The sequence below is a fragment of the Haliotis cracherodii genome, unplaced genomic scaffold (assembly GCF_022045235.1).
Source record: "Haliotis cracherodii isolate W230 unplaced genomic scaffold, xgHalCrac1.p SCAF_13, whole genome shotgun sequence".
Taxonomy (NCBI): Eukaryota; Metazoa; Mollusca; class Gastropoda; order Lepetellida; family Haliotidae; genus Haliotis; species Haliotis cracherodii.
Window position 1 is genome coordinate 7177110 of NW_027266268.1, and position 61483 is coordinate 7238592.

At 39.8% G+C, this 61483-nt stretch overlaps 2 protein-coding genes across 3 annotated transcripts; both read right to left on the minus strand.

Annotated features, from left to right (window-relative positions):
• Positions 1–5268: 5268 nt before the first annotated feature.
• On the minus strand, positions 5269–14937 carry LOC139458824 (stomatin-like). The gene is made up of 8 exons (XM_071240252.1): positions 14733–14937; positions 14276–14394; positions 11622–11694; positions 11120–11202; positions 9156–9359; positions 8029–8084; positions 6427–6505; positions 5269–5457 (listed from the first exon to the last, which is right to left on the minus strand). The coding sequence occupies exons 1-8, from the start codon at positions 14791–14793 to the stop codon at positions 5269–5271; spliced, it is 864 nt and encodes a 287-aa protein (XP_071096353.1). The 5' UTR covers positions 14794–14937.
• Positions 14938–24946: 10009 nt separating this feature from the next.
• LOC139459562 (GTPase-activating protein and VPS9 domain-containing protein 1-like) lies at positions 24947–58435 on the minus strand. 2 transcript variants are annotated; one of them, XM_071241112.1, is made up of 21 exons: positions 58383–58435; positions 53844–55071; positions 49298–49429; positions 46948–47140; positions 46291–46448; positions 45809–45938; positions 44574–44858; positions 44087–44259; positions 43592–43702; positions 43104–43185; positions 41618–42765; positions 41193–41277; positions 40454–40495; positions 39866–39937; positions 37840–38260; positions 36886–37020; positions 30694–30817; positions 29126–29192; positions 28347–28461; positions 27532–27670; positions 24947–26867 (listed from the first exon to the last, which is right to left on the minus strand). In XM_071241112.1, the coding sequence occupies exons 2-21, from the start codon at positions 54960–54962 to the stop codon at positions 26595–26597; spliced, it is 5004 nt and encodes a 1667-aa protein (XP_071097213.1). In that variant the 5' UTR covers positions 54963–55071; positions 58383–58435; the 3' UTR covers positions 24947–26594. The 2 variants fall into 2 exon arrangements, with proteins under 2 accessions (XP_071097213.1, XP_071097212.1); XM_071241111.1 differs by having other exon boundaries at positions 44574–44867.
• Positions 58436–61483: the final 3048 nt, after the last annotated feature.

The window sequence follows — 61483 nt, forward strand, 5'->3', positions numbered from 1 at the left end:
GCACTGAGCAATATTCCAGCTATATGACGGCGGTCTGCAAGTAATCGAGTCTGGACCAGACAATCCAGTGATTAATATCATGAGCATCGATCAACGCAATCGGGATACGATGACATGCATCAACCAAGTCCGCGAGCCTGACCACCCGATCCCGTTAGTCGCCTCTTACAAGCATAGTCGCCTTTTACGGCAAGCTTGGGTTGTTGAAGACCTATTCTACCACGGATCTTCACGGGTCTTACAATATAGGTAGCTGGGTAAACGGCAAAGAAGGCACCTTACAATATAGGTAGCTGGGTAAAATGTGAAGAAGACACTTTACAATATAGGTTGGTTGGTTGGTTGGTTGTTTAACGCCGCACTAAGCAATATTCCAGCTATATGACGGCGGTCTGCAAGTAATCGAGTCTGGACCAGACAATCCAGTGATTAATATCATGAGCATCGATCCACGCAATCGGGATACGATGACATGCATCAACCAAGTCCGCGAGCCTGACCACCCGATCCCGTTAGTCGCCTCTTACGACAAGCATAGTCGCCTTTTACGGCAAGCTTGGGTTGTTGAAGACCTATTCTACCACGGATCTTCACGGGTCTTACAATATAGGTAGCTGGGTAAACGGCAAAGAAGGCACCTTACAATATAGGTAGCTGGGTAAAATGTGAAGAAGACACTTTACAATATAGATAGTTGTGTAAAATGCAAAAACGGCACTTTACAATACAGGTAGCTGGGTAAAATGTGAAGAAGACACTTTACAATATAGATAGTTGTGTAAAATGCAAAAACGGCACTTTACAATACAGGTAGCTGGTTAAAATGTCAAGAAGACACTTTACAATACAGGTAGCTGGGTACCGCAAAAACTGCACTTTACAATATAGGTAGCTGGTTAAAATGTGAAGAAGACACTTTACAATACAGGTAGCTGGGTACCGCAAAAACTGCACTTTACAATATAGGTAGCTGGTTAAAATGTGAAGAAGACACTTTACAATACAGGTAGCTGGGTAAAATGTGAAGAAGACACTTTACAATACAGGTAGCTGGGTAAAATGTACAGACGACACTATACACATCTGGTCGCTTGGCAAAATGGAAAGAAGCCACTTTACTTTTATGCCGCTGAGGATAATCTAAAGATGGCACTTCATAAACAGTGCAAACATTTCCTTACATACAGTGTAATTTCCGCATTTTATTTTTCAAAGAATTGGATTGGGCAGCTAAAGGTTAAGCTTGAAATGTCTTTTCCAATCCCTCTACAATTCCTGTATATAGTTAATAATATAAAAACTTCAACCCAACCCTAAAAGATGGTACTTCAGATAAAGTGTGCTCTCCATTAAGGCAGCCGTTTACAGTTCATATGACGCATTATCGTCCCTTACAATTGGTTAAATATTAACATAAACTTAAAACCTGTCCTTGATACCAATGTCTGGAAATGGCTGGTGTCGTGCTTATCCAGTCTTTGATCAACATTCGCCTACTTATCTACTGAATCGTCACACATATATATGGGAGCTTCTAGCCATGGTACATCTATTTCCATAGGGTCATCTCACTGTGGGTATGTTGAAAGGTATCTGTTAATAATTTAATATTATTAATCAATTATGTTAACCTTAAAAGCTGTGCGTGGGAATGGTTGGAGTTTGTGGAAATGTATGCAGAGGGAGACCCTGTTTCTGTTTGATACAGGGTCGCCATACGTCTCTTGTGAGTGGGCGGTCGGGTAGCTTAGTGGTTAAAGCGTTCGCTCGTCACGCCGAAGACCCGGGTTCGATTCCCGACATGGATACAATGTGTGAAGCTCATTTCTTGTGTTCCCCGCCGTGATATTGCTGTAATTTTGCTAAAAGCGGCGTAAACCCATACTCTCTCATTCATTGTGGTGAGATTGTGGTGCACGGTTTCACAGATAGAAGTTGTGAATGTGACTATCCTCCCAGTGTTCATAACGAGCTACCCACCTCTTGCCACACGACACGGGGCATCTCTCATGGCGTACAGTATTGCCGTACTCCCCGTGTGTACTACACACGTCTCAAGAAAATAAATCCACACGAGATGGGGTTTTATCATCCAAAACTGGCTCCCACAGGAGATATCGCTTGGATTAGATCAAGCGATATCTACACTGTCGTCAAGCAATATATCTACACCGGTTACCATGACGTCACAATCAAATGACATCACTAATGGCTCTGCTCCTGAAGTTGTTAGCAGTACTTTTTACACTGAAAACACTGCTAATTACTGTCTACAAATTGAAAAAGTTGGAAGAATGATATTGGATGATAAATAAAATCTCACCCTCGTGTCTTTTGATATCAAATATATCAACACTCGTTGATAAAAGTGGCAAAAATCCTCGGCAAGCCTCGGAATTGTTCCACTTTTATCAACTCGTGTTGATATATTTGATATCAAAAGACACTTGGGTGAGATTCTCTATTTATTGATTGTAGTTGTATACAGTAGCATACGAGAGGGGTCGACTTTAATATTCAGGTTACGTTATCTTATAGCTAAAATGGATAGAATTATCATTAAACCGCCCGCATGTTATCAGAAATGAGCGGGCCACTGCAACCTGATAATGCCCTCATATTGCTTGACGACGGACCATTATCTATGACGTTTCCATATTTGTAAAAGTGGGTCAGTGAAATTCGTGTTGAATGCAGTGAATCTAAATCCGATATTGTTTATTTTGATGTGATGACAAATTCTAAAGTATCCATTTTAGCTACAATAACGGTATCGTTATTTTTCAGGGCATTGTCAATTGCAAAAGCCCTCGATCATTTAATGGAAGACCTCGAGCTTCTGCAAATGATAATGCCCTGAAAAATGGCGTTACCCTTATATCAAGGAACTATTATCAAGGCGATAATATTTTACTTTTGTCAACGACGTTTTCAGCTTACCATAGATCGCCTCTATCCACCGACATACCTAGATCGATGCTCATGTTGCTAAGAACTGGATTGGTTGGTTGGTTGGTTTGTTGTTTAACGCCGCACTCAGCAATATTACAGTTATATGACGGCGGTCTGTAAATAATCGAGTCTGGACCAGACAATCCAGTGATTAATATCATGAGCATCGATCCACGCATTTGGGATCGATGACATGTATCAACCAAGTCAGAGAGCCTGACCACCCGATCCCGTTAGTCGCCTTTTACGACAAGCATAGTCGCCTGTTACGGCAAGCATGGGTTGCTGAATCTACCCCGGAATCTTCATGGGTCAAGAACTGGATTGTCTGGTCCATATTCGACTATTTACAGACCGCTGTCATATAGCTGGCTTAGTGCTGACTGCGGCGTTAAACAAACAAAATTATGGTAGCATCGAAGTATCTGCAGGCATGACACTATTTAATAATCTCCAACGTTCATAGTTTAATCCTCACCACATGAAGGTTCATGGTCCAATGAGGCGAGGTGTTGTGAAATGGGGTTAAACGTCGCGTCCAAGATTATTGCACTTATATAGCGACGTGCATGCACGTCTGCGTGTGTGTGTGTGTGTGTGTTAGGCCACTTGTACTAGTCTGGACTGATGCCGATTTATAGTGCTACCCACTGAGATACCATGCCGCAGTTTAACATGAATACCCCACTCAGACACAGTATACTGACTCCGAACCTAACAGTCCTTGTTTTAGTCCCTTAATGCCGTGCACTTGACAGGGTAACAACAAGTACCATCGTTTAATGTCTTTTGGAATGACGCGGCCGGGGATCGAACCCCGGACCTTCTGCTCTCCGGGCGGACGCTCTAACACTAGACCACGGAGGCGGTCTGGTCCAATGTTCTCAAAGTGAACGTCAATTCTTTGTTATGTAATTTCCATATCACCCTATATCTTATCCTTACTTAGTATTCCAACTTCTAAATGCCTACCTGACCAGGCCTGGCGCCTATAGGACATCTGTGGGATGTCTTGGAAAGAGTAGTCCAAGACAGCCATCCTCCACCAGAAAACCAACTGGTGGGATTTTTTTCAGCAACGCAAGAGTCTTCTCAGTTCTTTGCACACCGGATGTCAGCAGTGTATTGCTAACTGAAGCAGGCCTTGACTTAACCGTCAGTTTGTTGCCTTTGTTTCAAAGGGACCTTCTTAAATGGATTTCGGGCGGTCGGGTAGCTTCGTGGTTAAAGCGTTCGCTCGTCACGTTGAAGACCCGGGTTCGATTCCCGACATGGGTACAATGTGTGAAGCCCATTTTTGGTGTCCCCCGCCGTGATATTGCAGAAACATTGCTAAAAGCGTCGTAAAACCATACTCACTCACTCACTTAAATGGTTTTATTCTGCTTCGTGATTTATAGCAGGCCAGTATTGAAGCAGGCCTTGACTTAATCGTCAGTTTGTTGCCTTTGTTTCAAAGGAACCTTCTTAAATGGTTTTATTCTGCTTCATGAAACTGTATCCTAGTGTCTATTTCTCCTTTGGAATTTAAGGATTCATATTTTTACTTCTGATTTTAGGGTTGTTGTTATTTTGTTTCCACTTGCTTTTTTCGTCTGATCGTGATGGCTCGTGGGAGAGTTGTATAACTTGCTCTGAGTAGTAAATAACAAAGTATGTCCTAACATACCTAAACACAACAAGAGTTTGCCACTAACGTGGCTATACCCCCCGCCCCTGTTGCGGAATTTATGACATAATATAATCTAAACAAACCCTAATCTTTTTTAACCGAGGTGGAACTTGTCATGGAAATTGGAACCTACGTCCATGTTGTTGCCATTGGAACGTAAAAAATAAAAATTTCTAAAATTTCTAAATAGCAAAAGGCACCAGTTCAGCATGTACCTGACAAACCTGCAAAGTTTCATGAAAAAATATTGAACGGTTTATGAGTAATGCTCCGGAAACGAACCCTACCCTCACAGAACCTAAGTCCATCTTGTTGCCATGGAAACGTAAAAAATAAAAATTTCTAAAATTTCTTAATAGCAAAAGGCACCAGTTCAGCATGTACCTGACAAACCTGCAAAGTTTCATGAAAAAATATTGAACGGTTTCTGATTTATGCTCCGGAAACGTGACGGACGGACGGACGGACGGACGGACGGACGGAGCCCGTTTCTATAAAAAGTGAAGTTTGTTGTGGTAATGGCTTTCCAAACAAGCTAACTCAAGTGTGTTTGTTTGTATGTTGTTTAATGATGCACAGAAAAAAATCCGGTTATATTGCTGCGGTCTTTCTCTAGTAGGATATTTTCAAACTTCATTTTGGAATCATTTTGGAAGAAGTGGCTGCAGAATGTCCATGGGCAGAGGGAATATGATAGTTGAATTACGTTCAGCCGCGATACTGCTTAGAGACTGCAAGTAACGCAACTGCAGAGCTGCGGGGGATGCTGTGATGATATCGGCAGCCTCCTTCAGAGCTCGGGAAGCATTGTATTCTCCTTCAGCAGCAATAACCTGCAACAAAAGGTCAAACTTAGCTGGCATAATAAGGTCAAGGTCAACATTGAGGAAGGTCATGATGGTGAAAGAGTTGGTCTGCTGTAATCTTTTTGTACCATGTGACAGACATTTATAGACATTTCAACTTACCACGTTGGGATATGCAATGACAAGCCATAGCCTCAATTCTATTCAGCAATATTCCAGCTTTAAACCAGTGATTGATATCATGAGCAGTTTAAAACAATCAACCAAGCCACCTAGCCTAACCAGAGAATCAATTTAGTCACAACAAGCATATATTGCTGGGGGAAATAGGGATCTGTACCTGATCTGTGTTTTTTGTAGAGTATTGTCTCTCACTGTCGGAAGAGTTTCAACAGTTTTTCAAGTATATGAAGACGCTATGTTGGAGGAATGACTATCCTTAAATTACAACAGGGCTAATATGTGATTCAAGCCTACAACCAATGGTGAGGTGAGGTGAAATGGGGTTTAACGTCGGGTCCAAGATTATTGCACTTATAAAGCGGCGTGGATGCACGTGTATGTGTGTGTGTGTGTGTGGCTGCTTGTACTAGTCCGGGCTGATGCCGATTTATAGTGCTAGCTCACTGAGATGCCACAGTTTAACATGAATAACCCACTCAGACACAGTATACTGACTCCGAGCCGACCACGTCCTTGTTTTAGCCCCTTAATGCCGAGCGCCAGACAGGGTAACAACTAGTACCATCTTTTAACGTCTTTTGGAATGACGCGGCCGGGGATTGAACCCCGGACCTTCCGCTCTCCGGGCGGACGCTCTACAATCAGACCACGGAGACGGTCTCTACAACCAATGGAACCTGACATGACCTAGAAATGAAATTAATGTGTTATCCGAATGTAGAGCAAATGTATATTTTCTCTTCATTTTATTCAAGAAAATCCCCATGAACTTCTCCTACATTTGAGAGGAAATAGGACAGAGGAGTTATTCACCTTGGCCCCAGCCTCTCGGGCAGCTTCTGCCTCAGCAGCCATGGCTCTCTGGAGCTGGCGGGGCAGTCTGACATCTTTGCTGGAATGATGAAGAAAATTGCGGTGACGGCAGAAACTTTTTAAACACGCTACCATTTTGGTATAGCGTCATACTATAAACACATTAATTAATGTTTGGTGTCAGAGTCTCTGAATATAAGAACATTTCCGGAAAGTAAAAGTAACAAAACCCCTTCTATAGCCACAAGACATTTCTGCTAAAAGGAGAGTCGAGTGTACGATTCCGACTGTATCATGAGCATATGAATGAAATAGTGATGACATCTTAAAAAACAAAAGAACACATGCTTCAAGTAAAAAAACTGAATTGGATTTGTCACTGATGCGTTGGAAATGTCCTCCTTGCATCTACCCATAAAACTTTTTTCCAAAGTTTAACTGAGGCCTTGAATGTTATAAACTTGAAAAATAACTTTTGAACAACAGTCATATGGCGTTCTTTGAAAGCTTGAGTATGCTCGATTGTACCTAAAAAATGTGAAATGTGCCCACCAAGGGCTGTTGAGCTGCAGGACTATTGCTCGGCATGAATGGAAAGTTGACTATCGGAAAGTTGAAGCAATCCTCTGTATCCTCTGTCACTATGAATATTTACGCATAGATCTCAATATGAAGCAGATAAAGCGGTCTCACTGGTCTCCTTTATTTCAAGTTCAGGTGGGTAAGTCAGAGAAAGGGAATTGGCTGTTTGATGGTTGGTGAACAAGACCAGATCATCGATATACCCGCTTAAGTTAAACTAGAAAATTTATACTAATATTGGTAAATGACATTACAAATTGTTCATTGGTAATTATGGTGTGTAGTCGTCTAGAAACTATTGCATTACGAAACTTCTCGAATGGTCTTCCAGGGTTAGAAACTAACAGTTTTTGTCCACTAGTCCTTATAATGATAACATATAGCAAAACCCTTAAATTAGGCCAATTTCTACTAGTCCTTAGGATACCTTTACTATTGGGCAGTTTGGTAAGGACTGCAGGACCAGTGCCAATTTCTAACGCTGTCTTCTTCTCTGTCGGGTGATTCTTTTATAACCACAACTAAGGGAGGTAACTCTAACTTACTAGCTGCCGCGGCATACTAGACTTCTAAAACCTGACAAGAAAAACGAAAATTTTGTACCAGCTCTTCAATTGCTGCCATTGACCATTACCAAACGCTATGTTCTGCCATAAAATATTATTGTGAGAAAAGGCGTTTTAAGTCTCCACGATAGGTTCAACAAAAAGTAGACCTCTTATCAATAAAAAAAATATGTTTTTATTTCACCAACAAAATGTTCAAGGGATCAGGTTGGGAAAAACATCATTTGAATTTTTATTTATATTTTCCATTCAACCACCGATCCTATGTCTTAGGAACATTCAAAATGTCAATGCCAGAGAATAATCAGACTCATTATCTGCTGAAACAGATTCCACTGGGCTTAAAAGGCAAAAGTTGAAAATTGTATGAACGGATCACTGAAAATCAGTGATGACATCAGGTGTTCACGATAACAATCTGTATCCAAATAATTTGAAAAGAGGTTCTACTTACACTTCTACCCTCTCCACCTTGACACCCCACAGAGCCGTCGCGTCCGCTAATATATGCTGGAGGACGAGATGTTCAATGAAAATATTAACAAATCTTCCTAAACTGAAACTGATTGTTGGGCATTCCATTCATACATACTCCATACATAATGTTGTTATGTGTGTAATAAGGGTTGATATTAATTATTATTTTCTCCATTACACAAAATTGGTCTGCAACAAAGTTACCATCAACCTGATGAAAATGTGGCGGCCCACATGGAAATGCCACTCGTTCTTCCTGAATGTTGCAAGTCTCTGTCCAGTGCCTTTATGTTAACTTTGACATTTCTAACCATGCTAATAATGTAGGGATACCTGAATACTTGTGCCATCCTCATTGATTGTTTGTTTGTTTGTTTGTTTGTTTGTTGTTTAACGCCACACTCAGCAATATTCTGTGTTCTGACAAGTATATTCATATAGTAACAAAAACCTAATGTGATATTATTTGGAGTATCGTTGAAAACAAATCCAAACATGCATGACCAGGTATTTTATGTAAGAGGTTAAATGAGTTGACTTTACCAATCTATAGAAGTAAAAGAATTTTTAAAGGATATTAAAATAGCTATGGTATAGATATGCAGGATTCCCCCTGCCACTCTTAAAACCATGAATTGCAGTGAGATCAAATATCTATCCTCACATTTATCCCTAATTAGAAACGTTAAAAGAAGGATTTTGTCACTTATCGCAATACTGATCATCGTTGATTCGTGTATCGTATCGAAGGTCATGCATCGTGGTGCATCAGTGTTACAGTGTAACGTTTACCCTTTATCATATTGAACATACATTAACAGAAAAAGTAAGGAATCATTTTGGGGATATTTTTATGAAATTGTATGTTGAGTGATATCCCCCAAAATATTCATGAGTGAGTGAGTATGGTTTTACGCCGCTTTTAGCAATATTCCAGCAATATCACGGCGGGGGACACCAGAAATAGGCTTCACACATTGTACCCATGTCGGGAATCGAACCCGGGTCTTCGTCGTGGCGAGCGAACGCTTTAACCACTAGGCTACCCGACCGCCCCCAAAATATTCATGACTCATAACTATATCTCTTCAGAATATTTAATACCTGCGTGAGATGACTGATAGCTTCTCTCTCCGACAGAAGCTCGCTGAGGTCTTTGGTTCCCATGACATTTCTGAGTGTGGCTGCTGCCAACAGTCTAGTGGAGCTGGAAACGTCACGGACATTTGTGACGGACATGATGGCGTTCTGTATACGGTAGTAGATGACGGCATCCACTGCCACAGTCACTGAGTCACGCGTCAACACCTTGGCGGAAACAGAGTAAAGTCCACAACTGTACCGGGTTCTTACAGATTACAACCATCTCCATGGAATTTCATATTCTAATTTTCAGAGTGTGACATAAGGAGTGTCCAAGCAACAAACTAAACACTCGTCAGTAAATTGAGACGGTTATTGACATTACAATTTGTGGCAATGACTGCCATGTAATTCATGCATAACATACGACACCCTTGTCACCCACCATCTGGGGTGCGACATCACACACGACGTCCTACCCCCTAGTCTTGTGACACACTCACCATCTGGGGTGCGACACCACACACGACGTCCTACCCCCTAGTCTTGTGACACACTCACCATCTGGGGTGCGACACCCACATACATCCTACCCCGACACCCCTGTGTTTTAGAAGTTTAAAATACCGACTCTTTCGAAAGTTTCGAAATTTTGTAATAATCATTCTGCCCAATATGTGATACTGAAGATCAATAACTGACACTGGCAAGATTAAGTCTGGATGCTCTAAGAACCGTATGTGGTTCGATCCGGGGTACAAGTCATAAACAACTGTATAAAGAAACAAATCTGAAACCTTTATCATAAAGGTGCAAAAATCAATCTTTATCTTGATTCTACAAAATCGGAAACAATTTAGCACCAGCTTATCTCTGCAACCTTATTTCTGACTAAGTTAACGCACGCAGTGATTTCATCCTTAGAAACTCCTCAGACCTCCAATCAATTAGATGTAAGACTGAACACTAGACACAATTCTTTACACCTAACTCAACAAAATATATGGAATAATCTATCCGAAGAAATTAAATCTACTGGCCCATACTCTAAATTGCGAAATGTATTATCATGCAAGAACAATTACACACAGATTTTTAATCCAGATTCTGTTAAATTAACCGTTGCCGCCTCAGACTCGGATAAATTCGACAGATTCATAACTGACAGCCGAGGTTGTTCCTGTGGTCACCAGTATAAAGACCCTTTACACTGCTTCTTTGTTTGCTGCAATTACGATCTTAGGAGAAGCAATTTATTATGCTACACAAAATGATATGTACGTGGCCCATAAGGGACATGGTGTCTGTTTTTAAATATTTTGATATTTCACAATTTGTCAAAGAAATATGTGATAAATCATGTATAAAAACAACTGAAAACATGGAAAATGTACTTTCAAGTAGCTATTGAATCGCTGAAAAGTGAAGCGAAAATGTCCAAAACTAAAATAAAAATGTCAAAAACGAAAAGGTCAAAAAATAAAATGAAAATGTCAAAAACAAAAACGTAAATGTCAATAACAAAAGCGAAAATGTCAAAAACTAAAATGAAAATACAGAAAACTATTTCCACCGCGGTGATACTATTTCCAATGACATTTTCGCTTTTGTTTTTGACATTTTCGTTTTTGTTTTGTTGTGTAACGCCGCACTCAGCAATATTCAAGCTATATGATCACGTCTGGACCAGACAATCCAGTGATTGACATCATGAGCATCGATCCGCGCAATTGGGATACGATGACATGCAACAACCAAGTCAACGAGCCTGACAAGCCGATCCCGTTATTCGCCTTTTACGACCAGCATGAGTTGCTTAAGACCTATTCTACCCCGGATCTTCGTGGATGTATACACCTTGTCTGTCTTTGTTACTTGATTTTTATGAAGAGAGAGGCATTAAGATAAGCGATGTCTTGTTTACCGATCCCAATTTTCAGTTGAAATAAAAATAGGTTTAAACTACACCCCTGTCACATACCCACCTCTTGGGGCGGCACATCAAAGGTCATGGACCTCATGTCCACCTTGGTCATGGCGTCCATGCAGGGGATGATGAAGAAAACACCTGTGTCACAAACAATGAGAACAGCCAAACATGTTTGTTTCTAGATGACTAAATAGAACTAATATTTAGTCATCTGGAAACAAACATGTTTCAGTAGGCTAAAAGAAATTATCTGATTGGCTAGTTGTTTGAGTTACATATACGATGCTGTACCAACAGGTAAGATAGTTTGACATGTCTCTCATCAGAACCCTTAAGTATAATAGAGGGGTCCTTTTGACCCCTGGGGTAAGAAAGAACTACCCAAGAGTCTAGCCTCTCCAAACACCCTGTGGAGAGAATGAAGCCTCATATCTCATACGAGCCTGACCACCCGGTCCCGTTAGTCGCCTCTTACGACAAGCATGGGTTGCTGAAGATAAATTCTAACCCGGAATATTCAGGGGTCTAATTTGTATTTAAACAATGAGTCATCGTACCTGGTTTCTTGTCTTCTCGGGACCTGAGTCGACCAAGTCGGAATAGAACCACCTTCTCGTACTGATTTAGCACCTATCCCAAAGATGAAAGGTTATATAATACAGTTTAGATGAAAATAAATGGAACCAGTGCCAAGACGCTGAAGCTCACCTGCATAATGTATGTAGTCACAGCTTTTAAACGTCATAAAGACCGCCACATCATAAAAGTTGCTGTCAGTATGAATAGTCACATATTTCTGGAACGTACCGAGACTAATTGATACATATCCATCAATGTTTTATTATCTGCTACAACAAACATGTTATCAATTATATTTATTGTAAGGTAACTTGATGATTTCATAACACTTGAACCTTACAATTGTGATAAGCATTTATTTCTCTAAATTTGGTTCAAATTGTTCAATTGTGATAAAAAACAAAAACAAACACGTCTTTCGTGATAATTTGAATATTGTTATAGCTTCCAGATAATATGACTCGAACAAAATATGACGTCATCATTAATGAAAAAGAAAAGCCTCATGAGTTTGAAATACGAAAAATATGCCATCAGGGCCCATAGACTTTAGAAACTGCAGGCTAAACTCTAGAGACCCTCATTTAAAAAAAAATGCAGCTCATTGAAAAATTCATGGCTAATCGTGTCGATTTACTGCAGGCCATGAGGACTCGTACAAATTTGAAAGTACGGGCCTGACGCGAAATCTACCTGCTACGGGCCTACAGGCCTTCGTGCTCTACAACCCTCAGGAGGAGATCATGTAAATTGACAAATATGTTTTTTGAGAGAAATCAAGAACATTATAAATACAGGAAGTTCAAACAGGGGTCAAAATTTAAAATATAACCCAAAACCGAACATACATGTATGTTTTAATAGTAATGCCCCAACCAATTATGTGACCATTTACTGATCATTTGATTTATCGTTTGTATGCCAAAATCTGATTTTTCAATCGCATATTATTAGGACACCATCACTAAATTATTAACAGAAAAATAACCCACATGCTTAATCTGCATATTTTTGTGGAAAATAAATTTGACAAAAATCTCAAATTAATACATGCAGTTTAAAAGTATTGGACAACTATGCAGTGAGTGGGTGAGTCTTGTTTAACGCTGCTTTTAACAGTATTCCATTTATATCACGGCGTGTCAGTTTAATGTGGGAGGAAAGCCCGAAGTGATGCAGGTCTCAGACGTTTACCACTTCGGTGAAACCCACGAGCACGCGTATGGTGCTGAAAAACCTAGAAACATTATCGGGGCGAACCGGGATTCGAACCCACAATAATAGGTTTCTGGCGTGCACAAGGGACGCAACTCTGCACAGCGAATCGCGGCGCCTCAGACGACTGTGCCACCCGTGGCCACAGCATTTACAGAAATATATGTCACTGATTGTATGCTCCTGTACTTGCAATATATACATCGAACAAGATATTTGATTGGCTTGTTGTGAAGATATGTACACATGGGTAGGGTTGCCCAGAATCAGGTTAATATATCTTCTGCCTCTTCTTCAAAACTAATAAATGTCCATTGTGACGAAACAGAAACAATTCTTTAGACAGAAACACATACTAAAAACATGAACTTCTGAGAGCTTGTCATTGTCGATTGCTGATGTTTATAATTATACTGGGGGCGGTCGAGTAGCCTAGTGGTTAAAGCGTTCGCTCGTCACACCGAAGACCCGGGTTCGAATCCCGACATGGGTACAATGTGTGAAGCCCATTTCTGATGTCCCCCGCCGTGATATTGCGTAAAGCCATACTCACTCACTATAATTATACTCAAATTTAGAGATCAATTCCCAACCCTTATGTGTTGTGTTGGGTCCCATGACAAACTACACTGATATATAACCAATAAGTAATATAGACAAATTGGTTTCATGACTGGCTCAAAGGTCTTACTTAGTCTGCAATTCGCTGTGAAGATTTGTTCCCCTTAGTCATGCCAGGATCCGCTGACCGTGGGTTCAAATCCAAGGTTTGCCCTGATATTGATATTTGCTTTGTCAGCCCTATATTCATGCTCATGGGTTTCACCAAAGTGGTACTACCTTCGTCATTTTAGATTTGAATGTGACACTAACTCACTCACTCACTCATTCACTGCTGTGGACAAGATGGATCACAACAAGGAAGGTCCGGGGCAGAACAGGTATTCGGCAACCCATGCTTGCCGCAGCCGACGTTGCTTGTCCTAAGAGGCGACTAACGGGATCGGGTGGTCAGGCTTACTGACTTGGTTGATGCATGTCATCGTTACCCAATTTCGTGGATCGATGCTCACGATGTCAATCACTGGATTGTCTGATCCAGACTCGATTATTTACAGACCGCCGTTATATAGCTGGGATATTGCTGAGTGGGCGTTAAACAACAAACAAACAAGCAAACACAACAAGGAAGTGCAAGGATGATGACTGTCATCAACGAGATCAAATATGATAAATGAGTCAATAACTTTTTAAAGGGATGGGAAGCAATGTTGTGAACACACTCCATATTTACTCCAGGCAACATCTGTAAAATTGCATTTTTCATTCACTCAGCCTTATAGGAAGATGTAGGCTACAAAATGCAAGGTCCACTAAGTCAAACTCAGATAATCTTGGAAACACTGTTAATTCTTACCTTAGTGCACAGACACAAGGAGAAGGGGATGGTCGCAATGATACAGATGATGGACACCAAGTATAAGATGTAACCACAGCAACCAATTCTGCCTCCATCTTGGGCTGCATGGAAACCTGCTACGACAGACGAAGAAAACACGTACCACAAATATCATTGTTTTGGAAAGGGTACCCAAGGTTTGGCTTAGCCCTGTTATCGCCCATATACGCACCACTTGTGATGATGTGATGCCTTTTGTTCGGCTTTTCCTGTTTTGTTTCTGCGTGTTTTAATTTACATTTTGGATACAGACGATCGTTCTGCGTGAAGAGGAAATTTCTCTTTCAAGGCATGCACATAGAAATGGCTGTCGCAATCAGCGATTTGAGAAAAATAAACAGGAATGCGCCCTAACTTTGATTAATCTTCAAGGACTGTATCCCCCCTCCCATTTTATGTAATTTGTTATCATTACCATCGTTAGGCCCATCCGACTTCGAGGACGTTGGACGTTGAGTTGTGTTCCCACCAGTCATCTGTCTTGTCCTGGTCGTGTTTTGGCTGATAGTGCTCGATTCGTGAAATAACAATCTGCGCCAAGCAACTCTGGTTTCTGCCTGAGAATGGCGTCACGCTACACTTACCACCGCCCTCGCTTTTGACTAAAATGTCAGCGTAGAACGTAGCTAGTATGACCTTGACAAAGGGGAAATAAATTGCCAAGCTCCACACAGCGTCAATGAGCTAGTTTCTCCACAGCGCCATCAGGTAGTATGTGCACAACTGCCCTTTTCAGTATGGGCGCCTTGTTTGACGCCGCTATTAGCAATGTCACAAGTGGCGGTGTACAAATTTCCAAAACCCTCACCTACTTAAATTGTCGATATCGAATTCCTTTCAAAGTTCACTTTTAAATAGTAAAACATACATATATGTGGGTAGGCCCTTAAGGACGATATCTTGGTACATAGATTTCAAAAATAGTTTATGATTTGTAGTAAATCGAAGCTGTAAATCCGACTATGCACACTCGCAGACTCTTCCAACATGAAAACTGATATTAAGCGATGAGAGGATGAGACGGAAGCCGGAGCAAATAAGATGTAGGCGTTTTGTGTGTTAACTTTATCGGTCGCACAAACAGTTGTGTTCATTTTCGAAACATATGTTAAAACATAACCTACTTTATGTTTTAATTGTAATTTTCAAAAGACACCCACAAAAGTCATCTGTCACCTATTTGGCGTTTTATTTGTAGTTTATAAATCTAAAGATACCAACCGATTTTATATATGAATCCACAAAAAAAACATCAAATAATACTTGCGGTACAGGTTTAAAATATTAAGATATGTAATTTCATTTGAATTCCGCAGTTTTAGGGCCATTAATTTCTATTTTGGCGATACGGGAGGTTGTAATGAAATGTCACTGACAAGATATTTGTTGACCCAAAATGTTTTCAATAAAGCCATTCATCTCTTCGACTGCTCACAGAGAGACCTACTGGTGCACAGTAGTGAGTGAGTGGGTTGTGTTTAACACCACTTTGAACAGTATTACAGTTATATCACGGCGTGTCAGCTTCATGTGGGAGGAAAGCCCGAAGTGATGCAGGTCTTAGACCTTTACGACTTCGGCGAAACCCACGAGCACGCGTATGGTGCTGACAAACCTAGAATCATAATCGGGGCGAACCGGGATCCGACCCCTTGGTTTCAGGCGTGCCCAAGGGACGCAACTCTGCACAGCGAATTGCGGCGCCTTAGGCGACTGGGCCACCCGTGCCCCCTGGTGCACAGTAGGTACATATTACCAGGGTTTTTATTATTGAAACCGAATTCGTATATAAAATTAAAATCTAACTTTGGAGCATTATCCTTTTGCATGTTACAATTAGTAATATCAGTTTGGTCGATCAGCTGTATAAACAACAAGAAGTACCTATTAAAAATACAAAAAATATTAAAAATTCAACGATTGTGACACTCAATCACATCTATTATAACGACTGTAGAGGTGAAAGAAGTATGTAGCTGTAGCAATCCCCAGAATCCTATATTTTGGTCGAATCGCACATTTAACCTAATTAAGGCTCTCTGTTCGCCTGCAAGTCTGGTCCAGTTAAACAAGATGACCCACGTACAGGTCTTGTTGCAGTAGATGACAGACTTGGCCGGTTTCTTGTAAGCGCCGGCTTAATTGAGGATCGGGTGGACACACTGTCTGACCTGACTGACGAAGCGTCATCGTACCCCAAACAGCAGGTGTCGTTCGATGACCTTGACTCTATTACTGATTGCTGTGACGTCGTGATACTACAGTGGAGGACCTCGTGTGCTTCCATGACAAATGAATCCGCCGTTTGGAGAATGCAGAGAAAATGTTGTTGTTTTTCAAAATGATTTTTTTCGAAAGCGATATATAAATGATAGGATACAAGGAACCTCACCCTCGTGTCTTTATATATCAAAGTTTCAACCTTGTTGCAATCCTTAGAAGCAAATGGTGTTGATAATGATGTGCAATGATTCTGTCACTACACAGCCATACAGGTTTTCAAGCACCTCGTGCACCTCGTGCCCATGCCTCTGTCCGTTCACCATGAAATTGAGGTTCTATATATGATAGGGGTCACCAATCATTGTGTACCGAGATATTTAACTCCTTAATTGCTTGACAACGGTATAAGGATCTATACCGAAACTTCGCCTAATTAAACTAATTAAAAGAGGTTACCCGTAAATTGTGTCTACTTTGTCATCCGTCAATCCGTTGGTAATGCCTATCAAACCATTCAATCTTTATTTGTTAGATGATTGTTTTATATCATTAAAACTTGATCCTCCTCAGGATTGCTGAATGCAAATGCCCTTTCAAAGTCAAAAGACGTCGTTTGACGACCGAAGAATTAGGCAGATCCATAGCTTTGCTTGAAACAGGATCAACACAACGTCACATTGCAAACGTCTTTGGTGTCAGTCAAAGTGTGATCAACAGGGCATGGATTCGATACCATACGTTTGGATGGGCTACCCAGCGACATGCAGGCGGTGGACAACGTTCTACCACACAGTGGGTTGACAGGTTTCTCCTGATTGCAGCAAGACGTCATCACTGTCTGACTGCCACCACACTCAGGTGAGGTTGGTGAGGTGAAATGGGGTTTATCGTCGATTATAACGGCTTGCATCCACGTGTGTGTGTGTGTGTGTGTCCATGCGCGCGTGCGTGTGTGCGTGTTTGGCTGCTTGTACTAGTCCGGACTAATGCCGATTTTATAGTGCTAGCCCACTGAGATACCATGCCGCAGTTTAACATGAACACCCACACAGTACACTGACTCAGACCAGTCCTTGTCTTAGCCCCTTCAGTACCATCTTCTAATGTGACGCGGCCGGGGATCGAACCTCGAACCTTCCGCTCTCCGGGTGGACACTCTATTACTAAACCACGGAGGCAGTCGTGTCAAACTTAAAATCAAACCAAAAAAACAACAGCTATTGGTTGAGACCAGATGACAAGGTAGCCGATGAATCAATTAAAACCTTCTCAAACCTTGTTAGTAAAGAGAGTTCCACGTTTCATGCACTTATCAGAGTTCTTGTAAATATCGCAAGTTGCGTTTGGTGTATGTTATCAGAACTAAATTAGAACGTTGTCTATTTAAAAAATTAGTTATTGTAAAATTTTACATCACATTCTGTTTGATGATCTTGCCCATCGAACATCGCGTTTCTTTTTGAGTTGAATATATAATTATATAGTGTAATATGGCCGTATCAAATTTTACATATGGGTTATGAGACCATAACAAATTTAATATATGGTTAATATAGCTATATCAAATCTTATATATATGGTTTATAGGGCCGTATCAAATCTAATATATAGTTTATCAGGCCGTGTCCTATCTTATATGTGGTTTAAAGGTCCGTTTCTAATCTTACACTGGGCCGTATCAAGGTAAATTTACATAAATCACAACAGTTTCAATTATTTAAGTACATGGTCTACTGTTTCCAATACGATAATCCAATAATCACCAAAGTCTTCTGTAAAAACAGACTGAATTACACCCATTTGCACAGACTGCGACATGGTAAGTAAAATATCAACAATCACTGCACACAAAAGAGTTTCAGGTGATGGCAATCCAATTACAGGATAATCTGTAGGCAGCTGATTGAGTGAGTGAGTGAATGTTGTTTAACACTGCAGTCGGCAATATTCCAGCTATAAATCAGATGGGCCTGCAAATAATAGTCTGGACACAACATTGACTGGCAGCATGAGAAGATCCATACCATCACACGCATTCATCCAAGTAACCCAGCTTGCCAACTGACCTTTCACAGCCAACCCTCACCACATGCATTGGTTATAGTGAGTGAGTGAGTACGGTTTTACGCTGCTTTTAGCAATATTCCAGCAATATCACGGCGGAGGACACCAGAAATGGGCTTTACACATTGTACCCATGTCGGGAATTGAACCCGGTCTTCGGCGTGACGAGCGAACGCTTTAACCACTAGGCTACCCAACCGCCCTGAATTGGTTATAGGAACCAGTTATACTCTGGAACTGCCATAGGGCACTCATCTTTGTTAGTACAAGAGCGAATGGATGTTGTTAAAGACTGTAGTCAGCAATATTTCAACTATATGAGGAAAGCGACCTTAACATACCGTATTTTCTTGAGAATAGTGCGCACCCATGTGTAATGTGCACCCCCCTCTAGCGGGTTCAATATTTTGGAAAAAAAGAAATTTGTATATTATACGCAGAAAAAATTTATACCGTACCCCTTCAGCGAAGTCCGCAAACGAACGGGTGATGAGAAACTTCGTCAGTACAAATTCGAAATTTGAGACAAATACCACCAGACATGTTTATTTACCGTTTAAATTGTATTTTTTGTTCAGCTAGGCATTGTTTTATATCCAGGGATTAAGATTACCTTGTGTATTTTCTCGTAATCAAAGCTTGACCAGACAACACAGTGGCTGATATTATGAGCAATGTTTCACGCCCTCAGGTATGATGACAGAATCAACCAAGTCACCAAGTCTTATCATTCAATCTACTAAATGTGGTACCTACTGAACTGGATCTGACGGTCAGGCTCAGGGTGCTGATTCATACCTTGACACTCTATACCCCTTAACATTTGTATTCAAAGGGTCCTGTTAGACTAACATCTAGTCTCCGAAATAAACTATTACAGAAAAAACAGTTGTTGAATTAAAGTTATAAAATATAATAAAAGCTCAGAGACAAATATTATAGACTTGCATGGGCTGTATTGGATATATTTGTTAAGGGTCTGTATGGCAGACTAGGGTCCTGTAACAAGCAGTTGAACCAATAAAACCACTGAGCAGAGGGAAACTTAATATTTATTCATATATATATATTTTGGGAGAGTCAACCTTTCCTCCCCGGTTTAATTATACACATAAACATATATATTAGACTGTATTATTTGGCACCTATACTTCTATTTGTTGACAAAGGGAGCTGGCACAACACCGCCAGGGAATATAGAACCACAATCTCAATTAAGACACCAACATCATAACATCATATTTATCTACAGTAAATAAAGCATTAGTACTGCACAACAATATATAGGAAAACTTTACATATGGACAAGCTCCAAAGCAAGGCCTTCCTGATCAACCCTCAAGACAGCTGGAAATACTGATAAACACCTGCATATTGAAGTACAGGATTTAAGTTAGTGAGCAAATACATATATGTAATTTGAAGGGAAAAGAGTTTGATGCCACTTTTAGCAATATTCAACACATTTCACAGACGGTGACACTAGAAATTGGCTTAACACATTGCACCCTTGCTGGGAATGGAACCCCTGTCTTTGGCGCTTCACCCAAAAGACTACCTCATTGCTTCTAGCACTAATAACATCTAGACTATGACTTGTACTTGCTTCATACAGTGTGACCAATATTCAGTCACTGCTTTATTCTGAGTCCAAAACTTCAAAATTCTGCGGTAAACTTTAGTAAATTTTGAAACCAAATTTTAATAATTCGGCATGCAAATCTGCAAATGTTAAATCTTAATTTTTGTGAATTTCATAATTTTGCAGGTTTGACTTTGGACAGGCATTTCTTGTGATAAACTGATCCATGGCTAGAATAGCTTATTGACGTGAATCTAGAGATCACTAGTCTAAACATACAGCCATGCACTTCATTTCCCAAATGAAATCAATATCTGTTCACACATCTAAAACCAGCTTGTTAAAATTCTGCAGTGTACTTGGCGAATTCTGTAGCAGAAAAATGCAAAATTCGGCAACGTAGGTACCTTCCCGTAGGTACCTTCCTGCACTGAGTTATTATTCCGCGATTGAGGAATTGGGGAATACAGCAGGGACAGCCTCTTTTTCATTCCATAGTGGGATGTTCAAAACCATTATGCTCTGAATTAGACTCAGATTTGTTTCTGTCAGGTGTGACCATCATGAACAGAGTATTTAAGTGTGGCAGTTTTCAAGTTTCCATATTTGGCTGAAAGATGATAATACATGTGAATAATAATGAGATAATTACCATACAATAAGCTGAATCATCTGGCAGGAGGCTATCTTGAGGGTTGACCTGGCATGTAATAACAATACTTGCTTCCTGAGACAAAAACAATACAAGAAAGCAAGTTACAAGATGCCAGAGTGACCTGCTTCCCAGGTGACCCCCAGCTGCATCTGTGGAAGATGGGGTGGGGGAAAGAATCTTGCCAGTATGCCATTATATGGAATAAAACTATGCCCATCTGTGTTTGTATCAGTCAGTCAACAGTGCTATCCCATAATCAAGACAAATGAAAAAAAGAGAAAAGAAATCGGCAATCTAGTGCACGTGGCAGGCAACAAGGAAATGACACAAAGACAATCAGTGCATTGGCAATTTCTTTTTCGTTATTTGTTACTGTTCATATCATGTTATGGTCATCAGTTAACCCTGAAAGAGGTAAGGACAGAATAAAATTCTAGTTCCTTGTTATACTAATAGAGTAGGATTAATTGCTGCTTTCAGCAGAATTATCAATTATCAGGGTATGTCAGTAACATCTGTGACAACAGAACATGGGGCATAGTGGTGGGAAGACCACTGATTCAAACCCATGATCAGCTGATCAGAGCAACAGAGGGGTAAAAGTCTGCATAGCCATTTAGATCACCTGCACCTGTACAATCAAGTACACATATATAAGGACAAAAATACCAATTATGAATTTCTAATAAAAGGAAAATTATGGATTTTTGGTCAATGTAATCACACCAACATCTTTCCAAATTATCAGAATAATATTCTTATTCATGTGACCCAGTGAGTAACTGTAAGGAATACAACCTGATGCTATTCTACTGACTAGTCATTGTTCTACAAGTGGAGGCTCTGTGAGAGTGAGTGAGTGAGTGAGTTTGCTTTAATGCCGCTTTGAACAGTATTCCAGTTATATCACCACTTGTCAGCTTGATGAGAGAGGATAGCCTTGGTGAATCAAACAAGTATGGGTATGGTGCTGACAAACCTAGAAACATAGTCAGGGCATATTTGGGATTCAAACCCACCTTGTTAGTTTCTGGCACGCTTAAGGGATGCAACTCTATGGATTAAATGTCATCCTCTCAGATGACTGGACCACCTGTGCTCCCCTATAAGTGAGTGAGTGAGAGATTGAGTAGGGTTTTACACCACAGTTAGGACTCCTGCGGCCATATCACAAAGAAGAGAATTATACCTTACATTGTTTTTCGCTTTGTTTGTGTGTGGCTTAATGTCACATTGCATGCCTATATGAAGGCAGGCTGTAAATAATCAAATCTGGACCAGACAATTCAGTGATTGATATCCTGAGCAATGATCCATGCCGTCAGGGTCACAGATGCTGACCCTAATCCATCTGTTCGCATGGGAATCCCCATGGAGCTTTACACAGTTTACCCATCATGAGAATCGAGCCAAGGATCTTAGTGTGAGGAGCAAATACTTTAACCACAAGGCTACCCTCAGCAGTCTGAAATCATGTTAAATTGTCTGGGTCATATCTGCTTATATACCGGTAGGCACTGGTCAGGTCTCCTCAAAGTCAAACGATATAGATACAGCTGAGAATATTAAATGATAAATTAATACTGTCTCAAAACTCTGCACTTTTTATAGTCTGCGTCATACTCAACCTATTCTCATAAAAAATGAACATTACACTTGACAAATAGAATAATAACACCCAAATAGTGCAACAAAAGCTCACATGATATGTGGTTGTGTAATATCAAAACTACTCCACTTCAAACATTCTGTGTGAAAAATAAATACAAATAATCTAATGAACATAACACAAACAACACTTCTAAAATGATTTCAACAAACAGAAACATTATTCAACCTGTACAAGTTCAAGCATTGTAAACTCCTAAGATTCTGTATAAGAACTGTCCATAAATTAGTATGTAACAAGCATCTATTTCTAAATCAGCCATCATGTGATACAGAATTCAAAATCATCCAATAGTATAACCAAAAATATATTCAATTTTTGTTGCCATGGTAACTATAGACAAAATGACAAATCTTGGGCTTCTGAAAGAAGGTGACTCCTAATTTCATCTTAAGTACTCATCTTGTAACTTTGATTTGATTCAGCTCACAATTGCTAATGACAAATGAAACACTACAGATTGAGGCAGAGACTAGTGTAGAGAATTAACAGCCTGAAAGTAGTATGTCTACATTTCAATGAAACAAATATTTCATAAAAATGAAACCCTGACAACAAACAAACATCAATATTAAATAATGAAATCATAATCTCTAATGAACTTTCCTATATTAGTTGTTAGTTGTCATAGAAAGGCTGTTACTACCATCCTTAATGCCAACCTGTTGCCATGGTTACTCTTAATCCCACTATACAAGATCTTATCACATCATCCTATTTTCAGGTTCAGCTTAGTCTGTTTCTCAGTGAGATACGTTTCTCAGGCTGTTGTTTAACACATCAACTCACAACCTTACTGACTGGATACATCTCACATCACCAAAGAGGGTACCAAAATATCCCCAGGCTACAGCAAGCAAAACATTTTCATAAAATAGTGAGTGAGTGAGTATGGTTTTACGCCGCTTTTAGCAATATTCCAGCAATGGCACCAGAAATGGGCTTCACACATTTTACCCATGTCGGGTATCGAACCCGGGTCTTCAGCGTGACGAGTGAACACTTTAACCACTAGGCTACCTGACCGCCCCTCATAAAATAGTACTATTCATCTTAACTCCTTATTGAGTTCTTTAGCTCCAAAGACCAATGGTTGGAAGGTGCTAAAACCAAAGGCTGACTAACTTATTGATAAGGACAATATGATAATGCATACAATTATATTCTACTGTAAGCATTAATCACAGGTAAGTAAAAATATTTCATATTAATATTTAATAACTGATGAATTATTGATTGCTACACTTGTCACAATAAGCTTAGCATGCCTGTGTTTGTGTCCAAATGTTGTAAATATGGCTGAATCTGACTAAAACTCAATAAATAGACTAGACAATCACAATTGTATGCAAAAAATACTCCGACTATGTGAGACAGGGAACTAGAATACCACGTGGATAAGAAATGTCATTTTTACAGGAACTTCATAAAACCTCATGTCCTCTTAACCTGAATGTTGAGTATCGTATTCGACGTAATAAGCGCCCCGCTCTAATAAGCGCCCACGCAAGATTTGCTAATATATTGGCTAGTGAACAATCCCTATTAGCACCCCTTCTGACCCCTATTCGCATACAATACGCACTCGTGTGTAATATACACCCTTTATTATTGGCAATAAAATTCCGGAAAAATATATCTGTCGAATATACACATTTCAGGCTGTCAGCATAAACCACAAAATTTATCTTTCAATTCTGTTTTTTCACCAAGATAATATTCTAATAAGAGCCCCCTATTTCTAGTTTTGAGATCACCCTGGGCGCTTATTACGTCGAATACGGTATTTCTTCTCCGTTCTGACTATTACTTTTTCATTGATATCTTTTACTTCAATTATCCCACAAACACTAGAAACAAGAAAACCCGGGACATGACAAACCCCACCTAAACTCCATCAGCAGGTTAAGGGAGGTAACTCTGAAACGTTATGGACACCATATGTGAGTGGACATATTGATTTAGAGTTCAATACCATCTTCAGCAACTAATTACAGATAGGCTTCACATAAAATGTATTCATGTTCTTAATCAAACCCAAACCTGTCACCTCCTCCAACCAGCAAAGGTTCCTGGGGGCCGACTCAAACCTGAATCTGTACGGGGCGCATGGTTAAGGTGCTGACGACCCAGGAATCATAATCAGGGAAAATATGGGATTGAATCCTTGAACAGAGGATTCTGGCCTACCAAAGGATGGCATCATTAGATAGCCACCCATGATTCCACATGTTCCATATATTAGAAAAATTTAACCATAAAAGAATGACTACAAACTGAAATCAAGCATCAACTTACTACCTTCTACCAAGTACTCTCCAGGTCTGTACTGCTTTCATGCTTAGGATGCCAGAGGCTTAATCACAAAAAAACATCCTTTTTGCAATTATTACCATTAAACCTGTGTGTACAGTTTCTAAATCAGTAACATTGCAAAACAAATGGTGATAGAATAGTAAGTCTGCTTGATAACACAGAAGCATTTGAAGTTGGGAGTTCATGACCCAATTCTCCCCACAAATACCTAATGGACATCAGTTCTTAATAATTACAACCTATTTCAAAATGGAATAATGAAAAGAAAGATAATTAACCATGGTTGAATTGAAAAATTATTCCATAACAAGTCAATGATTATTTTTCTTAAAAATAAATAAAATTCAACAAACAATTTAATGCTTGAACAAATCCTACAAACACAATATGAATCACATTATTATAATCAATCACTTAGCCCCAAATATGTATAACGCAAACTATCTAAAATTAAATTATGCCTATTGAACTTTACATTGCAATGAATCATTTCCATCACATGAAATGACAAGTGATGCTACAGAATGTACAATGCTTTCCTTGTTCGGAAGATAGACACGAGTGATTTTTACAACACAGACAGTCATAAATCTAGACAATTGGTTAACAAGTGGAAGAATGTTTAAGTAAAATATAACAAAGTTACTCTGACTAAACAATGATAACTGTTTCAACACAGAATAACATATCAATATGCTTATGAGTCTCAACAACTTAGTCATGTATATCTAATGATAAATCAAGCATTACTTACACATCAAACAGAAGTCTATGATCACAGTCTGTCAAACATAGCAAATCATTGAGAGTTATCCCCCTTCCATTGAGGTTATCTCCCCTTAATCATGAATTGTGACATCCCAAAGTTATCTCCCTTGATTCTCCACCAGGTGTCACGTGACAATTCAATGTACAATGGTGGCTGAAAAACACAATGAAATTAAAGCTGTTTTCCTTAAATCTTGTGAGTTTGTTTGTATAAATGATGCTTTGTGTTTTGTGTGACAAAATCAAAAATGGGATATCAACAAGGTTACATTTTGAAAAACAAAAATAGGAATATCTAGTTGATTGTGTTTCATATAAATGGTCTCTAGCATCAGGTATCAAACTATTTTTGGTGGCAAAAGTACATTTCAAGATGACTTCTATACATGCTGTATTATACATTTTGTTTAATTATGAAATTTTCTCAACCAACATAAAGAATAAAGAAAATAAGGCAAAATTACAAGAAAAGAAATTTACATGCATTTTCCAACATAATGCTGCCATTTAGGACTGAATCCTTCCACTTACTGAGATCAACTTGTGTTGTGCACACAGAATGAAGGGAGATAACTACAGCCTGTCTGCCAATGCAACCAAACATCTACCAAGGAAAAGACATATCTAATTTATTTATAATATCAATATTCATTAATAAAATTCATATAAAGTTGTCAAAAATACTTTGTTCTTGTGGAAAGTGACTTGCATCATCAACCCTGTCAGGACATCTGCGTTGATTATACCAGTATTGAAAGAATTTCTGGATTTCAAATCCATTTCGTCCATCTTCTCCTCGTCACATGGGACCAAGTTTCATGTTCAAGCAGATAAAAACAATACACCAGTACCAAGACCCAGCTTCATGAACGAACCAATCTGGACATAGGACCTTTGACCTATGGTGTTGATTTAATTCCTCAGTTTCAAAGCAGATGAAGAAATATACTTTGAGATCTTTTGGTCTGGCAACAACCGTCCATGAATATGAACTCATCTTCTAAGTGGAATAATCCATGGTCTTGATGAATTCAACTGCTGAGGAGAACTGCATCCACCAGTATTGCTCCTCCCCTGCAAGTCGACTCTCGTAGAAGCTGTTCACGTATTGAATGGTTGACAGGAGGCAGGGTGGGTTGGCCTTGATCAGGACGAAGATAAGTACTGGGATGAAGTCATCGGCCGCGGGCACAGATTTCTCGTTGGCCATACTCAGAAGGTTCATTATGGTGGTAGAGCATCGCAACACGCATTGAAGTTTGTCCTTTGGTGTCTGAAATACATTCAACAATCCACCTTGAATTTGACAACTATTAAGGGACAGCAGTTACCAAGTGGTTTGACTGCTTGTTAAATAATGCACAGTCACAATATTCAAGCCATATCATAGCAGCTAGTAGACCCGTGAAGATCCGGGGTAGAATAGGTCTTCAGCAAACCATTCTTGCGACTATGCTTGTCGCAAGAGGCAACTAACAGATTCGGGTGGTCAGATTTGCTTACTTGGCTGATGCATGTTATCGTGATTGCTCATGATGTCTGGTCCAGACTCGATTATTTACAGACCACTGTCATATAGCTGGAATATTGCTGAGTAGGGTGTCAAAGAAAAAACAAACAAGCAAACATAGCAAGCTTGTCAATAATCAAGTCTGGACCACAGAAACCAGTGGTCGATATGATGAGCACTGTCACACATCAAAAGGGGAAACACTCAGAAAAGTCTGACCACACAATCCAATTTTATTGCATCTGGTGACCAGGTATAGATCTAGGTCATCACAGAGTTGACATCTATTAAACATACAGGAGTTACAAGTGGTATCTATACCACTCAAAATTTGCTAAGGACCAAAATAGTCATCTTCAGGCAAAGGGTGACTCAGCAAATGTTGAGTAGTATACAAAGACGCCATCTCCATCCCAGCAGAACCCACCTTGTATGCATTAATCATGTAGATCTCACGCTGAGCAGCGGGCCAAGGACACTCGAAGTGGTACATGCGTGGTATACACAGGTCCTTGTGTGTCGGTGTAATCAGCGCAGAGAGCTTCTTCAGATGCTGATGGAAAAGTCTGAAACACAGATGATTTCTTACAGAAATGGGAAGAGACAAGGACTCAGAAAATGGAAAACAAACAAATTAACTGAAACAAAATGCCATTTGTGGTTGTGTTTCAACTCATAATTCATGAGCATTTATATAGAAAATTCACATGAAATCATCTCTGAAAATACTGGAACTTCATTTCCCCCTTTCCTGCGCAGCCTTCTGACCAGGGCCCACTTGCACAAAACGATCTTAGCACGAAGACTATTGTAAGCCTATGTTAAAGTATGGGAGTTCAGATCATCTTAGTGCTAAGCTCGTTTTGTGCAAGTAGGCCCAGGCCCCGGCTCACAAAGCGATCTCATCACTAAAACAATTGTAATACATGTATAGACTTGCAGCAGTCGTAGCGCTTTGATCGCTAAAGATTGCTTTGTGAATTGGGGCCCAAGAAAACAAAAAAAGTTGGTTTGTTTCTTCAGAAGTTAAATGTCTACTCAGATCTTGTGCCTATATTGATACAATTTAATCACTGCTAAATGGTAGCAATGCTGTCTACCCAAAAAACGTAGATATTTGATAAGTGGTTTCACAATTTCCATGTTTGAAACAATATTGGCTGCTGAGCTTTTATTACAAATTCAAAATTTGCTAGATGTGAAAAGAGGGTTTAACAATATCCCTGTTTAATGGCCACTTACTGGTCCCTCATGAAGTCTCCGTCTCCATTTGGAAACATGGCGTGACTGTACACTCGACTCATCAACAGGCGTTCCACAGCCAGTCGGGCGTCAATCAGCTGGTTCTCTGTCGCAGCTGCACACAGGAACACAACATATAAGCTAGGGGTAACTAATTAGCAAAGTCAAACTGCATTGCCATACCACAAATCATAATATCATGCATAAAAAAAACTATGAAAAAATTATAAAAAAGGCCTCTATGAAAATAGTATATTACTAAAAAGTTTAAGAACACCTGATTTTTTCATGACTACAGTTAATCTATCTTGACATTACAGATTAACTATTATTATACGTAACTAGGTGTTCCTTAACTTCTTTTGAGTAGTATACAGTACCATATACTGATTGTATGTATAGGAGTTCTCAAGCTAGCAGGGGCGGTCGGGTAGCCTAGTGGTCAAAGCGTTAGCTTGCCACTCCGAAGACCCGGGTTCGATTCCTGCCCTATTATCCTGATCTATTATGCCCTGAGGTCCCCACGGGAGACAAGAATGGGGTACTGGTGATCTATTATGCCCTGAGGTCCCCATGGGGGACAAGAATGGGGTACTGGTGATCTATTATGCCCTGAGGTCCCCACAGGGGACAAGAATGGGGTACTGGTGATCTATTATGCCCTGAGGTCCCCACAGGGAACAAGAACGGGGTACTGGCAATCTGTGCTACTCAGGAATCTTGCAATTCACAGAATATACTGTTACACAGCTGTTACAACAGTGTGACTGTGCACTGACCTTTCCATATTGAATCCTGTTCCATCTCCCGGTAGAGAACCTGTAAGAATCTGTCCACCAAGTCAGTCTGAAGTAGAGACACAGTGTTACACATAGTGATGGAGGGAATCTATCAGGCAAACACAATAGCAGGGATATATCAAAATTAAGCACAACAATTCCAAACTAACTCTAATCTTTTTAAATTCAGATTTTCATATTTTTAATAATTTCTAAGGTATTCTGTAATTGCATTCAATTCAATAATGTACAACTAGGTATTATATCCTTACCCTCTTTATTGGTCCAGGAATCAGTGAATAACAAATCATCTCTACTGAGCAATAACATTAGTTAGAACTATAATACACTGAATTGGGATATAAAGTATGAAATAATGTTACAGTGCTGACACCAGTCTGATTGTGACATCATACCCTATGCACCACAATGAGTGTGTGGGGATCATAATAGTAACAGGCGGTGTAAAGTATAATGATGTAAATCAACAATGCTTGAGCATATACAGCACCATAGTTTGTTTATAGGCTAGTACTAATGTTAATTCAAACCAAACCAAAAGGCTGCTCAAAATATAAAACTTTAACCAACACCACTTCACTGAAGATCTCAAATAACACCATAGAGTTTGCCTTTGTCATGGTAGAATGGAGATAAACATGCCCTGTTTTCAATGTTGATCTGGATTACCCTGTTGATTTAACCGCATTTAATTTTAACATTTCATGCTACAAAGTAACGTAGCTCTACATTGGTAACAAAGTATGCCAATGTCCTAACTTATGCATGTCTCAAACATGTGCCACTTTGGTCAAATCACGTGCACTGTTCTGGAGCAGACAGACCCAGGTTCAATATCTGGGATTCGAACCCAAAATCCATGTATCCTTGCACGGCTAAGTGGGGCAAATGTTCACATTTGCATGCTGTTTTATGCCTGTTAGTATTATTAAATCAAGCCTGGATAGGCAAACCAGTGGTTGATAGCTTGAGCAATGATTGTCATGGACACATAATCTGACAGGGAAATACACTTAATCTATCGACATCCAAATAGATCTCGTAACAGTGTTAGGGGTAATAGTTACTAATCTAGTTTAAAAGACGCCTTGGTAGAATAGGTCTTCAGCAACCCATACTTGCCGTAAAAGGTGACTATGCTTGTCGTAAAAGGTGACTATGCTTGTCGTAAAAGGCGACTAATGGGATCGGGTGGTCAGGCTCGCTGACTTGGTTGATGCATGTCATCGATCCTAATTGCGTGGATCGATACTCATGATATTAATCACTGGATTGACTGGTCCAGATCTGATTATTTACAGATCATCGTCATATAGCTGGAATATTGCTGAGTCCGGCGTTAAACAACATACCAACCAACCAAACAAGTAATCTAATTTACAGAATCTGCGACATGACATTGACCAGAAAACAGGGAGTGTCCACTTATACAAGAAGGGAAGTGCGTCAGTTTAAAGCAAATGTCAACTGACACTCGGACTCCCCACGTCATGGAGTTTGCTGGGTTAAAGTATTCCTTATGACATTGTATATGGTACTGACTCTACCTTCTCATCTGCCACTGTGAGCTTCTGGAAATCTGAGATGAAGTAGAGGACATTCTTTTCCCTCCTCTCTATAAACAGCCGCACACACACATTGACCATGTGTTTGTTGCAGATCTCCTTGTCCCTGAAATACATAGAACACTGTCAGTTGCCATAGTAATAGTGTCCTTTGCCATAGTAACCCTTTCAGATGCAAAATAGTCACACTGTCAGTTGCCATAGTGATCCTGTAAGATACCAATAGTCACACTTTCAGGTGCCTTAAGTCACTCTCAGTTGTCAATGGTTACACGGTCAGTTGCCACAGGGACATCGTCCTCCTGCGACAAGGGCATCAACTGACCATAAAAGTCCAGTTTCCACCCTTGCCATAGTAGGCTGGAATTTCCAGGCTCGATCGTAGTGCCACCAGTGACTATTATCAGTTATGTCCCTTCTATGTCTCCTATTGACCAATCATATTCCATCTCTCATATCACTTGCATTTGCTTCAAACAAAATGCCGGAGCCCAGTCAAGACGATCTGATCAATAATCAAGATCTATATTGTAATAAAATGGGCCTCATCCCGCAAAGTGCATCAAATTACTTGAGCACCTTGACTAAAAACATGAGAAGGTTTGCAAAATATCTGTTGACACCCAGATGGCGGTACACATGCTTCGCAATTCATGAAGTCGACCGAAATCTGCACGTTGAAATCCATGTTGTTTATGGACCGCATGTCTATAGTTTGTTACGTGATTTTGAATGGACTTTGCATAGACTTGTTAGTCCATGTATGTCCGGAATTCCAGCCTAGTTCAGCAAGGGTGGAAACTGGACTTTTACAGTCAGTTAACTCCCTTGCCTCGGGAAGATGCAGGTATATTCTCATAAGTAACACTCAATTACAAAGACGTTTTGACAAATGTCAGTATTTTGTGAAATGATTCATAAATGCACAAATGATTGTTTGAATACAAGGATAGTTTGGAATACTCAGCAGCCTATTTACACACCATAGTGCCTGTGGTACAGTCTGGTAAACCAGTGTACACTATGATACACTGGTGTACAATGTAGTACATCATGATAAACTGTGACACACCATAGTGCCTGTGGTACAATCTGGTAAACCAGTGTACACTATGATACACTGGTGTACAATGTAGTACATCATGATAAACTATGACACACCATGGTGCCTGTGGTACAGTCTGGTAAACCAGTGTACACTATGATACACTGGTGTACAATGTAGTACATCATGATAAACTGTGACACACCATAGTGCCTGTGGTACAATCTGGTAAACCAGTGTACACTATGATACACTGGTGTACACTGTAGTACATCATGATAAACTGTGACACACCATGGTGCCTGTGGTACAGTCTGGTAAACCAGTGTACACTATGATACACTGGTGTACACTGTAGTACATCATGATAAACTGTGACACACCATGGTGCCTGTGGTACAGTCTGGTAAACCAGTGTACACTATGATACACTGGTGTACACTGTAGTACATCATGATAAACTGTGACACACAGTGGTACACTATATACTGGTGTATGTGGTGGTACATCATAAGAAAATGAGAAACACCATGGTGCACTGTAGTACATCATGATACCCTATTGTACAGTATGGTATATCATGATACACCATTGTAAACAAGAGAACACCATAGTACACAATGATACCCAATTGTACAGTATGGGACATCATTATACACCATTGTACAGTATGGTACATCATGATACACCATTGAACACAAGAGAACACCATAGTACACAATGATACCCAATTGTACAATATGGGACATCATTATACACCATTGTACACTTGAGTACACCATAGTACACCATGATACCCTATTGTACAGTATGGTACATCATGATACACCATTGTACACAAGAGAACACCATAGTACACAATGATACCCAATTGTACAGTATGGTACATCATGATACACCATTGTACACTTGAGTACACCATAGTACACAATGATACCCAATTGTACAGTATGGGACATCATGATACACCATTGTTCACAAGAGAACACCATAGTACACCATGATACCCTATTGTACAGTATGGTACATCATGATACACCATTGAACATAAGAGAACACCATAGTACACCATGATACCCTATTGTACAGTATGGTACATCATGATACACCATTGTTCACAAGAGAACACCATAGTACACCATGATACCCAATTGTACAGTATGGGACATCATTATACACCATTGTACAGTATGGTACATCATGATACCCTATTGTACAGTATGGTACATCATGATACACCATTGTACACAAGAGAACACCATAGTACACAATGATACCCAATTGTACAGTATGGGACATCATGATACACCATTGTTCACAAGAGAACACCATAGTACACCATGATACCCTATTGTACAGTATGGTACATCATGATACACCATTGAACATAAGAGAACACCATAGTACACCATGATACCCTATTGTACAGTATGGTACATCATGATACACCATTGTTCACAAGAGAACACCATAGTACACCATGATACCCAATTGTACAGTATGGGACATCATTATACACCATTGTACAGTATGGTACATCATGATACCCTATTGTACAGTATGGTACATCATGATACACCATTGTACACAAGAGAACACCATAGTACACAATGATACCCAATTGTACAGTATGGTACATCATGATACACCACCGAACATAAGAGAACACCATAGTACACCATGATACCTAATTGTACAGTATGGTACATCATGATACACCATTGTACACTTGAGTACACCATAGTACACAATGATACCTAATTGTACAGTATGTGACATCATGATACACCATTGTTCACAAGAGAACACCATAGTACACCATGATACCCTATTGTACACAAGAGAACACCATAGTACACAATGATACCCAATTGTACAGTATGGTACATCATGATACACCATTGAACATAAGAGAACACCATAGCACACCATGATACCTAATTGTACAGTATGGTACATCATGATACACCATTGTACACTTGAGTACACCATAGTACACAATGATACCCAATTGTACAGTATGTGACATCATGATACACCATTGTTCACAAGAGAACACCATAGTACACAATGATACCCTATTGTACAGTATGGTACATCATGATACACCATTGAACATAAGAGAACACCATAATACACCATGATACCCTATTGTACAGTATGGGGCATCATGATACACCATTGTACACAAGAGAACACCATAGTACACCATGATACCTAATTGTACAGTATGGTACATCATGATACACCATTGAACATAAGAGAACACCATAGTACACCATGATACCCTATTGTACAGTATGGGGCATCATGATACACCATTGTACACAAGAGAACACCATAGTACACCATGATACCCTATTGTACAGTATGGTACATCATGATACACCATTGTTCACAAGAGAACACCATAGTACACCATGATACCTAATTGTACAGTATGGTACATCATGATACACCATTGTTCACAAGAGAACACCATAGTACACAATGATACCTAATTGTACAGTATGGGACATCATGATACACCATTGTTCACAAGAGAACACCAAAGTACACCATGATACCTAATTGTACAGTATGGTACATCATGATACACCATTGTTCACAAGAGAACACCATAGTACACAATGATACCTAATTGTACAGTATGGGACATCATGATACACCATTGTTCACAAGAGAACACCAAAGTACACCATGATACCCAATTGTACAGTATGGTACATCATGATACACCATTGAACATAAGAGAACACCATAGTACACCATGATACCCAATTGTACAGTATGGGACATCATGATACACCATTGTTCACAAGAGAACACAAAAGTACACCATGATACACCATTGTACAGTATGGGACATCATGATACACCATTGTACATTATGGGACATCATGATACACCATGGTACACCATGATACCCAATTGTACAGTATGGGCCCGTTGTACAGTATGGGACATCATTATACACAATGATACCCTGTTGTACAGTACGGGACATCAGGATACACCATTGTACACTTGAGTACACCATGATACCCTGTTGTACAGTACGGGACATCAGGATACACCATTGTACACTTGAGTACACCATGATACCCTGTTGTACAGTACGGGACATCAGGATACACCATTGTACACTTGAGTACACCATGATACCCTGTTGTACAGTATGGTACATCATGATACACCATTGTACACTTGAGTACACCATAGTACACAATGATACCTAATTGTACAGTATGTGACATCATGATACACCATTGTTCACAAGAGAACACCATAGTACACCATGATACCCTATTGTACACAAGAGAACACCATAGTACACAATGATACCCAATTGTACAGTATGGTACATCATGATACACCATTGAACATAAGAGAACACCATAGCACACCATGATACCTAATTGTACAGTATGGTACATCATGATACACCATTGTACACTTGAGTACACCATAGTACACAATGATACCCAATTGTACAGTATGTGACATCATGATACACCATTGTTCACAAGAGAACACCATAGTACACAATGATACCCTATTGTACAGTATGGTACATCATGATACACCATTGAACATAAGAGAACACCATAATACACCATGATACCCTATTGTACAGTATGGGGCATCATGATACACCATTGTACACAAGAGAACACCATAGTACACCATGATACCTAATTGTACAGTATGGTACATCATGATACACCATTGAACATAAGAGAACACCATAGTACACCATGATACCCTATTGTACAGTATGGGGCATCATGATACACCATTGTACACAAGAGAACACCATAGTACACCATGATACCCTATTGTACAGTATGGTACATCATGATACACCATTGTTCACAAGAGAACACCATAGTACACCATGATACCTAATTGTACAGTATGGTACATCATGATACACCATTGTTCACAAGAGAACACCATAGTACACAATGATACCTAATTGTACAGTATGGGACATCATGATACACCATTGTTCACAAGAGAACACCAAAGTACACCATGATACCTAATTGTACAGTATGGTACATCATGATACACCATTGTTCACAAGAGAACACCATAGTACACAATGATACCTAATTGTACAGTATGGGACATCATGATACACCATTGTTCACAAGAGAACACCAAAGTACACCATGATACCCAATTGTACAGTATGGTACATCATGATACACCATTGAACATAAGAGAACACCATAGTACACCATGATACCCAATTGTACAGTATGGGACATCATGATACACCATTGTTCACAAGAGAACACAAAAGTACACCATGATACACCATTGTACAGTATGGGACATCATGATACACCATTGTACATTATGGGACATCATGATACACCATGGTACACCATGATACCCAATTGTACAGTATGGGCCCGTTGTACAGTATGGGACATCATTATACACAATGATACCCTGTTGTACAGTACGGGACATCAGGATACACCATTGTACACTTGAGTACACCATGATACCCTGTTGTACAGTACGGGACATCAGGATACACCATTGTACACTTGAGTACACCATGATACCCTGTTGTACAGTACGGGACATCAGGATACACCATTGTACACTTGAGTACACCATGATACCCTGTTGTACAGTACGGGACATCAGGATACACCATTGTACACTTGAGTACACCATGATACCCTGTTGTACAGTACGGGACACAGGATACACCATTGTACACTTGAGTACCCCATGATACCCCATTGTACAGTACGGGACATCAGGATACACCATTGTACACTTGAGTACACCATGATACCCCATAGTAAAGTACGGGGCATCAGGATACACCATTGTACACTTGAGTACACCATGATACCCTGTTGTACAGTACGGGACATCAGGATACACCATTGTACACTTGAGTACACCATGATACCCTGTTGTACAGTACGGGACACAGGATACACCATTGTACACTTGAGTACACAATGATACCCATTGTACAGTACGGGACATCAGGATACACCATGGTACACACCTCTGAGAGGTACAGTGTGATACACCCCCAAAACTATGATTGGCCATGACACCCCCTGGGACACCTTGGTACACCCAGGCCTCACCTCTTTATCCTGTTGAGGAGTCTCTGCAGGTAGGAGTGGGACATGAGGAGGCCCTGGCGGCAGCGGATCAGGTAGGAGATGTAGGCCGACCGGCTGCGGTACTCCTCCCGTAACGCCTTCACCAGCTTCTTACAACTGCAACATGAACAATGGGTCATTCTCTGAGGAATTTTAAAAAAGAAGTTAAATACAGTGGGGACTGATATAAGAGCATGGGCAGTGATTTAGCTAAAGACAAATGGCAATGGGGCAATTGCATGATTTCATCATCTTTTGTTAAAACATTCGTTGTTATCATTTCCAAATTGGGAGGGGGCACGGGTGGCCCAGTCATTTAAGCCGCAGCGATTCACTATTTAAAGTTGTGTCCTTAGGGCACACCAGAAATTTATGATTGTGGGTTAGAATACGGTTCACACCGATTATGTTTCTAGGTTTGTCAGCACCATAGCTGTGCTCGTGGGTTTCACCTAAGTTGTAAAAGTCTGAGACCTGCATCACTTTCCTCCCACATTAAGCTGACATGCCGTGATATAACTGGAATACTGTTAAAAGCTGAGTTAAACCAAACTCACTCACTCACTCCAAATTGGGAAACATTCTATTGGGAATTTTGTAGAGGTGTAACAGTCTGGTGGGGTCACAATACCCCGGTACAGTATTTTCATTTCATAAGTTGATATTCTTTCTTTTTGCTGGTGAATCACAACCCTGAACCATTTGTTTATAAATTTCAGAGATCAAAGATGGGATACTGTAGGGCACAAATACATAGGCTAGTGGAGACTGTGAAGGTTATGCTGTTAATTGCCAACTGGGAAATACTAACTAATCTGAACAAGCTGGTTGTTGAACAGTTTCCGTTACTCTTAATGCATTTTACACCAATACACTTGTAACGGGCAAGCTTAATCTTCATAAAATATGGACAGTTATCGATCTGACATGACATACCCATCATTATCAAACTGTCGTATACATCGTATAACTTCGTGAAGCTGTGCAATGACATCCTTGTTCTGGAGATTGATGGCTTCAGCGAGTTGAGCCCGGAGCAGACTGATCAGGTCATTGTCCTTCTTGGGCCCAGTGTCGAACTCTCGCGGACTGTGCGGCTGGCTGGTCATCAACTGGTGCAGAGACGTGCTACCCAGGAAGTCCCCAGCACTCAACACCATCCTCAGTTTCCGCTTGGCATCCATGAATGCGAAGCACCCCTCCAGGTTGCTAGGGTCATAGAACGGCGGCCCCTCTTCCTCGTCCTTACTCTTCATCTGACTCTGGTAAGCAGAGTCAGTCAGCTCTGACTGGTCCTCGGCCTGCTGGTCTTGGGGCGTCTTCTTCCGGTACTTGTCCAGGATGTCAAAGGAGCTCTCTGTGGTAAGAAGCATACCTTGCCGTTAATTACTCTTTCTCAGGTACCACAATATAGATTGTTGTAAACTGAGCTCCCAGAGCTGGGAAAACAGACCTTGTTGTAAAATGAACTTTCTGTGTAAACAAAATATTTTTTAATACACATAGTCGTCAAATGTTATTCAAATGATCAATGATAACCCATAATTGCTGCAGTGATTCATCCTCAGAAACCATGATTAATTGTTGACTAAAGAGATGTATCATGTATTATGCCAAATCATCAGCAGACACATGTACAGATTCTTAATTATCCAGGGTATCATATCTCCATTCCATTCTGTAACATATTTTGGTGGCCCCCCCACCTTTCATTTAATGTAACATTTTTCCATGGTGACCCCCCAAATACAAGTAACATTTGTTCATGACCATCCCCCCCCCCCCACCCCCACCCCAGTCCCAGTCCCAAAATAATAATCAAATTTTTAACTTTTATATTCAACGACCCCAACTGTTTCGCGTTCATTTTCTCACACATTTTGAAAAAAGTTATATTTTCATTGCAGTGAACATAACACTTTGACGAAACTATTGTCTTATAAGAATTACCTCCCTGGAAATTTTCTCCCTTTATCGTAAGTCTCTTCCCTGTACACAAACTGTTGACTTCCTATTTATGTAAGTTTCACACTGACATGGCATCTTTCAATATTAACTGTGAAAGTCTCATTTAACTCGTCAAATGAGACTGTTAGTTTTGCAAAGTACCATTTTTGTTCCTTGACCACCATGTATTCTTTCGCTTCCAAAAACAGATTCATACATTTCAAGAATATTGTTTGTTGAAGGTGATTTTGTACACAATCATATCACAAATGTATGATATTTTTTGTTACTCTTGTTTATATTGCTTAAGATTTTGCAAATCACTTGAACAACTTTTTAAGTCGCAATAACAAGGGGTGTTGAAACTTCCCTACATGTTAGGTTGGGAGAATTTTACATTTGTATTGAAATTATTCAATTTTCCTGTAGACAACTACACCTGCTTTAGGGTCCACCTTTGTAGGCACAGTTCTATCTAAACACAGATCAGTCATTCAATCAGTGATATTTACTGCCCAGATATCCTGACACCCACCTGCTTTAGGGTCCACCTTTGTAGGCACAGTTCTATCTAAACACAGATCAGTCATTCAATCAGTGATAATTACTGTCCAGATATCCTGACACCCACCTGCTTTAGGGTCCTCCTTTGTAGGCACAGTTCTATCTTAACACAGATCAGTCATTCAATCAGTGATAATTACTGTCCAGATATCCTGACACCCACCTGCTTTAGGGTCCACCTTTGTAGGCACAGTTCTATTTAAACACAGATCAGTCATTCAATCAGTGATAATTACTGTCCAGATATCCTGACACCCACCTGCTTTAGGGTCCACCTTTGTAGGCACAGTTCTATTTAAACACAGATCAGTCATTCAATCAGTGATATTTACTGCCCAGATATCCTGACACCCACCTGCTTTAGGGTCCACCTTTGTAGGCACAGTTCTATCTAAACACAGATCAGTCATTCAATCAGTGATATTTACTGCCCAGATATCCTGACACCCACCTGCTTTAGGGTCCACCTCGGCTTCAGGGGCAACCTTCCCAGAATCCTCTGTGAAAGAGCTGTCTCCACCTGCTGAAAACACAAACAGACAATGCAACATTTGGAAATATTATATTCATTAACCCAAACATACTACACCATTACCTGATTTCAAACCGCTTTCTTAACATATCACTGCTGAGTTTCTGAGTCATAAAAACCGACGATTAAACAAGTCTCAGTATTTCTCAGAACGTTTTATTGAAGTTGTTTTGTTTGTTTTCTTTACGCAAAATATTCCAGCTGTATCACAGCAGTCAATAAAAAATGAAGTCTACGTCAGACAGACCAGTGGTGGATATAATATGCATCTCATGTCATAAAAGCATGACGACTTGAAAATCAAGGCAGTTGCCATTCCTGACCACCCAATTTAGTCGTCCCTTATGACAAACCTGCTAAGGACCTAGTGTAACCTGGGTGCCTATGAGGGTGTGTTATTTTCTGACTAAGTGTAACAGACCCCTGGAGACATCTGGAGACCCCTGACATGGAAGGCAAGAGCTGTCCTCCACCACACAACCACCACAGTGACCTCTGCATACTCACCACCTAATTCCTTATCTGTCTTCAATGTCCTTCTTTTGATACCTGCAAGGATTCATCACATACCTAATTATGAAATTCGTGAAACATAGAAAGTATCAAAGCAAAACAAAACTTCCCTCATTTTAATTTCAACCTTAGGTGCATAACCATGATAACGTAAAGTTTGTTTGTTTGTTTGTTGTTTAACACCACACTCAGCAATATTCCAGCTATAAGACGGCAGTCTGTAAATAATCAAGTCTGAAACAGACAGTCCAATTATTGACATTATGAGCATCTTGTTCTGTGTGAGACTGTAGTGTTGTTTGTGTGACTGTAGTGTTCTGTGTGACTGTAGTGTCCTGTGTGACTGTAGTGTTCTGTGTGACTGTAGAGTTGTGTGTGACTGTAGTGACCTGTGTGTGACTGTAATGTTCTGTGTGAGACTAGTGTTCTGTGTGTGACTGTAGTGTTCTGTGTGACTGTAGCGTCCTGTGTGTCTGTAGTGTCCTGTGTGTGACTGTAGTGTCCTGTGTGTGACTGTAGTGTCCTGTGTGTGACTGTAGTGTCCTGTGTGTGACTGTAGTGTCCTTTGTGAGACTGTAGTGTTGTGTGACTGTAGTGTTCTGTGTGACTGTAGTGTTCTGTGTGACTGTAGTGTCCTTTGTGTGACTGTAGTGTTCTGTGTGACAAGTGTTGTTTGTGACATTAGTGTCCTCTGTGTGACAGTTAAATTTTCACTGCTTTCTCTTCACTGTACCTTTGTGTATCTTCTCCTTGACACTCTTAAAGAATCCCTTCTTGTTGATCTTATCAAATCCTTTCTCTTCATTTTCAGAGAAATCCTGAAATAAGCCGAATAAAACAATTAGAAATAAGAAACGTACCTAGATCATGTAGATAACTTCCATTACTTGCATTCAACCAACATGTTTTCTATCTTAAAAGCAATTAATGCAGGGGTCCAATAAATGTCTAAAGTATGGACAAGACTTGCCAGTTAAAACTTACATTGTGATGTTGCAATATGATGACGGTATAACCATACAGATAAAAACATACTGTAAATATAACAGCTGATTCAGTAATATCTTAGTAACATATATCATACAAGAGGATTGCAAACTATTATCCTAAAAATATCTTATACAGGTATAACACTACCTGTTGAGCACACAAGCTTACCTTATCATCGGATCTCATTGATACATTGTCCCCATTGGATCTCATGGATAACGTGTCCATACTTGGTTCTTTGCTGGCACTGGCTGTATCATTGAGTCTCAAGGAGGCTGCGGAATGACTGCTATCACTACTGTCTCGGCGTCCACCTCGTAAGTCCTCCTGGCTCGACGACTTCACCGTCTCTGCCGAACTCTGCAGCTGACCTTGAACTTCATCACTACTGGATACCGAGATAAGAATTTCACTGGTCGCCCTTTGAGCTGATGGTGCCGTGGGGACTGGGAATATCTGGGTGGCAGAAAATGAGGGTGGGGCGGACATACGGGAGGGGCAGGCTGCAGCAGGTAGGGTGGTGACGGGGTGCACTGATATTCCCCCAGCACCCTCCAGTAGGTCGCCAGTACTACTATTCTCCGGCGACAATGGATCAAACAGACTCAGTGTCGCAGATAATCGGTTTTCATTGAATTTCACATTCTGCTGTTCAGACAGTCCAACAGCTTCGACTTGATCTACCAGACTGTTAACATCTACTGATATCTCTATACCCTCATCAATGTCCTGGTCGTTGATGGTGGTTGTTGTGGGCTGCTTCTGAGTATTGACTGGTTTGCCACTAGCACTTCGTGCCATCGACATACTTTCAAATTCTGCCCCAAATTTTGGTCCATCTTTGTTTCCGCCGATGCCATTACTTTTGGCCCAGGCTTCAACCTTGGCCGGATTGTATCCTCCATGAGACCTGTTGTGGTGGTGATGGTGATGACTACGTTTATGGAATTCTTTAGGTCTTGCTCCACAATGATGATCTTTGGGCAAAGAGAGGCTATCACTCTTTGAAGTCACAGTTGCATTCTGACGATTCTCAGACTCGTTGGCCAACCTGCCTTGACTCTGCCTTGAGTCTGGTGATGTCCTATTCTGACCTTGGCCTTCAGCCTTGACCTCTGGTTTTGGCATTTTATCTGTTGCTGCAGCTTCCACTGTCTGATTCAGTTGAGATGTTTCAGCACTTGGAGTGATATCATCAGTAAAAACATCCTCTGAAAACACTTCCTCCGATCCCAGTGAGTCAGCTCTCTTCACAGAGGGTCCTCCTTCTGCTCCGAAACCCAGCAGGTCGCGGTCACCTGAAGGACTGTGTCCTCCTGCACAAACAAATATCCATGATACATTTTGATGTATGTCAATAAATCAAAATATTGTTAAAACATTGATAGGTGTGGTGTCTATTGCTGATATTCTGAGGTAGGCGTTTCAGTAGGAATTTCAAGGGTCTGGATGGTGGTGGTTGGGGAACAGGATCACCTATTACCCCAGGGCACATATACTCCCAAATCATACACAGTGCTGCAGTCTTCAACTTGAGCCATTAGTCCCGACCTTGAGCTCAGCTAATAATAGACAATATCAAACACTAACATCTAATGATAATGATGTTAGGAGCTGGTACTGGTAATGGTGGGTGACATTCCCAGAGACTCACCTGAAGCAAGGGGTGTGTCCTCCAGACTCTGGTCATCAAGGTTGTCCGATCGCTCCATCACAGAGCTCATGCTGATGTCATCCTACAAAGACATAGTGGAGGCAGGAGTTATAACACTTTCATGTTACTCCATTTTGAAAGTTTGTGTATGATATTTTAAAGTTTGTTTTCTGTTTTATGCCTGTGTACAATATACCGGTGATATCAAGGATGTATTATTGCAGACTAGAGTACTGTTCCCTACAATTACTGCCTGTACAGGCTAGATGTACTAAGTTCCTTCCAACTGATGCTAATGAAGGCTAGAAAAACTATGTTCCACACAACTACTGCTATCAAGTACTACGCTACCCTCAACTACTGGTACCAATGACTGAAAATACAATGTTCCTTACAACTACTGTCAACAAGCTAGAAAAACTATGTTCCCCACAACTATGGCTAACAAAAGCAACAAGTACTATGTTCCCTACATCTACTGTAACTACCTGATCAAGGTCTGTCAACAACTCTGACTGTTTCTCATCCGTGTCACTGGCCAGGACATCTGTGCTCCACGCATCACTAGCGGTCTCGGACATCTCGGACAAACTTGGGGGCTGGTTGGAGAGAACAAATAATAGCCTTCTCAAGTCTTTCATACAGTAGTGTGTGCTTTTATAATGTTTTATTTCAAGTCTTCTAAACTATTATTCTTTAACAATAGGATAAGACAGAAACCAACCAAACTTTGATAACTGTTCAGTATGTTAACACATTTAGTGGGAAAATACTTGTATTTACACTGTAAAGTTCTAATTAATGAATGTGTGATTGTTAGGTATTATTTTTTCTCTTGCCTTGTATATAGTATGCAAAGGGAGTGACTTCCTTCATCTTAATGTTTTAAGAATAGGTAAGGACAGAAACGTCTTGACTTTCATTCTTAATCTGAACACAAATATCAGATGCCACCTTGTCAATATTCTCACAACGTTACTCACAAATGCATTATCTGAATCGGCGTCTCGTGGTGCTAACAGGAATGGTGGTGGCCTCCCCATCTCCTCCGCAACTTCCTCAAGGCGTTCCAGCTGGTTCTGCTCTGGAGGCTCTGAGTCACTCGCCAGAACATCGGTGCTCCATGTGTCACTCACCGTCGACTTGGTTTCGTCTCCTGCAAGAATAACACAACAATAAGCCATTCATAAAGACTAGACCACTGAAAAGTTTACATGAAACCCATGAAATTAACACTCTGGCTAATAATACAGTTATCGTTCACAGAAAATCAGAAAATAAAGATCCTGACACTCTGACAATTGATCCACAGAAAATCAGAAAATAAATATCCTGACAATCTGACAATACAGTTATCGTCCACAGAAAATCAGAAAATAAAGATCCTGACAATCTGACAATTGATCCACAGAAAATCAGAAAATCAAGATCCTGACAATCTGACACTTGATCTTATTGCCTCAAACTTACTTTCCAGCTCTGCCTTGATCTCAAACTTGCCAAATCTCTCCGTCACGTCCACCCGGTTCTGCTTCTGTACAGTTTCTGGGACAGGGACAGCAAACTCAGCAGGAGCTCTCTCCTCCACACTCCCTGCCTGAGACAGGGGAGTGTCCCGCCCGCTGATGCTCGGAGAGCCACGCCCACTCACATCAGCGGACATCATGTCGGATAGGTTGTCGTTGTCATTCTCCATGTCCACGGAATGGCTGGAGGCCGCCTCGGATATTGCTTCCTGATAGTCGCTGGTATTGCCTGCAGAAACTTATAGCTCTCACCATCACAAAATATTATCAAATAATAAGCAAAGAATGTAAAATATAACAAAAAATATGCTACAGAAACAATAGAATACTAAATACAATGTTTCTAATAACGAAATGAATCTGGATGAATACTACCTGACTTGGAGATAATTCCTATCAGAGTTCGAAACTAAAAGGAAGCCATAGGCCCTTAATTATTTCTGCTTTAGATATTTAATTGAGGAACCCCTTAAATTTTTAATACTTAACATTATAGATACGTTCCTCTTGACTTTCTTAAATTTAAAATACTGCACATTGAAGTCAAACAAGTGATTGATAGCAAGAACTTCAGGCTACAAAGGTCAAGGTCAATAACCACACTATCCATGGTGGTCAATTTAATGTGCATAAGATTCTAGGGACTATTTAGCCTTGGAATCCAAATGTATTAGTTGCTCACTATTGTATTCACATAGAATGTTCAGATCACAGCTGATACATCTCATAGTCCAAGCACTAATGTCATATTTCCTCGTCACATAAAGAGTGTACAGAAGTTGTATTTGCCCAGTAAGATAAAAAGTGCACTAACATCATATTTCCCCAGTAAGATAAAGAGTGCGTTAACGTCATATTTCCCAAGTAAGATAAAAAGTGCACTAACCTCATATTTCCCCAGTGAGATCAAGAGTGTACTAACATCATATTTCCCCAGTAAGAAAAAGAGTGTACTAACATCATATTTTCCCAGATAGATCAAGAGTGTACTAACATCATATTTCCCCAGGGAGATCAAGAGTGCAGCAACATCATATTTCCCCAGTTAGATCAAGAGTGCACTAACATAAAATTTCCCCAGTAACATCAAGTGTGCACTAACCATGCTAACATCGTAGTTCCCATGTAACACCCACCCGACTTGCCAGTATAAAGAAAAAGCCTGCTCTTGTAGCTCACCTATGGATTCCTGGTCATGTGAGAGAGAGAACCGTGTCCTCTTCTCGTGAATCTCAATAGGGCCGCCATCATTGATGTCAGTGTTGTATTTCACCTTTCTACGCCGATTCTCCTGCTCCCACGACAAAATCTGGAAAAGTCAGAAGTCATTTAAGAATTAACTTCAATTTTTTTGCATTAATGAAATTATCGCGGACTCCATATTATCCTGGTATCGGTAAATCTGTAATCCACACCCCCTGTCAACTGTTTACTATTGCAAATCTTAGCATGATAATTCATCGCTTGATCCAATACAGGACTTGTTTGGTATGTCATCGTTACACTTCAGTATACACATTAACTTCTTTATGATAGTTTTCGAATGTTTATGAAGTGAAATTACCACTACTTCCATTCGAAATTGGTTAGAAAAAAAACATTTGATTGGACGATGTCCCTTTGGTCCTAATGTTAACTCAATGGCCTATATGACTTGGTACCTTATTCTCAGCCATCATCCCTGGACAGTCTGTTCCAACTCCAAGGGAGATAACCAGGATGTCATCAATTGGCTCTCCTGTCTTGGAGTCCCCATCGGTTGCATCCCCATCCTCAGCAGACACCTGTAGATTCACCTGGGAATTCTTCTTCTTCAAGCCTGAGGAGTCAAACCAAAATCCACTAAAACATGAACTATCTCTTTTCTTCAACACACAATTCATTCTTCAAAAACCTGAAAAGTCAGTATGTGACAGTCCCTCGATCATGTATTCATGTATTGACGTCACAAATTTTAAAAATCCTGGATCCCTCCCTGACTTTTGTCAGAATTTTAGAAGGATAAGGACAAACAAAACATTTTTCATAAGATTAGTAAGATACAATCATGACAATCATATCTTATTCACTGTGCAGCATGGCAATCAGCAATATTCCAGCAATACCAAAAGGCCTGTGTTATATGTAAGTCAAACCAGTAATTGCTACTATAAGCAACGTTCCACCTTGTCGTGTACAAGTAATCAACCAAGTCACCACCACTTGATCCATTTAGCCACCTCCAAAAACAAGTAAAGGCCTACTAGAGAACAATTCTAATCCAGAATACTCCCACCTGTACACCTGTCAGAAGATGTGGGTGGAGCCTGTGGTCTTACCTCTGAAGAGTTTCTTCTGGTTGTTGGGAGTGCCAGGCGGGGTGGGGGTTGGGGGGGAGGTGCCGAGAGCTGACAGGTGGTTGTCATGACCCTGACCTACGTCAGAGGGCATACACACAAGCAGTTCCTGCAGCGCTTTGCGACCTGGTACCTTGTCATCGAGGCTGGTGCTGGCATTCCGCAAACAATTCACCTGAAGACAGCAACAACAATTACAATATGTTCAGTGGTTACAGTGAAGGGAACAGGAAAAACACAAACCTCACTCAGGCAATTCATAACTGGTATAATTGGGGTTGAAAATTAGTAATAACTAGAATTTATTAATCACCATTCAGGGATTTGAGCAGGTTTTCCCGAAAATAGAGGAAAAGTCTAGAGGGCGTCTGGAGGCAAGCCCCCAGCCACCCCACCCCGAATTTTTTAAAACATTTGATTGCATTTTAAGCAATTTTGTGCAGTTTGGCCAACATTTACACCAAGAAATGTAATAAGTCAATGGCAAAAGTCAGTAAGTCAAAGAGACAAAAATGACGGATGCAGTAAAATTTCAAAGTTAAATCAGTACTTTTAAAAAATCGGGCATAGTTTCCGCGCAATGCCATAAATTTCACCAGAAGACGTGGAAAATGATTTTTTCCGAGGACTACAGTTTTAAAAAATGCGATTTTCCACGTTTCCGCGGAGATTTCACATCCCTGCACCATTAGCCATGACAGCATGATTCATTGCATGAACTGTTAAACATGTCATACACGTAACAGTCAATGAGGTGCAGATAACATGGTCTAAAAACTAACTAATATAAGATTTATTTTTATTAACTAGTTGTATATGCAACATTACTACCATGACTACTATTTGTGATGCTTACATGCTTACATGCTTTTCTCCGGTCTTGAACCAGTGTAATAGCGACTGTGTCTAAACACTGAAAATAGTGCTTTATTCCACTGTTAGCACCACTATAACTGCAGTCAAACCCAGTTGACTTGAACTCGGAATCTCCGGTTGCCTGATCAATCTGATCACAGCGAACTGTTACTTATTTCACACTATTTTAAACCAGACATGTTGAATTCCTGGTTGTCTTAAACTCAATTCAGTGTTCCAATACTTAAAAATAACCAAATTACAACTTGGAATATGTATCAACCATAAAGGCCTAAACTTGATAAGTCAAGAAACATAAAAATATGAAACCTTTGCCTGGTCTGACTGTAATAAGACCAATCACAATGTTTCTGGTCTTTGCATTATTCTTGATACCAAATTTACAACTGACTTTTTTTCAAATTCAGTATACATGGTATAGTCATCAATAACCAACAAATGATACAGATGATATATAAAATGCAACTTTAATAAATTCAAATCAACCAAGCCGCTCAGCCTGACTGCCCAATCAAATTTAGTCACCTCCAACAGGTCATAACCATGACAATGTGCAGAGCAGTCTGCAACTTTAAACACAAGTCTGATGTCTGAGTCTAGTAACATTCATTTCAGTCCAGCAAGCTAAGCTAATAAAAGTGTGTATCTTAACACTAGCCCGAGGTCTGAGTCTAGTCACATGTTGTTCGGTCTTGTCATCTTCCCAAGGGCAAAGAGTTAACTGACGAAATCAGTCCAGTTTCCACCCTTACCGAAATAGACTGAAATTATGGAGTTGTATATTGGCTGGACTAATGAGTCTATGCATAGACCAATCAAAATCACATAATGATATCGACATTCGGTTCATGAACAACATGGCGATTGCCATCCAGATTTTGATTTATTGCAGGATTTGCAGAGCATGTGTACTGTCAACTGGGCAGCAATAGATATTGTCCAAATATTTTCATGTCTTTAATCCAGGTGCTCAGATGATTTGATGCACCTCGCCAGGTAAGACCCAATTTATTACAATAAAGATCTTGATTATCGATCAGATTGTCTTGAACATTGTTTGAAGCAAATGCAAGCAAAATGAGTGGTGGAATTTGATAGATCACTTGGAGGGACATAGATGGGACATAACATGTAATCTCCACTACTGGCAGTATGATCGAGCCACGAAATTCCAGCTTAATTTGGCAAGGGTGGAAACCGGACTTTAGTCAGTTAACTCCCTTGCCTCGGGAAGATGGGTCTAGTAAAAGTGTGTACCTTAACACTAGTTGAGTCTAGTTACATTCTGTTCAGTCAAGAAAGCTCAGCTATAAAAGTGTACATGTTAACACAAGAATGTACCAAATATTTAAGCAAAAAGCCAAGTTTGGGCTTGGAGAATAAAATGCACAAAATAAAAACGATAAACACAAAACAATCTAACAAATCGTACACAAGCAGGCAGTCATTCTCTTACCAGGATGTTCAGCTGGGCATGTGTGAGGAGCACGGTGGAGCGGGCGGCGTTCTGGAACTGACTGCTCCCCATGATGGGAACCTCGTCCCCCACTCCCTCCACCAGGCAGTCCAGGAAGGAGGACATGCACCCCTACAGAAGTGAATGTCACATCAGTTTTAAACACATTTGATAGGGATCGTCTAGATACAGGCAAATAACTGTCATATCAGATGTACATACATCACATAGCCTTCACCAAGTACACTGTTTGATAGAATAGTCTAGACACAGGCAAATAACTGTCATATCAGATGTATATACATCACATAGCCTTTACCAAGTACACTGTTTGATAGGGATCGTCTATATACAGGGAATTAACTGTAATATCAGTTGTATATACGTCACATAGTCTACACTAAGTACATGGTTTGATAGGGGTAGTCTAGATACAGGCAAATAACTGTCATGTCAGTTGTATATACATCACATAGCCTAAACTGTTTGATAGGGATAGTCTAGACACAGGGAAATAACTGTCATGTCAGTTGTATATACATCACATAGCCTACATTGTTTGATAGGGATAGTCTAGACACTGGCAAATAACTGTCATATCAGATCATGATGTATATACATCACATAGCCTACATTGTTTGATTGGAATAGTCTAGACACTGGCAAATAACTGTCATATCAGATGTATATACATAACAGAGCCTACATTGTTTGATAGGGATAGTCTAGACACTGGCAAATAACTGTCATATCAGATATATATACATCACATAGCCTACATTGTTTGATAGGGATAGTCTAGACACAGGCAAATAACTGTCATATCAGATGTATATACATCACATAGCCTTCACCAAGTACACTGTTTGATAGGGATAGTCTAGACACTGGCAAATAACTGTCATATCAGATGTATATACATCACATAGCCTACATTGTTTGATAGGGATAGTCTAGACACAGGCAAATAACTGTCATATCAGATGTATATACATCACATCGCCTTCACCAAGTACACTGTTTGATAGGGATAGTCTAGACACTGGCAAATAACTGTCATATTAGATGTATATACATCACATAGCCTACATTGTTTGATAGGGATAGTCTAGACACTGGCAAATAACTGTCATATCAGATGTATATACATCACATAGCCTTCACCAAGTACACTGTTTGATAGGAATAGTCTAGACACTGGCAAATAACTGTCATATTAGATGTATATACATCACATAGCCTACATTGTTTGATAGGGATAGTCTAGACACAGGCAAATAACTGTCATATCAGATGTATATACATCACATAGCCTTCACCAAGTACACTGTTTGATAGGGATAATCTAGACACAGGCAAATAACTGTCATATCAGATGTATATACATCACATAGCCTACATTGTTTGATAGGGATAGTCTAGACACTGGCAAATAACTGTCATATCAGATGTATATACATCACATAGCCTTCACCAAGTACACTGTTTGATAGGGATAGTCTAGACACTGGCAAATAACTGTCATATTAGATGTATATACATCACATAGCCTACATTGTTTGATAGGGATAGTCTAGACACAGGCAAATAACTGTCATATCAGATGTATATACATCACATAGCCTTCACAAAGTACACTGTTTGATAGGGATAATCTAGACACAGGCAAATAACTGTCATATCAGATGTATATACATCACATAGCCTACATTGTTTGATAGGGATAGTCTAGACACTGGCAAATAACTGTCATATCAGATGTATATACATCACATAGCCTTCACCAAATACACTGTTTGATAGGGATAGTCTAGACACTGGCAAATAACTGTCATATCAGATGTATATACATCACAGAGCCTACATTGTTTGATAGGGATAGTCTAGACACTGGCAAATAACTGTCATATCAGATGTATATACATCACATAGCCTACATTGTTTGATAGGGATAGTCTAGACACTGGCAAACAACTGTCATATTAGATGTATATACATCACATAGCCTACATTGTTTGATAGGGATAGTCTAGACACAGGCAAATAACTGTCATATCAGATGTATATACATCACATAGCCTTCACCAAGTACACTGTTTGATAGGGATAATCTAGACACAGGCAAATAACTGTCATATAAGATGTATATACATCACATAGCCTACATTGTTTGATAGGGATAGTCTAGACACAGGCAAATAACTGTCATATCAGATGTATATACATCACATAGCCTTCACCAAGTACACTGTTTGATAGGGATAGTCTAGACACTGGCAAATAACTGTCATATTAGATGTATATACATCACATAGCCTACATTGTTTGATAGGGATAGTCTAGACACTGGCAAATAACTGTCATATCAGATGTATATACATCACATAGCCTTCACCAAGTACACTGTTTGATAGGGATAATCTAGACACAGGCAAATAACTGTCATATCAGATGTATATACATCACAGAGCCTACATTGTTTGATAGGGATAGTCTAGACACTGGCAAATAACTGTCATATCAGATGTATATACATCACATAGCCTTCACCAAATACACTGTTTGATAGGGATAGTCTAGACACTGGCAAATAACTGTCATATCAGATGTATATACATCACATAGCCTTCAGGGATAGCCATAGGGATAGTCTAGACACTGGCAAATAACTGTCATATCAGATGTATATACATCACATAGCCTACATTGTTTGATAGGGATAGTCTAAACACTGGCAAATAACTGTCATATAAGATGTATATACATCACATAGCCTTTACCAAGTACACTGTTTGATAGGGACGGTCTATATACAGGGAATTAACTGTCATATCAGATGTATATACATCACATAGCCTACACTAAGTACATTGTTTGATAGGGATAGTCTAGACACAGGCAAATAACTGTCATATCAGATGTATATATATCACATAGCCTTCACCAAATACACTGTTTAATAGGGATAGTCTAGACACAGGGAAATAACTGTCATATAAGATGTATATACATCACCGAGCCTACATTGTTTGATAGGGATAGTCTAGACACTGGCAAATAACTGTCATATAAGATGTATATACATCACATAGCCTACATTGTTTGATAGGGATAGTCTAGACACAGGCAAATAACTGTCATATCAGATGTATATACATCACATAGCCTTCACCAAATACACTGTTTAATAGGGATAGTCTAGACACAGGGAAATAACTGTCATATAAGATGTATATACATCACAGAGCCTACACTGTTTGATAGGGATAGTCTAGACACTGGCAAATAACTGTCATGCTCGTTGTATAAACATCACATAGCCTACACCATGTACACTAAGTACATTGTTTGATAGGGATAGTCTAGACAGAGGGAAATAACTGTCATATCAGATGTATATACATCACATAGCCTACATTGTTTGATAGGGATAGTCTAGACACAGGCAAATAACTGTCATGCTTGTTGTATAAACATCACATAGCCTACACCATGTACACTAAGTACATTGTTTGATAGGGATAGTCTAGACAGAGGGAAATAACTGTCATGTCAGTTGTATATACATCACATAGCCTACATTGTTTGATAGGGTTAGTCTAGACACAGGCAAATAACTGTCATGCTCATTGTATATACATCACATAGCCTACACCATGTACACTAAGTACATTGTTTGATAGGGATAGTCTAGACACAGGCAAATAACTGTCATGCTCGTTGTATAAACATCACATAGCCTACATCATGTACACTAAGTACATTGTTTGATAGGGATAGTCTAGACACAGGCAAATAACTGTCATGCTCGTTGTATAAACATCACATAGCCTACATCATGTACACTAAGTACATTGTTTGATAGGGATAGTCTAGACACAGGCAAATAACTGTCATGCTCATTGTATAAACATCACATAGCCTACATCATGTACACTAAGTACATTGTTTGATAGGGATAGTCTAGACACAGGCAAATAACTGTCATGCTCGTTGTATATACATCACATTTCCTACACCATGTCAGTGATATATCCCTCTTCATTGTTTGAAATGGTCCTTCAGCTGATTTAGCATGTTTAGGAATAGTCTTGACAGAGAGAAATAAATGTCATATTCTACCATGCTTGATGGGCATTTTGAGGATAGTAGACACGGGAAATATCACATCAGTTGTACATTCTAAAATGCTTGCTAGGTATATTCCTGTCATTCCATTAACAGTAATAAACCAGTATCTAACACAATATAAAATGCATGCGTAAAATCAAAGGGACGCTTACGTTATTGAGGGAAAACAAAGAAAACCAACATACAATAGTAGACACTTGGACTCTGCCACCATGGCCACAGGCAGGGTTGTTCATGACATGATCTGACAGGATTTTCATTGTTTGTTCATCCCATACACTCCTTATCAACTTATCGATAATCATATTTGATGTAAAAACAAATTATCATCCAGAATATTTCAGTCTCTGTATCAGAGAGAAATGTTTCAGCAACTAGACAATAGTAAGTGAATGGCACCGCATAAAACACTCACCTTCTCAAACCTTCCGTACAAGTCCCGCAGTTTAGGATCAATCTCATCCCACTGTGAAATGGCAAGAACCTGGACGATCTGGGCCATCTGCATCAGGTTGTGCCGTGCGATGTGGCTGATCGGGACATCGGATGTGATACCATACGGCTCAGGATCACATATAGCCGGACAAATAAATAGGGCAAAAATAAGATCAGCACACGTAGCTCGCACTTCACCTGTCGGGAGTTTGTTCCCCTTGGTGAGTGTCTGGAACACCTGTGCCACAATCCAACTGATGCTGGCAGGGAAGCAATGGATGTTGCTCTTGATAGAGTTGATGAACCGTGTACACAACAGCACTAACTTGTCAACAATAAACTTACGGTAATTCTGAACTTTCAATTTGTAGTCATCACTGCCTGGTTCACCAAACCTCTTCTGTCTCTCTTTTGGTGGAAAACGAACCAAAGCTTTGTCTGGATCGATATCATAGAACCATTCGTCTTCCATCAAAAGTCTCATAACCGGGTCATGAAGAGCGGCTGTGAGAAAGAGACGGGTCGAGAACAACATATCACTCAGCTGCTTGAAGATGAGGCTGAATGCACAGTTCCCTCGTCTAATCAGTCTTCTTGGGTTGTCATGACCACCAAGCTGAACATCGATCAGCGTCTTGAGTAGCTGTAACACATGGTGCTCATCTTCTTGTACGACACAATTCCCGTATATGGCTGACATGATGCTACCAATGACTTTACCAGTGGTTATGATGTTCACCTTCTCTAGTGTACAGACACAGTGGGCTAGAAGGATGGGGTTTTCATGCAGGTATTTAAACAAGTCGCCATACTTCGAATCATGGTGTCCGAGAACCTTATAACTATCCTGAAAATTGACACTCTCAAGCTGGTTATTTTTGGCGCAGATTTCCTCTGAAGGAACATCATGGCCCATAGCCTGCAGGTGGTCTAGATTCAGTTTTTGTTGCCTTGAAATCCACGAAGCATGAAACAGGTCTTCGCCAATTTTGCGTACTTCTTCGTACAGTTTTTGAAGCTGTTCTCGCTCCATGCCAACAAAGAGTCTCTCTTGTCGGAGGTGCTGTCCCAGCTCGAGAAGGTCGTGTAACACACTCATGGCTGCTGCTGCTAGTGCTGGTGGTTCTATAGACTGACAGGCAATCCTGATACTGCTAACAGGGCATTTCAGTAGTTGCCCATCATCAAGTCAATTACTGTTCGTTTTCCTGCAACAAAAGCAGAAAGCCGGTTTAGAGAATAAAAACATGTCAATGTGACATAAACAGGAACTTGGGTCCATTAGCAATCCTAATATGGTAATTCAAACAGCACCTTGTCCATAATATGTTATGATTGTACGGGTTAGTAAAGGTTAAATTGCATCCCTGTGGAATAGAGGTGTAACGATATGGTGGGTTCACGATACGATATGTATCCCAATACTATAGCTGAGATACAATTCATATCCCGATGGGATATTGTAGGGCTGAAACATATAGCCCTGAGATTGAGATTACGCGATCGTGGAAAGATTTGAAGAAAATGTAACTTACCGCAGAATAGCAGAAAAGTCACAGAAATCGCCTTTCTTGGTCAATTTTGCACTCGAATAATTCCCAGATATTTAACATGCAATTCAAACATACAAAATATGAAACCTACAATAAACAATATTGAAAAAGAAATTCTCACTTTTAACATGTTTAAATGTTCTTGTGATATAATCATGATACAGCAGAATTGTGCAATTTTAGCCGAAGTTTAGTAATTTTACTGCAGAATTTTTATCTTATTACCAGAGAATTCATCTGGGATTGATAAGCTAGAGGGCACTGTGAATGTTATATTATGTATAGCCGACCGGGAAATAATACAGAATGTGCATAAGGTGGTTGTTGAACAGTCTGTTATTTTCATGACTTGTTTTTACATTTTTAAGGGGTTCTTTTTAAATACAATGTATTGTATGTGTTGCGATACAGAGGTTGTAAAACAATATCAATACCATATTACCATATCATTACACCACTACTATGCAGCCTATGTCCATGTAAGATATGAACTACAATATTACACAACTTCATACTAATCTGAATACAGATTGGACAAAAATTGGGGGTCGGGTATGAAAAATATAGCTTCAGAAGTTGCTCAGATATGAAAGGTCATGTGTAGATTAGACGGGACAACTACCTCAGTCCCTGGCTATATCAAGTGTTACAATGCAGGATTTCAGATTAGTCAATTTTCTAGGACATTGTTCGATTGTTATTCAATCCTAAAGATTTTCTCAATTTGGTGCTGGTATAGAATCATGTTCAATCAAAATTTGCTAAAATCATGAAAAATGTCCTTTGGAAATTTGTCTCATACAAATTCACTGCAAAATAATATGAATACATGTAGGAGGAAATGAAACATCTTGTTTGAAGACTTCAAATGGTTTAATAGTTTCCCTCTTATAAAAACAGTTGTATTAGGAGTAACCTGACAAAAATTAAAACAATTGACAAGCCAACTCAAGTGGCTAGAATCAATATGAACAGAAAGAAAATCAGGGGTAGAAATAAACCAAGAGGGTCAACTTGCCCAAACAGGCAAAGATATACATGTGTAGCAATGCCCCCAAAATAAATTGTCCCAGAAAATGCTTGACAAAATTATTTATGCTTCCGACTGTTAAAAAATGAATTCTCTGCTACAAAAACAACATGGTTGCAAGGTTATACTTGGCAAAAATATGTTTTGGTGCATAGTTTTAATTTTTTTTAGATATCTAGTTTTGCAGCTGTAGCTGAACAAAATATCTTATCTCCATGTAAAATCTCAGCTTTCCTCCAGAATATCAAAAGGTTGGTACAGGCTAGCAGGTCAGTGCCAAGTTCTATCCCTTTAAGCAGTATGTTCTGCAAACCAATTGGTATAATTATCTAAATATAAACTAATTTCCCCGGTACTCATAATCATGACAACAGGCTGTGTGTATGAACAACACATGGATATGACATTTGATATTTATCATGCTCATATGGTAACAAAATTCTAATTGTTGACAAACTTGTACAAACTTTACAGCTAACTTGTTTCGATTTTATCATGTTTAAAACCTAAATACAAATGACTGTTTCTGGTAATATTTAGATCATGAGACATGGTACTTGCGGTGTAAACAAAATTCCTTTATTGTTCTTGCACTGCATCCAAATAATCCTTAGACAATCTCATTATAATCTGATCTTTTACTCTGATTTGATACTGACATCAGGTCAACGTACTTATCAGCCAATCAGCGCCATGGGTTCTAAATTTTCAATATGAGTATACTATGAGTGAGAGCAGCATTCAGACCTGCATAGCTAATTCCTGTATCTTGAAAAAGAGCTTAAGCGAATTTTCCTGAATGTACATAATGAAATCTGCAGTATTAGACTCCATATGGTTGTGGATATTGCATACACCCTGTCATTTCTGAGCTCCGTCGCTCTACACCCAAAAGGAAGTACCATCAAAGTCATATTAGTGTCCCCAAAATAGAGGTATAAGGAAAATTGTTCTAGAAAGCTGGCATCTGATTGGCTCAAGTACCTATGCATCTTTCATTAAGATTGGGCTTCAAAGGTCACTCTGGATTCACATAACATGACCTCAAATGGAGGTCCCATCACAAATGAACGAAAAGATATGGTATCAAAGTAAAAAAACACCCACTTTTAATCCGTCAAATTCTTTGAAAATGAATATCCATGTATGAAAGGGTTATAGTTCTTTTCCTAAAATTCATCAACATAATGATCCTATTAACAGACAGATAGCCACAAAGTATATCTGATGAAACACAAACACAGATAAAAGTTGAAACATTAAATCTAGTTACACATTCATTCACCACAGGGTTTCATACTGTTTCAGATTGCATTGTCTGATAGTTCCAAAATGTCTAAAACATTAGATTTCAAAATTTGCAACCATTGCATATATAAAGTAAAATGTACATTGCCTGATGCCATGTGTCTCCAGTACACCACAGCATCATGATCAGTCACCTTCAGTTGTTCAATTAATGGCGAAATGTAAAAAGGATCAACCATTGTTAAATCATTATCTGATACTCATCCATCTTGCTATCCATAATGCCACTTAAATATCATCTCCCACATATTACCGACATTACCGACAGGCATATATGTAGTTCATTAGTTGTGTCTTCTCAGCTTGATTGCGCACTGGAACGCGGAAAAACTAGCAAGCACTTAAGAAATAATCGTAATGAACTTGCCCTTTACTAAATGTCATGGTATAGGCAGTAAGAATGCGACAATACCGTTCTGACACTTTGTAAACAAACAAATAGAACAGTACAATCGCCACAACCAAAGGGGGAGGGGTGGAAATATGGCCAGAAGGTGCAAAGCCAACTTGTCAGATTATGGCGCATTACTGACAACTAACCAACTGACTCATGGTTATTAAGATTGCAAAGAGCATGCATAGTGTGTAGATGTTTATGTAACCCACAAAATAGCAACAAAATCCTTACAGTGCACTTTGAAACACTACGGACTTCGTCGTCCATTTTCGACTCTTATTTACTTCGTTTTACGCATGCGCAACTTTATAATGGAGCTGTCAGTTTTCGAAATTGTTTTGCAAATATAAAACTGTTTCTTATTCGATGACAGCTATTGTTTTTCATTAGCACAACAAACACATTTAAGTATAGTTTTAGAAACATTTTGTTCAAAATGTCAAGAGCGTAAAAGTATTGAAATAGGACATATAAACCTCTGTATTAACACTACTCCCTCCACGTACACGAACGACAACTCTTGTTATCGTATGAGTCATCGCTGAGGCCCTTTACAGGTTAGCTTCCCGAACCTTGTTGTATGTTTCTATTTTGTACTCATATGTAGATGTGCTTCAGTGCAACGATGAAGAAAAAAACATTTAGAATAAAGTTAACAGTTTTAGAGACGGAAACGTTATCACGGGTGTAATCAAAACCTGCTGAAGGATTAGTACTGTTGTTATGTGTATAGACGTAGTATCTAGCATCGTTATTAGAACTTAAAGGTCGGTGGAACTAAACAACGAAAATATATCAATAAGCCGAGGAAATCCCTAACTATCTCATAAAAATAAATGTTTGCTAAACTAATTCCGCTCGATGAGCGTTTGGTCATCGTGCTGAAGACCTGGGTTTGATTCCCCACATAGGTACAATGTGTGAAGCCCATTTCTGGTGTCCCCCGCCTTGATATTTCTGGAATATTGCTAAAAGCGACGTCAAATCCACTCACCCACTCTTTATTTTTAAGTGACATATCCTCGTTCTGAATGTCTAACATTTTGATAAATCATGTGAGGATGCAAGCATATGTAAGGATGGTCACTATCAGTGTGCGGTACCGTATTCTATTAGTAGGCAGTACTAATGACGTACTGTAGAGGGCGTGCATGTTCAATGCCAATCCGCGTTACCTCACGAACAGACAGAGAGGCACTTGTTTATTTACGTCTCACCTTTGATTGAATCATAAATAGTGCAGTAGCCAGATACAAACTCTCTCTTAAGCCACTCACGGAAATGTCAATACGAATGCCCTTGGGTGAAATACACCGTATAACACAGGTCGTATCTTAAACGTAATTATCATACCAAAACAAAAAGCAGAACTACATACATACCTTTCCTCGTTCCTCTGACATGCTGTGTCTAATATAATTCGGTCTGTAACCATAAGTCACAATGGTTGCTCTCAAATATTTAACAAAACGTTCCTTAAATAATAAGTGATGCTTAAAAGCCTAACATATTTCAAACCTGACCTCTTATGTAAATCCGTTTATTAGTGAAAATGGTGTAAGGGTAAAATTATATTATTGATCTTTCATTGATCTTTCTGTATTTCAGTAATTTACACAGCAGTCTGGTCATTCCCTGTGTAGGCGTATACACGAGCCGCGCTGTTCCGTTGTCCCAGCTATTTCATGGGATTACCGGTTCTATGAGGACTGTTGCGGTTTAGAACACGTACATGCGCGTATCCACGTGATTTTCTATTAGTTTTGAAGATAAGTCAGATAGGTTGGGTACAACAGACATACCGGCATGCATCTGTTCAGTGCCTGCTCGCGGCTAGTCTAGCAGACGACCTGTTTTGTGCACACGAAGTAATGACGTCATATATATTACGCAATCCACATATGTATTACCTTAAGCTATTTCCCGACTCTCTGTGCGCGTCGTCAACTTTCGCAATCTATATATTGCAGTGCGATATTATAGATCTATTTCACTAGGAAAATATTGTAAATATCTGGAGAGTGGCGTCTTATACATTAATTCGAGATACAAAATTGTGGTTGGTATCTTGTTGCAAATGTAATGCCAACAGTTCGGCAATTCAAGCGGGGAGGGGCGGGGGCATGAGCATGTACCTTACATGTTAGCGGGGTACATTGACAACAATGAATACAATTGGTCTCAGCGAATCAGAATCCGACACTTATGTGTAAGATAACGTAAAGAAGTCCTACTTATTTCGTTGCGAGACAAATTTACACATACTAACAATTAATCATACCTGAACGTGTTCTCTTTTTGCAACTCAGCTGTTTGCATCCATTCGCTGAAACAGGACACACAGCCGCCAAAACAGTCAAGGCTTTGGTCCACACATTGTACCCATGTCGGGAATTGAACCCGGGTCTTCGGCGTAGCGAGCCAATATTTGAGTGAGTGAGTGAGTATGGTTTTACGCCGCTTTTAGCAATATTCCAGCAATATCGGCGGGGGACACCAGAAATGGGCCTCACGCATTGTACCCATGTCGGGAATCGAACCCGGGTCTTCGGCGTGACGAGTGAACGCTTTAACCACTAGGCTACCCGACCGACCGCCAATATTTGAACCACAAGGCTATCCCACGTAACTACTTCTTCACGACCAAGGAACCCTTTTTGGGGGTTCGAATCTCGGTTTGCTCTGATTATGTTTTTAGGTTTGTCAGCACCAAACCCGAGCTCGCCCGTTTCACCAAAGTGGTAAACGTCTAAGACTTGCATCACTTCGGGTTTTCCTCCCACGTCAAGCTGGTACGCTGTGATGTAACTGAAGTAGAGTTCAAAGCGGCGTTGAACCGATCTCAATCACTCACGCACCACTCTTCACGTTCACATGCATAAGCATTAAATGCATCACTTTACGTGCATTGCTACATTTCAAAATAGACCGTATTATTCGACTCGTAAAGATCCGGGGTTGAATAGGTCTTCAACAATCCATGCTTGCCGTAAAAGGAGACTCTGCTTGTCGTAAGATGCGACTGACGGGATCTAACGGTTAGGCTCGCTGATTTGGTTGATGCATGTCATCGTATCCCAATTGCGTGAATCGATGCTGATGAAGTCAATCACTGGAGTGTGGTTCAGACCTGATTATTTACAGACCGCCGTCATATAGCTGGAATATTGGTGAGTGCGGCGTTAAACAACAAACAAACCGTATTATTCAGATGACATAACGTGGGGTGACGCCGTGATCTGAAGACGAAAGCATCCCTGGGGATTCCGGGTTACAATCTGGATATTTGTTTTACTCTGAAAGAATTGGAACCAAACATGTTTTTGGACGCA

Excerpts from the sequence above, each read along its gene's own strand:
- LOC139458824 (XM_071240252.1), bottom strand. The coding sequence starts at position 14,793 with ATGACTGGTGGGAACACAACTCAACGTCCAACGTCCTCGAAGTCGGAT. Across the intron at positions 6,506-8,028 it reads AAGGTGGAGAGGGTAGAAGT|CAAAGATGTCAGACTGCCCC; the intron begins GTAAGTAGAACC and ends TCATCATTCCAG. Across the intron at positions 5,458-6,426 it reads CCCGAGAGGCTGGGGCCAAG|GTTATTGCTGCTGAAGGAGA; the intron begins GTGAATAACTCC and ends CTTTTGTTGCAG.
- LOC139459562 (XM_071241111.1), bottom strand. The coding sequence starts at position 54,962 with ATGAGTGTGTTACACGACCTTCTCGAGCTGGGACAGCACCTCCGACAA. Across the intron at positions 40,496-41,192 it reads CAAGGAGAAGATACACAAAG|GTATCAAAAGAAGGACATTG; the intron begins GTACAGTGAAGA and ends GAATCCTTGCAG. Across the intron at positions 26,868-27,531 it reads ACATGATTAATGCATACAAG|ACACCAAAGGACAAACTTCA; the intron begins GTGGGTTCTGCT and ends AATGTATTTCAG.